We start from the raw sequence: 72089 nt of genomic DNA on the forward strand, positions 1-72089 counted from the left end.
GGCGGGGCTGGGAGGCGGATGCCCCGTCCCGCGCGGGGTGGGGCAGGAGCCGCAGGGACGAGCCGGGTTCCTCAGCCCATTCCGCTTCGCAGAGAGGTAAATGCAGGGACCGACTCGGGCCATGCTGACCAGTGTTTGTCGTGCTTGCTTCCCCTGCCCGTTGGAGAGGTCCTGGCGCGGCTGTCGGGCACACAGCTGAGCTGCAGCAGAGATCCGGCACCCTTGTTCTCAGAAGCTGACACCCAGGCACCACTGCTCAGCTCTCCTGTAAGGCACCTTCTCACGTCCCAGGATCTGTCCTCACTCAAGGTGGAGCACCACGACTCGTCCCAGAATGGAGTGCTGCCTCTGGGTTCAGCATTGACTCTTGGTGCAGGTTTCAGCTGTTTTTAAAACAGCTGTCTTCACATCAAGGACTGTAGACCCAAACAGCTTGCCAAACCATGAGTGAAAGGATTTTACAACAGCCGAGGAGCTGCATGCACAACTCTCCTACTGATGCTGTCAAGCAGACTTGGTCTAACCCCAACCTGTAGCCTCTAGGACACTGGCTTCCCAATTTTCTTCTCTACATTTACCCTCTTCTTTTGAGACTGTCTTTACATTCACCCCAAATTCTTTCTTGTCCCACTCACAAAATTGCTGATCAAAAATGCCAGCACTGGAGGAGAAATACCAAAGGCAGTCTCTGAAGTCTTTGCTGGTATCCCTCCTATGTGCAATTCCTGGCAGCCCCACTAGCAAAAAAATCTCTACAAATGCATATCTGTGAAATACTCCAGGCAACTCCATCACATGCACCAATGTCAGTTGCTTACATATAAATCCTCCTCTGGCTTCAACAGACCTCAGTCCTCAGCATGGCTTCCACAGTCACTACCTGCAGCTGGGTTGAAGCAGCTCGCATAAACCCTAGCAGGACCAGCCTGGGAAGGGCTGCGCACTATTTTACTTACAATGGAGTTCTCAATTACAAAGACAAAAATCATAAATAAATGTTGGCCACGTACATTTTACTTGACTGCTCAATACCTCAAAACAAAAATGTTACAGTGATCAGGGAGGTGTGATGAGAAAACATGTCCTAGTAACCACTTATGCTCTGAAAGTGAGCTGCTCTGGGAAGCAGCAATTCAGCTGGATTCCCTGAGGCATGAGGCAGTTTGCCAGCACTCTCTTTTCCTGTTGCAAAGGTCCATAAGAAATGTAGTCAGGAGTCTGGAGACTGCTCCCTAATTATGGTACACCAGGGCTGTATAGGGTCTTGCTCTTTGTTGATAAAGAGAAAAAGATAATGGGCACCTCCAGCTCACCTACCAGGAGCCTTCAGAAATTATTTTCTCACCAGCAGCCCAATAATTGGAAAGTTTACAGCTATAGTTGATATATCCTCTCATTTAAATTCCTGGATAATAGGCACTACAACTGAGCTATTGCTGGTGCAGGTTTAAGGACAAGTTCCATTTCCACTGAAATCAAATGGTAAATTTTCATTTAACTTGTCAGGGATTTTTTGGTACTGTTTATGGCATGTAAGTTACATTGTTAGAAAACTTCCATTTTAAAAAACCCACTGGAAATACTACTGCAGATTCCAAAAGCAGTCTGAAACTTAAAAGACATGAACAGTTCACACATTAAAGATGTTACCAGCTAAGATTTTTGGTAAGGAAAACCTGGGTAACAAAGAGCAACTAAAAGGGTAAAACTGAGAATTTGTAGAGAAAACAACCAATGATGTAATACTCAGCACTCTGTCTCTACTTTCATTTCAAATGCACAAAGACAGTCCTGCACTAAGATTTTAAAAGTGAGTTGCAAAAATTGAGCTTTTAATAAATTGAGACCTATGTCAGGTGTCAGCTGCAGTGACAGCCTCACAGCAATTCTGAACACACTTCTGCATGTGCTGCAGCTGGGGTGTTGGGCACAGGCACATGGATTTCACAGCGTCACGTGGTTCCAACATCATGGCAAAACTGACCCGAGGCAAAACATACTGAGGGCAGGACTGTGAAAGAAACAGTCTTGGGGCTGTGTCGGGACAGGAGGTAGGGATGTCTACTGTTTGCACAGCATATAAGCTTTTGTAGGAATCTGACCAGGAACACACTTGTGTACAGCTACTACACACTTCATTATCGTAGATCATTAGGGCTGGAAGGGACATTTAAAGGTCATCTAGTCCAACACAACTGCAAGGAGCAGGCATATCATCAACTAGATCAGGTTGCTCAGAGCCTCATCCAACCTGGCCGTGAATGTTTCCAAGGATGGGCCATCTATCACCTCTCTGCCAACCTGTTCCAGTGCTTCACCGCCCTCACGGTAAAAAAAATGTTCCTGATGTCTATTCTGAATCTACCTCCTTCTAGTTTAAAACCATTACCCCTCATCCTATCACAAGAGGCCCTGCTAAAAAGTTTCTCCCCATCTTTCCTGTAGGCCCCCTTTAGTTATTGGAAGACCGCTATAAGGTCTCCCCAGAGCCTCCTCTTCTCCAGGCTGAACAGCCCCAACTCTCTCAGCCTGTCCTCACAGGAGAGGTGCTTCAGCCCTCTGGTCATCTTCATGGCCTCCTCTGGACTTGCTCCAACAAGTCTGATGTTGGGGGCTCCAGAGCTGGATGAAGTGCTCCAGAGCTGGATGAAGTACTCCAGGTGGGGTCTCACCAGAGCAGATTAGAGAGGCAGAATCACCTCCCTCGACCTGCTGGCCACGCTTCTTTTGATGCAGCCCAGGATGTGGTTAACTTTCTGAGCTGTAAGCGCACATTGCCAGCTCATGTTGAGCTTCTTGTCAACAAGCACACCTGAATCCTCCTCCTCCTCAGGGCTGCTCTCAATCAATTCTCTTCATTCTCCCAGTCCCTACTTTTGCCTTTTGCAACTTAAGCGATGTGGCTAGAGCCCTTGCTGGTGAAGACTGAGGCAAAAAAGTAATGAGTACCTCAGCCTTCTCCATGTCCCAGGTAACCAGGTCTCCTGTTTCCTTCTGGAGAGGGCCCATACTCTCCCTGGTCTTCCTTTTATCCCCGACATACCTAAAGAAGCTTTTCTTGTTGTCCTTGACTCATTATCAGCAGACTCAGTCAAGATAAAGGCCCTTCTATGCTTGTTGCTGCACAGGCGTAGAATAAACAACAGTTCCTATTTTAAGAGTTTGCAGTTTACAATAAACAAGGTGATTTCTGTGCCCCTTTCACCCTCCTGGTTCACCTTCCCTTAACGGCCTTTCTCTTGCTGTTCCCTAGCACATCGGACTATGTTAGACTATAGTCTTTTGATTTATGCATTACTTCGTCAGCTGTAGAAGCCAGGAATCAGTTATCTCAGAGCAACTTTGTTAAAGCTGTTTACTAATATTTCCATCTAATATTGTAAAGAGCTTTCTACCAGCTTGAGAACCTATAAGGTAAAAAGATATTAGGAAGACAAAGATAGGGAGTGGTTCATAGAACTAATCTGGTAAAGGAATACTTCAGAGATCATAGAACCAATAATGCTCCCAAAGTCCCAAGCTGCCCTATTCTAAAAATTCCTTAGATATATTACAGAGACTTTTATTTTCTCAGAACTTGTTTCAGGTTACCAATAGGTCTTGGTTATGGTTAGGGATGCTTTGGTCAATCTAGACTAGAATTTCATTTTACACCAGTTAGTTTAAAAACTTGGAAAACTTGCTACTTGTTTTGGTTTTGTTGTGGGTTGTTTTGTGTTATGTTTTTTTTTTTTTCCGCTTTGAGCAGGTTAGTATGAGTGCATTACAGTCCGTCCAGGATTTGTGGTTAGATGCTGTACGGTGGCATGATCTGCTTGTAGGTGACTCACCTCCACTGAAAGTCACCAAGGAACACACAGCTTTCTATGCCAGGACAGGTGGAAACTGATGAAAAAGCTGGAGCTAGAAGTCATCACTCCACGCTGTTGTGTTCAGCAGTCATAATAAGGTTCTGCGCCAGCATGAAGCTGCAGAAACAGAACAGGGCCCTTTACAGATAATGTTAGTGGAAGCTGGTTTACCAGTAGGTGGGCCCTTTCAGAAAAACTATAACTGCATTTACAGCTCAAAGATATTTTCACGGAGAATGAAGAAAGAAGGTTTTGCTTAACAGAGGGATTTCTTCCTCTTCTATACAGGAATGTCAAACAACCTCACAAATTTAATCTTTTGTTGTTAATCCTTTCCATTAGTATTGCTGTCTCTTAACAAGAAAGAGATGAGACATTTATTGCCATGAAGTACTGAGGAGCAGGAACTTGAAAAGATGGGACTTCAGATTGTGGTTTGCTGCTGCAGAGTTCATGTTTTGAAGCAGAACAAAATTGACAGGAATCAGATAGGTAGAGATTACAAAATAACAATGCTTCTGCTTCTTTTATGCTTTAGGAAATACTTCTGTATTCAAAGAATTTTGCTTTTCATTTTCTGACTAGCCAGTTGAATCAGTAGTCTAGAAGATGCACTTCTACCTGAAACATGACACACTCTCACTTGCCCACTGTAACCCCAAACAAAACACTCTTTCTGGGATTGGTTCTCACAGCTGCATAGGCAAGCTGATCATCCAGCTGGGATCAGGAGGGTTGGGATAGTCCATGGTGCTCCTGCTCTGGGCAAGTTCTAGGTTCCTGTTCAGCGTTTATCGTCAACAGGGACACTGAACTAAAAATTCTCCTGCGGTGCTATGGAGAGATGACATTTTCTATGTTTTTAATGTCCTTCAAGAGGCAAAAATTATCAGTTTCTATTCCTGGCCAGACTTTCAAAATTGAAATTTCAATACTGAAAACATTTTAATGAGTTTTATGACACTTCAAAACTGTATTGTATTTGGCACTGGAAATAAAAATGAAGATAAGATTAATATTATGGAAGAAATATTGTCTTGATTACTTCAACCAGGTCAAGATATGACCCAGCACTTACAGTTTAAGTCAAAGCTTCCCCAGGTGGTTATATCATGCTAATGTTTTTCAGTTATAGGCACATTATAAATTTTAATCAAACTACTACACCAGAAACTCTTTAACATGGAACCAGTTATAACTCTCTGTGCCATTTCTCCTATACCAACGCTGAAGATACATCTCTGTGACAATAAAATTGTAGCCTGTCTAAATGCACCATGTGACCTTAACAATAGCAATCTAATTAAAGTGCTACAGGAATATGTTCAAGGCAACTATTTAGCTATTAGTTTTGTAATGTGGGACATCATTACTCATGACCATTGGCTGTGGCAGAGAACATATCTTGATTCTACTGAACCCTCCAAGCAAAATCAGATTGACATCACATAGCAAGTCACACTGAGGTATGTATAGAGACAACCAGCTACTTGATTTCTGAGTTCTGTGACCATGGTTATGAGGTTTCCTAGGGTCTGAATCAGTGAGATAGTTCAGGCTATACATAATTTTAAGCACAAGAACTGCCTCGTTGAGGCACCAAATAGGAACACAGCTAGGAACCACACCACCACTAGCAAAGAAGCTATTTGCTCCACACTACTTTCACATTAATACCTTATAGATACCTTGGGAACAACTACTACTCTTTTTTTTCTCTTTAAGTACACAATGACTATCACTTCTCTATCTCAGAAAACATTCTGCAGTACACTCTTTCCTGTTCAGATTCTTCATCTTGCTTTTCCACACTCCCTTGAGTGGCACACACTCTCTTTTGTGTTAATGTTTCTAAGAAAATAAATGAGGACAAACTGTATGTAATCAGGTGTCTCAGTACGGAGCAGAGAGACAACATACCATACATTGCCAGCCCTGAAGCGTTTATAAGCAACAGTAAACAACATACAGTGCCTGAAGAACGCTAGTTTTATTTCCATGTTGTGAGAGGAGCATTCTTGAGATTCGTAGAGGAAGCTGAAGAATATGCTAAAATGAAAAAAAAGTGGGAGGCAGCTGAGCTCTGGCAGTGGATCTGCCCTCACTTGATCTAACAAGGTAACTGAGCACATAGTGCTCTGAAGCTGGCATACAATCTCACATGTGTAGCTTGGTGCCTTATGTGACCAGGGTACTGCAGAATGGCACCTTAAAAAAAAAAAAATCCTGAGCCTAATAAGACAACATGGAAAGATAAAATTTAATTATAAAGACCAAAAGAAAGGGGAGCAGGAATTGGAGGTAAGTCTTGTGCATGACAAAGGAGCACTTGAGTTGCCTGTGAGTGAGACAGAGGTATAGAGAAGCCACAAGTTCTGGCTCGTAAGGAATATAACCGCACCACATCCAAAGAAAAGGCCAGCAGAATTTAGGGAGATTGCAGAGTTTTCTCAGACTATAAGATCACAAATCTAAGTGTGTTGTGCAGGCACACATTCTTCTGTCTTTAATTACATGTATAGTTCCTTCTATGACTTCTTTACATGATTGTGGACTCACCATGTCAACTTTCTTTGCTGTTGCCCAGCTCAATTCCTTTGGCCTATCAAAACTGACTCTTGCTTATGACCATGCACTGTTTTTCTTCCTCTGTGGTGTGACAGCCAGAGAGCTCTGTTACCCTAAAAGAAAAAAAAAAACCACACTAAAAAGTGAGACGAATATAAGCTCAAAGTATCTTGTTTGACTTGAGCAGATACATACCCAGCTATCTGTGTTCCACAGAAAGTCATATAAGCAGAGACAGGACAAACAGAAAACCCACATGTTTAATGGGAAATTTCGGAGTGACAAAGTGTGAGGGAATTGTCTGCTGCTTTAATTCATCAGACTTGTCAGCATTTCTTACAACACGGTAGATGGAAGAATATTTAAGATTATAATTAAATTACTTTTTATCTATTTCTTCAGGCAGTTTATTTAGAAGATTTGTTAAACGTGTGTGTGTGTATGCGTGCATGCACACAAGCTCTTAACTGGAGGTTAACTTCAGAACTAGAAGACCAGGAGAACACAGTGCTAAGATACCTGCACCAGCCACGCTCCAGCCTAGGCACCACACTGCTGAAACTGCACAGGCTACATCTGCTGCATGGACCTGACAAGGCTGTGTCAGTTCAGGTCCTTAGTGGCTTCCTATCCCACCACGGATTTTTAACATCTCTGGGACACTGCTCCCCTCTGCATGCTGACATCCTAACCAGACAAGACAGGCATCCACCTTTGAGCAGCCAGGTTAAATAACCATAGCAGTGCTCCCTAACACTGGTGCCAAATGCGTACCACTACCACATCCTCACCAACTGGAACTTTTCCTCCCACCCTCCAAAGAGATCCATCTTGGTTCAGCATCCCCAGAAGTGGGAATAGTTTAGAGACGAGTGGTAGTAGTGGGTGACTCTCTCCTGAGAGGTATGGAGGCACCCATCTGCCACCCCGATGCGCTCTCTCGGGAGGTATGCTGTCTCCCGGGGGCTCGTATCAGGGACGTCACCGAGAGAATACCTAGCCTCATACGGCCCACAGACTATTATCCACTGCTGGTGTTTCATGTGGGGGCCAGCGACACAGCTGGCAGCAGTCTAAAAAACATCAAGAGGGATTTCAGGGCTCTGGGTTCAACAGTCAAAGGCTCTGGGGCGCAGGTGGTATTCTCATCAATCCTCCCAGTCGAAGGGCAGGGACCTGAAAGGGCCAGACGTATCTGGCAGGTTAACTCTTGGCTCAGGGAGTGGTGCTACAGCCAGGGCTTTGGGTATCTAGATCACGGGGCGTGCTTTGAGAAGCCCGGGCTGCTAGGGGCGTACGGCGTGCACCTAACCAAGAGGGGGAAGAGTGTGCTTGGACAAAGACTTGCCAGGCTCGTCCGGAGGGCTTCAAACTAGTGTTGCTGGGGGACGGGGAACACAGTCCAGCCCACTGCTGTCAGCATGGTGCCAGTGCCAGCACCGAGGGTCCAGAAGCTGAGGAAGGATCACAGATAAGTGCAAATAAACCTAAACTGCGATCCAATAGCACCCCTGTTGCTCCAGACAGCAAGTCGGCTTTGTCGGGGGCCCAGCTGAAGTGTCTCTATACCAATGCACGCAGCATGGGGAATAAACAGGAAGAGCTGGAGATGCTTGCACACGAGCAGGGCTACGACCTCGTTGGCATCACGGAGACGTGGTGGGATGACACATACGACTGGAGCGTCAACATGGAGGGGTATAGGCTTTTTAGAAAGTACAGGAAGGGGAGACGAAGAGGGAGTGTCGCTCTCTACATCAGCAACCGGCTGGAGTGTGTGGAGCTCCGCCTGGGGATGGAGGAGGAGCTGACAGAGAGCTTATGGGTCAAGATTAGAGGATGGGGACGGACAGGGGACATTACGGTGGGGGTCTGTTACAGGCCGCCTGGCCAGGAGGACAGAGCAGATGAAGTGCTCTATAGGCAGATAGGAGCAGCCTCACGGTCACAGGCCCTGGTTCTCATGGGGGACTTCAACCACCCTGACATCTGTTGGAGAGACAACACGGCAGGGCACAGGCAGTCCAGGAGGTTCCTGGAATGCGTGGATGACAACTTCCTCCTGCAGGCGATAGAGGAGCCAACAAGGAGGGGTGCCATGCTCGACCTTGTGCTCCCCAACAGGGAGGGGCTGGTGGGGGATGTGAAACTAAAGGACAGCCTTGGCTGCAGCGACCATGACATGGTGGAGTTCAAGATCCACGGGGCAGCAAGGAAACTACATGGGAAGCTCTCTGCCCTAGACTTCAGGAAGGCGGACTTCGGCCTCTTCAGGGACCTGATGGGCCAAGTGCCATTGCCATGGGAGGCGGCCCTGGAGGGAAGAGGGGCCCAGGAAAGTTGGTCTATATTCAAGGAGCACCTCCTCCAAGCTCAGCAGAGGTGCATCCCAATGAAGAACAAGTCGGGCAAAAAGGCCAGGAGGCGGGCTTGGATGAGCAAGGAGCTCCTGGACCAACTGAAAGTGAAAAAGGAAGCCTATAGAGGGTGGAAGTGGGGACAGGTAGCCTGGGAGGACTACAAAGAGGCTGCGCGAGTGGCCAGGGATAAGGTAAGGAAGGCCAAAGCCCTGGCAGAACTGAATCTGGCCAGGGATATAAAATGCAACAAGAAGAGCTTTTATAGGTATGTAGGGGACAAAAGAAAGTCCAGGGAAAATGTCGGCCCCCTCCGGAAGGGAACTGGTGTCCTGGTTACCCAGGACATGGAGAAGGCTGAGGTTCTCAATGACTTTTTTGCCTCAGTCTTCACCGACAAGAGTTCCTGTCCCACCACCCAAGCTGTGGAAGGTGCAAGCAGGGACAGGGAGGATGAAGAACTGCCCGTTGTACTCAAAGAGAAGGTTCGGGATTATCTGAGGAACCTAAAGGTGCACAAGTCCATGGGACCTGATGAGATCCATCCGCAGGTCCTGAGGGAACTGGCGGATGAAGTTGCCAAGCCACTGGCTATCATAGTTGAGAAGTCGTGGCGGTCTGGTGAGGTCCCTGATGACTGGAAGAGAGGGAACATAACCCCAATTTTTAAAAAGGGGAATAAGGAAGACCCAGGTAACTACAGGCCGGTCAGCCTCACCTCTGTGCCTGGCAAGGTCATGGAGCAGATTCTCCTGGAAACCATGCTAAGGCACATGGAGAGCAAGGAGGTGGTTGGTGACAGCCAACATGGCTTCACCAAGGGCAGATCGTGCATGACCAACTTGGTGGCCTTCTATGACGGGGTGACGGCATCGGTGGACAAGGGACGAGCAACTGACGTCATCTACCTGGACTTGTGCAAAGCTTTTGACACTGTCCCACAAGACATCCTTCTCTCTAAACTAGAGAGACATGGGTTTGATGGACGGACCACTCGGTGGATAAGGAGTTGGCTGGATGGCAACACTCAGAGAGCGGTGGTCAAGGGCTCAGTGTCCATGTGGAGACCGGTAACGAGTGGCGTCCCTCAGGGGTCCGTGCTGGGCCCGGCCCTGTTCAACATCTTTGTCGGCGACATGGACAGTGGGATACAGTGCACCCTCAGCAAGTTCGCCGACGACACCAAGTTGTGTGGTGCCGTCGACACGCTGGAAGGGAGGGATGCCATCCAGAGGGACCTTGACAGGCTGGAGAGGTGGGCCCATGCTAACCTCATGAAGTTCAACCAGGCCAAGTACACATGGGTCATGGCAATCCCAGGCACAAATCCAGGCTGGGCGGGGAATGGATTGAGAGCAGCCCTGAGGAGAAGGACTTGGGAGTTGTCGTGGTTTCGTTAGTGAGCGGGGGCCTAAGGTGGTAGCTTCTGTAGGAAACTGCTAGAAGTCGCTCCCCTTTGTTCAGTGGACTCGGCCGGGCCAAGTTCCACGAAGAACTGTGGCCCGTGGGAGGGACCCCACGATGGAGCAGGGGAGGAATGTGAGGAGTTCTTCCCCCGACCATGAAGCAGCGGCGTAAAACAACCTATGATGAACTGACTGCAACCCCCATTCCCTCTTCCCCCCTGTGCCGCTGAGGAGGGGAAGGTAGTAGAGATAATGTTAAGCTTGGGAAGAGGGAGAGGTGGAGGGAGGCTATCTTGTTCTCTGTCTCATTATCCTGCTGTTTGTAATAATAAATGAATAGTTTTCCCAAGTCGAGTCTGTTTTGCCCGTGACGGTAACTTTAAGGATTTCTCCCTGTCCTTACCTCAAACCTCGAGCCGTTTTTCCTTATATTTTCTCTCCCTGTTCTCTCGGAAGGTGGGGGGAGTGAGAGAGAGACTGTGTAGTATGGTCCTGATCAGGGCTGAACTACGACAGTTATTTTGGCGCCCAACGTGGGGCTCAAGGAATTTGAGATAAGGATTAAGTTTAATTGGGAGCGGTAATGGGCAAAACAGGGATTGAACTTGACAAAAGAGCAAAATGATTAGGGGAAATTTATGTTCTGATTGTGGTGAAGGGACAAGTGGTGAATTGTGTGTAAATTGCATGGTATATTCACTATTGGTGTTTTGAGGATATTATTTTGATTCTTGGTGCGGGGAATTCTTTTTTCTTTTCTGTTGATGTGTCTGTATTTTAATTAGAATTCTTAAATACGTAATTCGCAGAGGCGAGGGGTGGAATGTCGTGGTTTTGTTAGTGAGAGGGGCCCAAGGTGGTAGCTTCTGTAGGAAACTGCTAGAAGTCGCTCCCCTTTGTTCAGTGGACTCGGCTGGGCCTAGGGCGGACCTGCTCCTGGCCAAGGCCAAGCCAATTGGTAGCAGAATGTCCTGTGATAACGTCTCTGCAATAACATATTTAAGAAGTGGAAAACAGAAAAAAAAAAAAAAAAGAGGAGAGAAGATGTGAAGAAGCTGAGCGGAGGCAGAGGCGCAGAGGGGGAGGCGCAGGCCTCATGGGCCTTGCAGGCCTCACCCTCTGGCCTCTCGCCGGGCAGCCGACTGGGCCTGACTCGGTCCAGCCCGGCTGCAAGAAGTGGAAAGGAGATGAGAAGTGAATAAGATGTAAAAAAAGATCCTGAGAGACATCTACCAGCCTGTTGTGAGGAACGGCTGCAGATGCCAAGGTCAGTTCAGAAGGAGGGGGCATCATTTTCTGGTATTCCTTTTCTTTTCGGACATTCTTGTCGGGTATCCGTTCGGGCACCCTTGGCATTCTTTTCTTCTCTCTTGCTTGCTGGCATCGTTCCCTCTACCTTGCTAGCTTGCTCCCCCCCTTTGCTTGCTGCTCAGTGTTGTTCCTGTGATCGCTGCTCAGGATGGGCTGCGTCGGTCATTTGGACATCGGGTGGTGAGAAATTGTACATTGTTCATTTTGTATATTTTGTAGATATTAATATCCTTATATCCTGTTAGCTTTGTAGTTTTTAGTATTTTTAGTAAACTGTTTTTATCTCAACCCACGAGTTTTCCTTTCTTCCCAATTTCTCTCCGCCGTCCCACTGGGTAGGGGGAGGGTGAATAAGAAACTGTGTGGTGATCCGGGCTAAACCACCACAGGAGTGCTGGTGGATGAGAAGCTTAACATGAGCAGGCAATGCGCCCTTGCGGCCCAGAAGGCCAACCGCATCCTGGGCTGCATCAAGAGAAGCGTGGCCAGCAGGTCGAGGGAGGTGATTCTGCCCCTCTACTCTGCCCTGGTGAGACCCCACCTGGAGTACTGTGTCCAGTTCTGGAGCCCCCAACACAAGAAGGACATGGACCAGTTGGAGAAGGTCCAGAGGAGGGCCACAAAGATGATAAAAGGGCTGGAGCACCTCTCTTATGGGGACAGACTGAGAGAGTTGGGACTGTTCAGCCTGGAGAAGAGGAGGCTCCGGGGAGACCTGATAGCGGTCTTCCAGTACCTCAAGAGGGCCTACAAGAAAGATGGGGAAAGGCTGTTTAGTAGGGCCTGTTGCGATAGGACGAGAGGTAATGGTTTTAAAATAGAGGGGGGTAGATTTAGATTAGAAATTAGGAAAAAATTTTTTACGATGCGAGTTATAGAACACTGGAACAGGTTGCCCAGAAAGGTGGTGGAGGCCCTATCCCTGGAAACGTTCAAGGCCAGGCTGGATGAGGCTCTGAGCAACCTGACCTAGTCAGGGATGTCCCGGCTCCTTGCAGGGGGGTTGGACTAGATGACCTTTGAAGGTCCCTTCCAACCCTAACCATTCTATGATTCTATGATTCTATAGTCCTAGACTGTGAAACAAGAGCTCGACAAGAGAGGCCTGAAGATCATCCCTGCCTCAAGGGTGTCCAGGCCTGGCAATAGGCCCTTCCAGGTCCCTTTGCACTTCTCCTCCCTGTCATTTTTGTCTCCTTTCCTTTTCCCAACTGCTCATCCCTGGGTTATATTTCAGTTTTCTGTTCAGTGCGGACATCTGGTGGTCAAGCCGGTGATGGCAGCTGAACAAGGGAAGCTGAACAAGGGATGTGGCATCTTTTTTCTTACACCTTGGCCTAGTGGCAGGAAAACAAAGCTCTGCTGTGCAGCAAGGATCTATTTTCCTTTTTGTCCCCCCTCTACCTTGCCGCTCATCTTCTCCCCTCCTCAGGCCTCAGGGACTGTTACAATCTAGGGTGTAGCAGGTTTGTGATTCCCTTGGACTAAAATAAGGTGAAACCACACCAAATTATCACTTTAACACTTTATTTAACATTAACGAGGAATGAATTAATTTTGAAAAACCTGGAAAGCGTAAAGGGGTTGACAGCCGGGGCTCTTACTGGAACACTTGTAAGAAGATAAAGGAGAAGATAGGAAAGAGAAAGAGAGAGAGAATGAGAGAGAATGAGAGAGAGAGAGAGAAAGAGAGATCCGGATTCAGATGACAGCCCTGATGGAGCCTTGGGTGGCGGGCGCGCACATGGCTGCCTGAGGCTGGGTCTTTTTACAATCTAATCCCTGCCTCCAGTTACACCCCTTGAGGAGTGGTATGGTCTGGTTCCAGAGAGTTCTGAGTCCTCTTTGCAGGCGCTAAGCAGGCACTAAATGTGAGGGGTGGTCGTAAGCCCTTCCTCAGACCTGCTGTGTGACAGGTCATTGTGTAACACAGACCTGTGGACCTACGCGTGTCCACCCTGTACCCCTGTGTGACCTGACTGACTCCTACAAACCTCACCATGCCCCACAACAATGTTTGAGACACACATGCACATTAACTCTGTCAGTTGCTCATAGGGACCAGCTGCTTCTGGCTGTTAAGAGGAAATGGCGGGCCGTGCACCCAACAGACTGTAGGTTGTTTCTGCAAATACAAACATGCTCAGAACCAGAGAGGAGGCTCTTTCAGTTTGGGACTCGATTTGCAGAGCAAGCAACACACCCCCAAGCAATGTTAGCTATGTAGATGCTCCACATTGCAAAGAACAGCTTCAGTTAGTCCTGCCTGGCGCAGGTAACTGCATTTTACTCCTCCTTCTGGCAGCCAGGAGCTGTTGACAGCAGGCAGTGTTTCCAGACAGTGTGTGTGACCCTCCTGGACCATCTCCATCTGCCTGCAGTCCCCTACCTCATCTTCTTCTTGGGTACATTTTGTGGTTTTCAGTACAGGCTTCATTTCTTCCTAAATAAGAAAAGAGGGAGGGGATATTTGCCTGTCCTCCTGTGTTACCATGTCTATCGCATCCTTGGTGGCTGCTGGCACCTCTAGGCTCTGCAACAACCTGTTGCTCTGAAAATCCCATTGCTCCAAGCAAACTGAGGCACATCCAGTGAATAACCTGACAAGGCAGAAAAATGTCTCTGCTCTACAAGGAAAACACGGCATATACTTTGCCTGTTAAAAACAAGGCAGGTAGGGGGAATGCAGATAACACAGTCCAAAAGAAATCTCAGTGACAGATTATTATAATATTCCTAATCCCTGGAAAACACTCAGGAAGACTGCATCAACAGACAGCAGTTCTTGGGTGCTGCAAGCAAGACCCATTAAATCACCAGTCAAGATATCAATCACTCACTGCTTCTGCAGTGGCTTGGCTACTCCCAAGCAGGCTTTTTCTGTGACACTTACATGACTAACCTTAAAAAAATATTTTTAAAGCTGCCTTGTCAGAGGACAACTGCCTTAGCACTGTGACAACAGATTGGGATGCATCTCATCTGCACAGGGTATCACTGAGTGTATCTTAGTCAAAGAAGGAGTCTGAGGAGCCCATGGAAAGTGCCACAGAAAATGCACGACTGCATACAAAACCATCTCAGCAAAACCACCCTCTTCCGTGATAAAGAAATCACTAGTTTCAGTTCCAATCTTTGTAATTAAACGAGACTCTTGTGGGAATTCTCCAGAGAGGCAAGCTGGAATGCATGTTCTCTCTGCTGTGAGCTATTAACTTATTTTGCTTCCTATAATATTGAAGGGCATATCTGCAAAACTATAGAAGATAAAACTCTCCTTATCTTTAGAACAGCACAACAGTGCCAGCACCATGCAGATCTACCTGAAGTGAGGTGAGATGCTCCCCACACCTGAAAGACAAGTCAGCTTTCCTGACTCTCTTACCCCACCGTTTCCCTGTGTCAAAGAGCACTCAGTGCAGCTGTGCAGCAAAACCCACAAGCAGTGGGCAAACAGTGAATTTGCAATGGCAGAAATGGCTTACAACCAATGGCAAAATGTGTCACTCGTATGGACGCATAAGAAAACAAATTGCAGTCTGAAAAATACGCAGAAGTAGATTTTTACCAGAGCTGGCATGAACTTTCTGTCTTTCTTGGGTTTGCTTTGTTTTACAAGCCACACTCTGTTTAGCAAATGCAGGATAATTCAATGGTGCTCTTGGCTTTGCTCTGTTTGAAAAACAGCACAGGGCACTAAGCATCTCATAGATGCATTTTGCAAACATCTCTACATCCTGCACTTGGCCCAGATCTCTGCTCTGAAATGGGTCTGACTGGTGGTAAAACTACATTTTAAAAAAATTTTGCCCCTCCTCACGTTCCTGATATATGGCATCAATGCTAAAATCTCTGAGTGTCATTAAAAACGGGGCTGGATTAATATCTGATTTTTTTTTTGCACAACTTTTTGTGTTTCAGCTCCAACCTTTTCTAGATGTAACTTCTCTTTTTCATTAAACTTACTGTGCTAACTCCACAACAGATCAATCTGTGAGACTGAACATTAAACCCAAACTGATTTCAGTTAAGACTACCTAGATTACCTACCACAGTGAACAAAAATCCACTCTGAGAAATAGTAAGTTATTGAACAAGGATGAAGCTCTGGTATCAGCTGTGCATAGCCCTTTGCTGAAACAAATAATTCTGTCCCAATATCCTTCCACATCAGCCTCTGGTTCCCCACTGTCAAAGTCCACTTGAGAGTTTTGCCCTTAACTTCTGTAAGCAGAGAAACAGCTCAGGCTTTGCCCGTATTTTCGTGTAGGCTCCGCTGTGCAGAGGAAAAAGCAAAGATCACTTTCCGTACACATCAGCGAGGAGAAGATTTGCAGCAGATGTCTTACAACTGTGCACAACACCTTTGTTACTCCAGAAGCTCACAGTAAATCTGTTTAAATGTACCTGTTGCAATTATTTTTAATTTAGAGGACTTTGGGGACATCTCTGTACCTGATGCTTATTTATAAACATCTGAAAGGTGATTTGGCTTGGGTTTAAGACCCCACACAAACCAAGGGATGAATTCTGAACCTCCAGCCACAACATAGCTCTTCCCACATAAGCCTCCTCAGAATCCCCTTTCCTGGAACATAATTGTATTTTGTTAATTGATGCTACAGATAGAAACAAGCAGGCCCTTCTGCACAATGACAGTTTTGATCATCTGGGTAAGGTATGAAGAAAAGCACTAACCGAAATCAGAAAATCCTGTCCCACTGTGTCACTGGCACTCAGATTGCTTTGGCTACATAAATAACTGATGAAAAACAGCTGCTTTATTCACATTATCTTTTACATTTTTCTTCCTGAAAAGTAATCTCCATGAAAGAAGGACAATATATTTACTTGGCTTATAATAAGACATCATTTTGAGTCATACCATAGCTAAAATTTTCTAATAAAGGAGAAAGAAAAAAGCATATTCCAGAAGACCTTAATGCAGTAGAGTGGAATAATGGCAAAGTGTCTGTTGACATCAAATGATACACTTTCTGGCACTAAACTCTCACTTCTAAACTCATTGAACTTTTTCAATTTTGAGTCTGTCAAAGTGTCAGCTTAGCAGACATCTAACAACAGTAACCTTTTAAATAGAGTAGATCCCTTGAAAATCCTTACCCGTAATGTTCTCAAGCTAAAGAAAAGTTGATGACACAGGACTCCATGGCCATAAAATACAGGTTAGGATACATTTACTTGGTAGAAGTAGGCTATCTGGATCTGACTGACAGCAGCAGGACTGATGTAGCTGTGATGGAATGCATCTCTAGGGATTGCCCTCTTCCTTTATGTGGGGAAAATCTGCTCAGTATGACCAAGAGGAGACAAGAGAGGAGCTGAGAGGAAAAGCAAACACTGGTGCACTACTAAAGGATTGTTCTTCTTTTCCAGAAGAAATACTGCAAGAGGCCACAAGGGGTCCTGCTGCACACAACTAGTAGAAGGAAAGCCACCCAAAGTGGCTGTTACCCAAAAAAGTTATTTTTAGTGCTAGATCAAGTACCAGTTTCAGCTCTGTCAAGAACAAGCTGTCTAGGAAGGCTGGAAAAAAAAACGCCAAACAAACTCAAAAAACCCACATGGAGTTATAGCTTTTGCTTGCTCTTTTAGAGATGACAGTTCTAAATAGGCTTTTGCACATTATTGCATGCAACTGAGTATTCTTTTCACGATGATGCCATGAAGCTGTATCCAAGTATGGAATATTTGGATTATAAGGACAGCTATTGTTCTTGTGGGCTTAGCCAGACATCTAGACTCTTTTGAACAAGTTGGTTCATATGGGTCCACAAGAACCACAGTTTTTGTCTGCACTGCAAGAAGAAAGTGCACAGCAACGAAATAAGTAATGTTTGAGCCATTTATATAGGAGACTTTGATGTTGCTTCTGCCCCCATTAAGCACTGAGCATCTGTCAGCACTAAGCTGGATTTTCATTCCTGGCCAAACACTCAACTGGTAAAGTTAATGAGTTCTTGCAACTCCTTATTTCAGAGTTTATGATGTGTCCTTTAGGAGCTGGTTAGCCCTAGAAGAGTCAGCCATTTTCTTTCTCATTTGCTGCAGACAGGTGTGAATGGCTATTTGCAACAGCCAACAGTTCAACAGTTTGACAGTGGCCCAGGATGTCCAAAATTAAAGCTCAGCACTGTGGCTGCACCAGATGATGGAGCAGAGGGTACAGTGCATGATGAGACTCATATTGCTCTAACATCAAACACCGAGTTCATTAATGCCTAGAGGAGCTTACCTCAGGGCTAGGGAATTTGCAAGCACCCTTTCAACCACCAGTCACAGGCTCCTGCACCTGCTGCCCAGCTTCTGTGCCAAGGCAGCAGCCACCTCCTCCATAGCAATCACTGGTATGTGCTGCCTCTTCTTGGTAAGAAACTGGCACACAAGACAACACACAGAGCCCACACTCTGGATGGAGGCTGCATAATGCTACTTCTCCTTTTATTTACAAAGGCTTCATTCCAACTGCATAAATAACAAATCTATATCTAAACCAGGCTAGCACTGTGTTATAGTGGAGGAGGGAAGGAGAGAAGTTATTTTCACAGGTAAGCTAACCCTTTGTTCAACCCTCTGGCTTTCTCTAGAACTAAAAATGTAAAAAAGCAGGTTAATGATGACAGCAAATGCTGCATCATGAAGGCTCATTCATATATCTTATGATCATATCATCCTACTTCTAGAACATGTGAAAGAGGAATACACAATTTTCCCTAGCTTTTTATGTACACTAAATCCTGCCTGTAAGCCTCAACAATGGGAGAAGGATGTAGAGGGGAAGATTGGAAAGATCTCACCTGTTGAAAGTTGGGAGGTAAATCTGTGAACTGCAGAAGCAGTCTCCTCCTTTCAAAGAGTTAGCCTCTTCTTTCTCCTTCACCCTACCTCAGTGAATGGGAGAGGAGAAGAACCCTCCTGTGCCCTCAGAGCTCGAGGTCTTGGTGCTGGTGCTCATGGAATATGTAACTCAGTGACTTCTAGCACCTTCCACCAGCAAGCAGGCTGTAGGTAAGGACAGTATCTCCGTTGATGAAGGCTACTTCAGCATGTTTTTACAGAATTCAGCAATTAAATACTTGCCTGAAAAATGCATGGACAGAACATAAAAACCAGCTTACCTGAAAACTCAAGAGATGCAGTGCAACAAATAGATATATTTATTCTTATTTCTTTTCTCTTTTTAAATAACAGTGGCAGGATAATTGCAAATACCATTTTTGCCAAGTATGTGCTTTTGCTTAGTGATTTTGCATCCAGGGTGATCTACAGCTACAGTTTCTTTTTTTTTTTTCCATTGGGTTCTTCCTAGGACAGAGTGACTAAGTATTCAGAGCTACCAGAAACTTATTAGGCGTGTAACACAGTGAACTACTTCACAGTTATAAACATAATCCACAGAGCAAACACACAGGGAGACTGTTTTGTTTACAACTGTAGCTGAGAAGAAGCCTTGTCTTTTTTTCTTTTTGGCATCTTGCTATTTCAGGCAAAGTGGATTGTGTTCTCCATTGTCACCCATTAAAAAAAAAAGCAATTATAAAAATGACTTAAAAACATACTTTCCTATTTCAACGCAGTTTGTACACCAGTTTCTCAAAGAATATTCTAGAAAAGTCAGCTTGTTCAACCTAATATAAGAAGGTCAAGTATGGAAAATCAGAGTAACAAAACTGTATAGTAAAAATAACGATGCCTGTAGCATGTAGTAATTAGTTGTAAACAACTGAAAGAAAGACGTAACCTCCCTAGAAGTTGTAAAATAGTCCAAGCTACATAGCTACTATATTTTTGTAGCAGGTGTGTTTTCTACCTCAGCCTTGATTTTTAATACTTTATATTTTTTAAATAACTTACAATAATAATGAGTTTGCCTACCAGCAGCCAACTCAAAAACATAATGGAAAAAGAAAAAAACCACAGCCACCATTACAATGGTCGGGAGAACCCTCCCCAGCAGCCAATTTGTTGTGCCCAGTCCTTTCCCTTCTTAGCAGTCCTGATGAGGCAAAGTTCCTGACTATATTCAGCCTATTAGGAATGGAAGTTCTTCAACATAGACTTGGGTTTCACTGAAAGGAGTGGTGATTTTTTTTCCCCCTCTGTAATCTACTATCAACCCTGCAGAGTCCTTGTAGCAGCAAGCAGCAGTAAAACGAAGGGAAAAAATATTCCATCTAGGTGTGAAATGATTCATAGGCAGCATCTGAGTTCTTCAAAGGATTCTGTCAGCGCTGTCCTCAATCAATGCTGAAAGCTGAATCACAGCTGAGTGGGCTGTGATTTTATCTCATCTGTCAGATGTGAGAAGCTGCCTGTTTGTTCTTGAGTTAACTTGTTTCATCTGTGCTGACACAATATCAAAACTGACTGCACGTTTTTCATCACTTTGAATGCCACTCAGTGTACAGAAAAATAAACCAAGCCATGCCCCTTGGTAACCCACATCATGCAGCAACAGCAGAAACAGCAGCCGTCTTTTGCACTAGACTCTGCCCAGAAGCGCTGACCTGAAAGGAAGAGGGAAATGTAAATAAGTAAAGACAATCATCAGAATGATGAAATCTTTTCAGACAGCTTCAGAGTGCCTCGGATAAAGATCCTTGGAAACTGAGGTTTGTGTTATCGCAGATTTTCAAGTTCAGAGTCTTTGTTTGTCCATCTTGCCACTCTGTGTAATGCAGTGTCTGTGTACTGATGCGAGTTAACTCTCCCTTTCTGTCCTCTTCCCAAAATAACTGGGATTAATCAGATGGAATTGTTACATCCCCTTGTGATATCCCAGGAAAAACCAAGATGGCGTGAGATGAATCCCTAGGGTTGTGGTGTATGGTTGTCTCTCTGCGGTGCTGCAGAGAGGATCAGAAGGGTTGGTATGTTACATCCATAGGTACCTCTAGGAGTTCATGTACCGGCTGCCTGCAACAGTGACAAGAATACCTGACTAATGGTCAGTTCCTTGGGGTAGGTGTAATTTTAAGACTAAAGTGGAGGCATGGCTTAGGGGTGAAAACACAGACTATTCAAACACTTGCTTAATTCTGTGTCTCTATCTATGCACCTGATTATTTTTCTCTGCTGCCATGAATTAAACTTTTTTTAAAAACCCCAAAAGTTGATTGGCAAAGCATGAGCTAAAGATACTGCCATAATGGTTCATGTATCTTTCAACAATGAAAGAGTTGATGAGGTTATGTTCAAGCAGCAGTAGAAGAAAAGCCAAAAATAGGATTTTGCTTAAATTTGTTTTTCCCAGCCTGGACTCCAAATTGTTACCTGATTTCACGAATGCATTTGCCCCAGAGTAATCTCTGTGGAAACCTCATCCCTGTCGGAAAGGCTAGGTGCATAAAGGGATGCAACAGCTGCAAAAACATCTGCTTGGAAACCAGAGTGCTCTGTATAGTACTTGTGAGGAAGTAGAAATTTCTTTGAAGTTTAGAAATTATTTTTTCCTACCCTGAATAACACAAGCAATTAAGATGCAGAATTACTTATTCTAATTCCCATCCCCTAAGGGAGAGAAGGGTTTAAGACTGTTCTCTTTATTCCAAGAGTCCCAGATTGGAGGGGGGATTTAGACCGATACTATGCCCCATCTGTTGAAACACGTAGCGTACCATTTGGTTTTAACTGTTTGATGCTTGCTCTGTATCTCATTCTCTTTATTTATTGATGTGGGTAACCTCTGACACAAACCTTAGTGTCTTCCATCTGTCCTTTTCAATGTGATTCTCAGGACTTTCGCTCTCATAGGAAGCCAAGTAAAGTGCTGTAATCAGAAGCAAATAAAATGTTAGGCCTACTGGCATTTTAAAATTTGCTCTTCCTGGAAAGTAGACTGAAGTTAAATGAAGCAGGCTTATATTACACATCTGTCAGATTAGGGCTCCAGAATCCCATTAGGAAGTACAGCATTGCTTATAATTACATCCAGACAATACTAATAAACAGAGAACAAGAACAAAGACTACCCTGAGGGGGAAAAAAACAACCAGTGAAAACTCAAAAGCACAAGAGTGGAAGAAAGCCCTCAAAAGAAGAAACTGAGCCCAGGGCCATGGTGCTTTGTAAGCAATCAACAAAGTCCCTGTTTTCTTTCTCAAGCAGCACCCTTTAGTGTAAAGCATCCTGAACGTCCATACACATATACTTCAGATTATATTTACAGAGACCACATATCCAATAAATTTTCTCCATTCCATTTCAGAGAAAAGGATAATGTCAATTCTCACAAATCACGTGCACATAAAAAGAACAATCTTATTTTCTCTCTCATTTGTAAGGGAGGAGTATTTTCTATTTGCCAGATAGAAACGTCTCAGGACAAAGTCTGTCTTTTCAGTGAGGAAGCAACAACAAAACATGGAGAGAGACCAAGCAGTAGCCAGTGACAACAGACCTGCAGGAAGTCCAAAGCGCCTTACCATCATCGCTGAAGACTGGGACAGTAAGCAAGTACTGCAGAATCTTCCGATCCCTTTCAAAAGGACACTCCACTTGCTTCCATGTCATAAATTCACTGACTTGTTTTGCCAATTCCCAAAATTTCTGTCAGAAAAGAAGAGAAAACAGAAAACGTGCCATATATTGAACAGTACTATTTACCCTTAACATTTTTTAAAAAGAGCGAGATAGATCTTGGTTTCAAGTCCAAGGCTTGGATTTTTCCCCAGCTTTTAAGCTCAACAACTCAGCCTCTAACTTTAGCATTTCTGTTTCAAACTGGGATGACTTCCCAATCCTCCACCCTGGTAAAATTGTTGTTACTTATCAATATAAATAGTAGATGATGATCTGCCCTAACTGGATTTTGAAATCCAGTTAGTTAATCTGAAATGCTTAAGTTTCTTGCTGGAAATTTATGCCAAAAATAAACGTTCCCCATGTACTGTGTTGATTTAGTTCATTGATAAACTCTTTCAGTTAAAGTTTAACATGCATCAGGTGCACGTGGATTCCTTGAGTAAAAGGACAATCCAGATCATCACATAGTCTAGCTTTAGAACCAGGCTAATTCAGGCAAATGACTAGAAGTGAAATGTACTGTATATTGTGTGAGTGACCCAGGCTTCTTGAAAGTTGAAAGCACCAGAAAACAAATCATTGGGTAATCCACACTGTCAGATAAACAGCATGAAATCAGAGGCAGAAGAACTACTGAAAGACAAGGGACTCAAAACTCCTTCACTGCTGCCCTACAACATGTTTCTTCAGAGACAATTTGTGACTTACATGTACGAAAATATTGCATATATATCTTGACAAAGGATGAACTCACCTTTTACATGTGGAATTCAAAAAGAAGCTCTAAAATACTTATGTGAATGATTTTAAGTGTAATAAACCTGTGAGTTGAAATGTTTAGATGAATTTGAACACTTGGAAAAAGTTCTGACTTCTTTCCCCACTAAAAAATTGTGAATATTGAAAGGGTTTCTTTAAACATTCCATCTTCAATAAAACTGCTTTTTCCTGAATACCTTCCAGCTCCTGTGAGAAGCAACAGATACACTCAAATTCCAGCCTGATTTTGCTCTCCCAGAATCCACTGGAAGCTGAAACATTATCTGTTTCAGTTTTCTGTTAAAGGAGCTGACTCTGTATCAGTACCCTAGTCAGTGCTCTACTTACCTCAAAATTGACATGACCATTTGGAAGATGATTGGCAGAACCCTCATTGAGGAAGTAAATATCTTTGATCAAGAGGCTGAAGAAAGGTATTACGATCTGAGAAAAAAACATTATTGTCAGTCTGGTCCTGAATCAAAACATAATACTCTACAGAGAAAAATAAAAGGACGTTAGGTGGTACAAAGGGTAAGCAAAATAACAAAGGACTAAGACCTTTATGATATCTCTCTTTCACAACACAAAATTTTTACATTAATTATGTTTTAAAATACATCATGTTTCTTTATAAAAAAGACCTTCCTTGGATGGTAAGCTAATCCCTATAGTTTTATTATAGTATATAGCTTTGTGCCAAACTGCTTCCATTACCTTGAACTCTTCTTGGCACGTAGCCCTCTCAGGTCACATTTAAAGTACCTGTTGGCAATCCGCTGCTTGTCAACTGTGGCAATGAGACATGTTTAGAATAACAATATGCCTAACTCATTTCATTTCTATGTTATGTCCCTCTTGTTTTCACTTTCTCATTCTTCCTTGCAGATTCCAGAACATAAAAGCTCAAAGATGCCTACTTGTTACATATAATTCCTGCAGGGTATCTTAGTGCAACTCTCCCTCTTGACAGGGACTTGCTTGGTAAATGAGAGGAGATGCACGTTAAAGCACAGCATGGAAAATTTGAGGCTAGCAGCACAAACGGCTTTCGAACTACAATTCTCTGAGCTCATGCAAGAAATTGAACCTTGGCACTGACTGGCTCAAAACGAAGCATTCTCTCCCAACTGAACAAATCAAAGTATTTTTCTTTGGAGAATCATAGAATACTTAGGGTTGGAAGGGACCTTTAAAGGTCATCTAGTCCAACCCCCCCTGCAAGGCGCAGGGACAGCTTCAACCAGATCAGGTTGTTCAGAGCCTCATTCAACCTGGCCCTGAACGTTTCCAGGGATGGGGCATCCACCACCTCTCCGGGCAACCTGTTCCAGTGTTCTACCACCCTCACTGTAAAAATTTTTTTCCTGATGTCTAATCTGAATCTACCTCCCTCTATTTTAATACCATTACCCCTCATCCTATTAATTATTGAGAATGCTGGAACATTCTTACATTCTTAAAATGACTGTATTTTAATTTGCATCCTACAAAAATTTTCACAGCTGCACATCCTTGTTGCAACTAGGGATAAAACAAATACTACTTATCACTAATTCCATAGAAGACTTCGCTGCACACCATTTCAATATCTGTAAGTTATTTCTCTGAAGTCTTAAAACTCACTTCTCTCTGAAAAGAAGTAAGCATCTTACATTTAAACTTCTGGTAGTTTGAATGATATGTGAACAGATCCTTAGGACTCAGAATAAAATCCCTGTTTTTACTTACATGTGTATAGGAAGAATAGGACTACACATGGATTTGCTTCATCCTGCCTGGTAGTTTATTCTATGAGCACTAAGATCAGGTTTGTTAAACACAGCATGAAGTCCAATATTATAAGCAGTAGATGAGCATATGCTTCCAAGTGGGGAGCAGCTAGGAAGCTATTTGGCTCCTTTCACACAAGAACTACAACTGAGATTCTGCATTAATGTGTGACCAAATTCAGTCTATTTCTCAAAAGCTCATTTATTTTAAAGAGCAAAGAAAGATGCCATCTCTATTAATGCATAGTTCACAGCCACTCTTGAATCTAGAAAGTGGATTTTAACTCATTGCATTACACAAACACCTGGTTCATATCACCATTTTCACTAAAAGTCTCCAGAGTATATTTAAAGCTCACCTGAAGACTGTACACAAGGGGACTCCACAAAATCTATATAGAAGCTCTGTCTAGATTTGAGTTTTACAGTAAGTTTTCTGAGTAAATTTTAAAGCTTTTCCACCCTAAACCATAAACCACTTAAAACTGAGCACAAGTAGCAGTTATAAGAACAAATTCCTAGCAATCTCATTTCAGTGCTTAGCCTTTCCATCTGTATTACTGGTTTGCAAGATAAAGTATCTGTCCAAAAAGAAATGAGCTGAGGCAATGTAGTTATTTTATTTAAGTAATCAAAGCAATCACTTAATGTGTGCATCTTTCAGTTAGCAACAAACTGAGCTGGAAGCTCTGTACAAAAGCTTACCATGCAACTTAACAAGCACATTTCATTTTTGCCCACTGCCAAGTCATTTGTAAACATACCTTCTCCCTGTTGCTATGAGCTGTCAAGGACCTTTGAGCAGCTCCACGCAGAGCAGTTCGGTAATTATAAAAATTGCTAGAAGGGTCCATCTGATGCTACAAGGCATGAAAAAAAAGTAAATAATGAGCCAGTGTCATCATCACACACAATTCTTTTTCACTTGAGCAACTATTTTAAAAAGCAAGAGGTCTGTTGAACAGCACCACAAATACAGCCTTTTAGAGGACTACAGCACCTCTTTATCTATTCATTCAATCCCAAAATAACCTGGTTTTAAAAAATGTTCACTGAGCACAACAAGAGATCCAATACAAGTCAGGGGCAGGAAAGCAAAGGCAGGCTTGCTGGATCTTCTTTCTCTCTCCACAAAGAAGGTAGCTCAGCTTTAACTGAAAAGCCAAAATCATGAAACTAAGACAACTATGGGCCTTGGCACTAATATTCTGCTCTTTGTAGTACACAAGTTTTTCAGAGCTGATTGAGTTGCAATGGCAAAGTAAGATCAGACACTGTTCTGGTTTTGTTTAGTGGGAGGGGGCCTAAGGTGGCAGCTTCTGTAGGAAACTGCTAGAAGTTGCACCCCTTTGTTCAGTGGACTTGGCCGGGCCTAGGGTGGACCCGCTGCTGGCCAAACCCGAGACAATTGGTAGCAGAATGTTCCATGATAACGCCTCTACAATAATGGATTTAAGAAGGGGAAAACAGAAAAAAAAAAAAAAAAAAAAAAGCAGAGAAGATGTGAAGAAGCTGAGCAGGGGCAGAGGCGCAGAGGGGGAGGCGCAGGCCTCATGGGTCTTGCAGGCCTCTCGCCAGGAGGCTGACTGGGCCTGACTTGGCCCGGCCCGGCTGCAAGACCTGGAGAGGAGATGAGATGGATGGTGTGAAGAGATTCTGAGAGGCGTCTGCCAGCCTGTTGTGAAGAACTTCTCCTGTGAGAGGAACAGCTGCAGACGCCAAGGTCAGTGAAGAAGGAGGGGGAGGAGTAATGCGGCTCCTTGCCAAGATTCCCCTGCAGCCTGTGGTGACGACCATGGTGGAGCACGTTGTCCCCCTGCAGCCCATGGAGGTCCACGAAGGGGCAGAGATCCACCTGGAGCCTATGAAGGACCCCACACTGGGGGAGGTGGATGCCTGAAGGAGGCTGTGGCCTGTGGAGGGCCCGCTGGGGCAGTTGTTCTGGAGAGACTGCACCCCGTGGAAGAGATGTCCCACGCCAGAGCAGTTTCACAAAGGACTGTGGCATAGGGGTGGGACCCCACAACAGAGCAGGGGAGGAATGTGAGGAGTTCTTCCCCCGACCATGAAGCAGTGGCATAAAACAACATGTGATGAACTGACCGCAACCCTCATTCCTTCTTCCCCCGCTGTGCCGCTCGGGGAAAGGGGGGGAAGGTAGTAGAGATAATATTAAGTTCGGGAAGAGGGAGGGGTGGAGAAGGTCATCTTGTTCTCTGTCTCATTATCCTGCTGTTTTTATTAATAAATGAATAGTTTTCCCCAAGTCAAGTCTGTTTTGCCTGTAACGGTAACTTTAAGGATTTTCTCCCTGTCCTTATCTCAAACCTCGAGCCGTTTTTCTTATATTATCTCCCCCTGTTCTCTCGGAGGGTGGGGGGAGTGAGAGAGAGACTGTGTAGTCTGGTCCCGATCGGGGCTGAACTACGACAGATACCTAAAGCTGTTAGTGCCCCCACCTCATTGCTTCAAGGCTGACTGCTGCACCTCAATTACTAGGATGACTGCACGGCTCACAAAACACATCCTTAACCAGCAAAGTCCAGCCTGCATAATAAGGTCGAATGAAATAGGGCTGTCATCTTAAAAGCAACTTCCTGGGCTGTTCAACCACAGCGACACAAGGAAGGCTATTTCCCACCCAACGGTGGGGGAAGGAAGCGTGAGGTGGCTAAAGCCATCCTATTTTAATCTGTTGTCATAACATAAGTCAAACCTCCTGATGATATTAATAAATATCTCATGCTTGCATCAAGTATAAAACATTATATTTTCTTTATCTTACTAATAAATAACCTGAATTAACCAACTACCATTTACAGCAGGATAATCAACTTGTTGGTAAATAATCTGTTGGGTAAATCACAAACGCATACACTACTGCACCTACTTGATCTTTGACAAAGGTCTATACTACCTGAAGGTAACTGGCAACCAATTAGTTCAAGATAAATTTCTCTGAAAGGGCAAGGCAGCCACCTTACAGCTCAACTTGATTTTCACAGGCAGAACTGCATTAGGTCAATCCACACTCCCCCTCTCAACCCTCTCAAATACATCTCCCTTTCAAGAGGTTACCTCCTTTTTTTTTTTTTTTAAATAATTCTTAGGAGGTGGGTTTTGGGAATCAAAAAAAGTTCAATTTCCTTCTTCAAAATCAAAAAAGCACAAGGTGGCTGAACAATTATTACTACATCTTCTAGAATTTCCATTAAGAGCACAAAAATACTAAATCAAACATGTCATAATGAAGCCAAACTTGAAATTTGGAGCAGTTAAAAGTAAAATGCTATTAACAGCCCCATGTCCAAATATTGGCCAAACTTACCTCAAGAATATCAAATTTGGCTGTCTTCACTTTTGCCCAAGTTTTCTTTAACCGAGATACAGGACTCATGTTCATGCCAGCTTGATATAAAAGAGAAATTATTGGAGTTTTTAAAAAAAATTCTTTCAAGTAGCTAAGGCTAGTAAATATTTCTAAAGTAAAGGAGCTATTAACAATAACATATTTTCAGAGCTCCTCAGAAATAAGACTCATAATTTTCTTGAAATTCCACTGTTAAAAACAACTTTGTAAACAAAATCAACATTTCTTACAGAATGAAAGCTCTAAAAAAATGCTATGACATTATTTAATGTGGTTTTGATAAAGCACGAATATACAGTAGGAAAGCACAAATGAGTTTTCTCAACACCGTCTCTTACATATTTAATTGAAAACTACACCTATGAAGTCTTCACACTTCAAATTAAAAAAAAAAATATTCCAAATATTTTCCTTTCAGATATAAAAAAGGTGTGGAATTTTTAAATCACTAGGATATTTATGGTGCAGCAGAAACGATGGAACACATCAGCCCTTCATACTACAGGATGAGTTTCTATTCCAATTTAGCACTGAAGTTGGCTTAAAAAGCAGGCATTTAGATCTCTGAGCAGTTGCAATGAAAACTTTGTTTTTTCTGTAATTTACAGTACGGCAGTAAATAATTTCTTACACCCATAACACTACAATAATGCTGTGCAATTCTCCCAGACTTGCCCTCTCCACTACACACTGCTGAGCATGCTAAGCAGCAGACTTTTGTATAAAGCACTGTGCTTCCTTTATCAGGATTCAAATAGGAACAAAAGGTCTCAGAACGTATACTTACAAATAATAGCCATTAAGGAGTTAAAGTTGCCAATGTTAAAACATTCCCGTGCCACATCAGTGAAATATTCTATCACTCTCGCTCTGTGCTTTTTCTTCACAGGCTGCAAGAGATGTCGTTGGAGTGTTACACTCTGCAGGAAACAGAGCACTCTGACCCATCCCCACAAGAAAAAACATGCCTGTCAAAAGTCTTTTCCATGTGTACCACAACTTCACACTGTGCTTTACATGTAGAGGAAGCCACACTATTGTGTTCAAAAGCCCTCAGGACAGCAAAGACAACCCAGATACCAGGCAGGTAGAGAGCAAGGACAACAGGTAAAGAGGCTTTGCCAAGAAGAAGGGTACGAAGAACAGTGGAGCAGAGAAGGGGGTCAGGACAGAGAAGAGAAAAGATGCCTCCATTCACAAGGGGCATTCACAGTGGAGAAGGGCAGGCCAGACGAGAAGGGCTGACCCTGCATAACCACCACTGTGTCACCTAAACAAGGCGAGTATGATGCCGAAAACATGGAACTTAATTCCTCTTCAGTCTTGTGCTGACTTCATCCACATGTGAAAAAGTACAGAGCTGAGAGAAGGAAAAGTCAAAGGGCACACTGAAGGGGTACCAAACCTGAAAAGGCTTCACTGTTTTAGACAAATGAACATCTTTTAGCAGAAAAAGTCCTTGCTCACCATACAGATCTCTGTTGCAACCAAGTAACTCAGCCTGTTAAACCATTCCACATAGGCCTCCAGGTTCCGGGTCTTCTTTCGATCTCCATAGCAGTTCTGCAGACAGAAGAAAAATAGCAACTTTTAGTGTAATCTTCATCTTTTCCCTCAGAGAGACCTTTTGGCTTTCTGCCTTGCCATCCCCAAACACTGCCAAGTAAGTAGGAATAACTCAACTACCCAAAGTGACAAAAAGCAGCAGTGATAGTATTTGAGCATGAATAACTTCTTCCTGAGCCGTCGGCTCAGTAAAGCACTTAGGCATGCGGAATCCCATCACTTGCTGTGGATGTTTTAAGGACTTAGGATAGACTTATGCAAACAATCAAAGCTAAGTACCTGCTTAAAGCTTCCTTGAATATGAGCACTGTTTCAGTCCTCACTCCTGTCCCACTAATACAGCAGAGATAGCATTATGCCCTCTGCAAGTGCAGAAGGAAAACTAGAGGCCAGCCCACTCCACTGGCACATTGTGTTCAGTTGCTGATGCCAAATTAACATACTGCATCCTAACTTTGGGAGGTCAGCTCTACCATTTTGATTGGATTCTCCCTTTCCTGACCAATGCTATTTGTTCTGTAGTGCCTTGGAACGAGTCCTGCACCACATCTCAGGGTTGCCTAAAAAGGAGTAGACAGCAGTTTTAGTGATCTCTATCTACAAGGTCATTTTCAGACACTGACCGAATATCAAATTGTAAACTTGAGTCATTCTATTCTGTTTGTCAGTTTTAGGGAGGACAGTAATTTAACTTTTAGGTGCCTGACTTTGGCTCAGTTTATTTACAGAGCATAAGTCATCCAGAAAGCAGCACTCAAGGAGATGACAACTCTAGCATGGTTAGCTAAAAAAACTGCGTCTTTGCCCTTCATCTCATATGGACCTCACTGCCCTATTTGTGCTCTACCTGCAAACTGCCCCACTTGCCAGTCTGCTGCAAAGAGTTCTGTTTACTGAAAGGAAGAACAGTTGTTGAAAATGAGTAACGCAAAAGCCAAAGTTAAACTCCTCTTTTTCCAGTTGTAGACCACATAGGTGGCCTGGAGAAAACATTCACAGGATTAAGTTCTCCCTTAGCTTAAATCAGAAAAAACAACAAATGTATCAAATTAAGTCAATTTGTTGGCTGACTTCTGGAGCTCCAGGAGCTGTCCTCCAGAAAGAAAAACCATCAACAAAATTTTTAAGAGGAATACTAAAGCATTTTCACTATAAAGCTCATTTCTGCTGGTCCTCATTTATTGCTGGACCTCACTTCCTGCTCATGGATCACCTGAGCTCCAGGATGTTAAATGCCACATTTCAAAGCTGCTCCAGATTGGCTGTAATTACCTTGTCATTATCCAATGGATCCTTTTGCACAAACGCCTGGACAAATTCTTCTGGTCCAATATAATTGAGTCTCTCCTAAATAAAGCACACAAGCAGCCAAGTCATATCCTATGTTAACCTGCATTGCAAAATGAGGGGAAGGATGAAATCATACTTGAAGTATAACAACTCACAAGCTCTATGTGTGTCAGCTGCTGAGCTAATGCATAGGGATCACTGCAGACTGTGATTATGTCCCTCTGGATGGACTGGGGCTTGGTCTTTAGAACCATAAGGTGATCTGTGGATGTGGCATTGATTTTTGCAAGTACTTCCTCATATTGGCTAACAGTGGCGAGCTTCCGAATCAGATTCTGGAGGAGCTGCTGTACGTTCTTCCGATACATCTGTCATGACATGAAACGATCAGGAGACATTTTAAAAATGTGAGAAGATGGTATTAAAGTCTGCATGACACCAAAACAGATTGATGCTGACACCTCTATTTGCTGTCAACTTAAGATACGCTCTACTATATAAGTTTCTAATATTGGTGTTTCATCAGACCAAAAGGAACCCAGCCAAGCATTTAAACACTGATTGTCTCACAGATTGACCCGGTTAGCTCAAGGAACAGCAGAAAAGACATGTACAATCTACTGCATGAAAAGTGCTACCAATCACTGGACAAAATACAAGAAATGAAAATACTGCATCTTCTCCTGCTTAAGACTACAGAAAAAAAAACAATATATGGTCATTCAATGATGAAAAAAAGCTTTTTTTCTCTTTGGAGTAAATTAAGACCAGTTTCACTAAAGTAAGAGTTAACTTGCAGTTAAGCTGAGAAAAAGGAGAAGATAATAAAACCATCTCTCTTCTTTTACCTTGCAAGCCTTTCCATGTGACGGTTTAAGTTGACAGGAGTGACAAATTTAGAGTGAAATGAAGATAAATTAAGGACCAGGACTCAACTCTTAAGTAGATAGATCTGTGTAACTGACCCCAAGGTGGTTACTCTTCCAAATTCCAGATACCATCCTAAAGCAAAACCTAAGTGGCTGAAAAAAGGAGCATTCAAAACCAGTTGGCAGGACAGCATAGTGTAATCAGTCCAAGGCAGGAATGTTTCCTGTATTCTAATGAATTTGTCATTCCCTCCAAACCTGCCATTTATATGGATTTCCAAATTTCCTCAAATACAACAGCACTATCTTGGATCAGATTCATTCTTTAAGTCAGTTGCGTTCAACCAAGGCTGAATTTGTCTTGTTACTTGGTAAGTAATTGCTTTCTGCTTAGATGTATTTTGATGTTGTAGACAAATACAGCATAATTTTTTACTGGGGTGGGTGAGGAGAGAACAGGGGGCTCTCAAGCTTTTAAAGAAAAGGATCTACATTTTCCTCAGGAAGACAGAGAAGTATTACTGTGCTTCCGTAAACAGGTGTTAAGTGACACATACACAGACTTGCTTCACTGACCCATTCCCTTCCAAATTCTTTGAAATTTCATGTAACAGAACTTTATGAAGCATTTTCATGCCCAGCTGGTAATCACCTGAGAATGAAAAAGCATCTATACAGGATGAATTCTGGCTACTGGTGGAAATAACGTAATAATCAGTGGGTTAATCTTCAAAGTAAAAAAAAAAAAAAACAACCTTGCCTGAATTTGTGGTTCATGTCAACCTAGAACTGACAACAAAATGAGGGAGAAAATGCGTGAAGATACAAAGCTGAACCACCTAATTCTGGTCAATCTGCTTCTGTAGCTGGAAAACCCCAGAGAAAAGGCAAACTGGCACAGATACCCTCCAAACCAGAACAAGAAATCAGGGTAATTAGCCCACATCTGATCTAACAGCAGATCAACATAACAAACACCCCTCTGTTCAGTGATGGGGTAAAACCCTCTCAGCACAAAGGCAGAAGGAAATGCCAGTTTCCTCTCACACCTCATAGACGTACCTGAGCCCAAAGAACCAACCTCCTTCTGCTCTTTAGACCCTCAGTCTCCTCTTGAGCAAAAAGGCAGTGACCTCAATGCATTCTGTGCGAGTACCGCTCTTTGCACCCGGAACAGGTATTTGCTGCTGGACCACTACTTAATCTTATGCATTTTATTTTAATATCATATATATAGAGATGCATATTTAACAACACACCAATGAATTAATTTGATTGTAGTATGGCTACCAGTCAGCCTAAACATACGGTCTTCCTCTAAATTAGGTTTACTCTTTCCACTTATTTGTCCCACAGTCTCTTTTTTTTTTTCTATATTCACACTGACAATGCTGATATTTGCTTATATTTTAAAACCTCTGAGGATTGGGCAGCACAGGAGAAAGTGATGGGACACTTCACCTCAAGATCATCCCTTTGTGTCTGTCCTGTATGGATAGTGACTGGAAATGCTATTAGTACCTGCTTGATATGGAACACCATATGCTGAACAAGTTTCCACAGTCAATCTCACTATATGATATCATGGTGGGGAAAAAAGAGAGAGGCCAGTGCAAAGTTGGGCTGTACGTGAAAAGACATTAGGATACAGGATGTGGCTTTGGTGTGGCTGCATACACATAAAAAGCCACTGATAAATGTCTACATGGAACTAATCAGGAAATGGGAGGCAATGGCTGATGGGAAAGGTTTGAAAAGATATACCTTGAAACAAAGGATAGTTAACAAAGTTTAGTTAGGTAAAAGGGACCAGAACAATCTGGAAATATCTCATGAGCATGATGACTTCTCAGGACACAGAGAGGGGAAAAAGTGGAAGGAATGGAATTAAATTGAGGGAGAAGAGGGGAGGTGGGGAATAAAACCACCAAGGTTTTTCCAAAGACCTTTTTTTAATGAAGCAATCTGTTAGCATGGTGAGTGGTTTTAGATGGACTCTTATTGATAGCTCTTAACAGTGCTGGAGCACAGTCATTCAAGAAGTGGAAGAAGCAGCTACAAGTAGAAGAGCTGTAGTGAACAGGAATAGGAAACTCTCCTTCTTTTGTATCCCTTGAGGTAATGACTCACACAAATCCAAGCAATCTGTAGAAAAGCAACACCAAGGAAGTTGCCATTTACTGTTCCAAGCAGTTCATAATATGCAAGTCAATTTACTGCAGCACTTGTTTTCCCTTTGTCTTTCTAAAGGAAACCTCAAAGTCAAAAAAGCTCAAAGCTAGAGCTAGAAAAGATCTACAGCTTGCTGCCAGAGTAAGATTGCTCACTAGCAGTCATTTTCTAGCAGTTTGTACATCTGCCTTTCCCCTCAGTAGATGATTTCACTGTTTAAGCCATCTGTATAGCCGGAAACTTCACCGCAGACAACCCTTCCCTGTTGCCATTCCACTCTTGCATCCACCAACTCAGCTTCCCCCAGGGTAAACAGCTCGCTCTCTCTTTTTGTCCCAGGGAGCATTTTTCAAGTGGGTGCGAATCCTCAATCTTATTCCTTTTCTTTGAACGGAACTTCAGTTCCCTGTCTTCCTATTAAGAGTACACAGAAACAAAGCAACAGTGCAGGAGCACTGTACGGGGCAAGGTGCCCGCTGGCACCCCCACAGTGAAGGCAAACCTATTGCCTCTCCCCAGTCCAAAGCCCCCTGTAGCTACCTTGCAGCAACTCCATCACATTTGGTATCTTTTTCATTTGTATTCAATATTGCATCTCTCTCGTCTCATCTTTTTTTGTCCCTCCCCACTTTCACAACATCAAAATGTCTTTCAGCTCCCAAATTTCAGTTTAGGTTTGTTCTCTTCCATCCTTGTTTACAGCCTATCAATATCTTTCCAGGCCTTTGGCAGCACTTGCAACTCCTCCCAGTAAAGCTTACCTACATGCGTGTTAACATGCCGTTTGCTGCCTTGTCCACACCATTATTCAAAAGCTTACATAAGGAACACCAGCCGCTGAGGAACACTAGAAACACCATGCCATTTAGCAATTGCTCTTTATTACTCTTTGTGTTTATAGTTCTTCCAAATGCCACTCCAGTGTCTTTTGTAATCTTAGTATTATGCCAGCTACACACGATTGGCTTATTGAAACCCCGTTAACTGCCTTTCCACTAAGTGAATATAAGCCTTGACTTTTGACTGAGTTTATTTCAGTGCTTACAAGACAAGCATCAGTTAAGCATCAAAATATTTCATAACACTTCAGTGAAACTTTACTTCCATCTGAGAACTGAGACTTGGAAAAAGGTCAAGCGACTTCCTCGTGTGCTCCATCCAGAGGAAGGAATATGAGACTTCCTCTGAGTACATATCTGATGCTTTAAGCTCAAGACAGTTCTCCCTGGCCCAGTTTTCTTTTAGAAACTTTTCCCAAATCTGCTATAACTCTTCCATTGACCTACAGAGGCCCGACTCAAACACACCTAAACACATCAAAGAAATTATCAACATCAGAAGGGATTTCTCAGATATGCAAGGCTTACAAGTGTCTTATCAAGCTTCTTCTTATCTAGTTTATCTAGCTTCATCACTAAAATGAAAAATACTAACACTCACCAAGTTGTGTCTGTCTGCACAATATCCAATTACATTACAGGTTTAGGGATGGAGTGAACCTTGTCTGTGCTTTGAGAAGGATCTGCTTATGCTGTGTGGCTTCTTCCTAGGCCTAGGCACCAGACAGAACATTTGCTTACCAGCACCTTCAAAATAAGTTAGCTTAGCCACCCAGAGCCATACCATGCTAGTAACAACAACAAATTTGCAATATGAGAGCATTAAAGGAATGCCTTTTTATCCAGCTATTTTGTGGACAGACAACCTACCTCATCACTGCCCGCTATTCTTTGTGCCAACTCCTTTAAGTTCCTCATCATTCTTTCATCTCGGAAATCATAAGGAAACGTCTCTGTCCATTCAGTCAACAACTGTAGGATTTTGGGTGCAATTTTTCGTATCTGGTTCTATTTGAAAACAGCAAAGAGGAATGTTAAATGTAACAGCAATACAGCACATATCTAACCCAAAGGAAACAGAATTCCCTTCTGCAGGATACCGTGGAGCATAAGGGTATGAAGGTCAGTTAAATTTTTAAGCTTAATTTAATTCAGCATTGGATTACAGGCCAGAGCCAATACACACTGAAGCCAATGAATAGACTGTCATTGACTCAACTGGCCTGGAAATTAGACTTCAGGTAGGTGGAAATCTTAGAATGATTTGCCTCATTGTCAGGAGCATCTCAGTGCAAGACACTTATTAGTGTTTCCATAACTATCAACAATGAAAGTGGCAAGCTCCAGTTCTGCCAAGACTTACGCACACACTATGCCTTATAGTGAGAAAGTAGTGGAATTATTCAAATATCTTAATTTAATTTGTGTAATTTTCTACTAGGTGGAGGTTCTATCCAAATGTTGACATCCTGCTTCCTTTCAACTCTAGACATGACGCATAAAAAACACATGCATTCCCATGCAAAGGGGCCAGCAATCTAAGCTACTCCGCAAAGACTGTAACGTGAGTGTAGCATGCGAGACAGGTCAGTGTAATTCCCACCGACGTGATTAATTCATCATTACATCTTTCCAACATTTTTGCATTATACATCAAGATGTTCAGAACCCTGAAACAAAAGCAACCACTGCAGAGCCAGCGCAGGATACATCATTAACAGCAAGCACTTTTGTTTCTGGCCCATTTATTGGTAAAACAAACAGTGCAGCAGCAGCAACAGTCTTCATGGAGGACAGGCTAAACAGTGTGGAAATTTCCCATGAATGCCAGTGAATAAAGGGTCAAATTCCAGTTGCTTGTATCAGGTTTTCAATCTGTTTAATCCTATTGAGGACTCTCTTGAGTAGGAACATTTTGCTGTGGGCAAGGTAGAGACATTTGACTGGAACTAACAGGGGTTAGTTCAGGGGTCCCTGAGAGTCAGCGATCTTACTTTGTCCAGGCCAGGCTCACTAAGTCTCTGCTGTTCAACGCACAGATGGCAGACTTTGGCCATGAGCTCATATGGATGCATGAACAGGCGTGAACTGAGAAGGAAAGTGAAGATGTATGTCCTCTGCAGAGAAGAAGATAGAGAAAGGGATAAATTACCACCAGTTTTACATTTTCTTAAAATGTGTTCCTGACAAATTGGTTCCTAATGCTTTAGTATCTGCAGAAGAAAACTCTGCATGTGGCTGTTCCAAGAGCTATTACTATAGCAGTAAACATTTAATTTAACTCTTGTAATTGCTCCAAACTCAGCGTTATAAATTCCTGCTTGAGCCAAGTTATGCAAGAGTTAACCAAAACAAGGCAGGGCAGGGCTGGTTTAGTTCTGCTATTGCACACAGTCTTATTACAGGCTCAGTACCTGAAATTACTCAGAACAAAATTTCAACTCATCTTCTCTTGCTCTACAATAAACCTTTGCGAGAGCCATTACTAGATTACATAACTCTTCCCAGCCTGACAATGGAACAAAATTCATTCTGCAAGGCCAAGCTACTTAGAATGCCAACAGAGAAATCTTGTCTGCTTCCACATTGCTAGTGAACGTAAACAGGCTTCAGAAAGAGAACAAAAAAAATGTCAGTTGACCAGATTGTTGAGCTGACTCAATTTCACCACATACACCATCTTTACTACACTGTGTTTGCCTGTCTGACCTCAGTAAACTGCACACTATGACCTTGTATGTCCTTTAAGAATCCCCAAATACTGTTCATTTCTCATAGTATTGCTTGTCTCCTGGGTGAAAGCAGAGGGAACTACATAGCTTAATTTTACAGAATTAAAATTAGCAACTCATTCTGAAGTTACAAGAAGAGGCTCCTTATTTTGCTTCAGTTTTCCACATATCATGCTTTGATATCATTGTGAGATGGATATTCAAAACACCCACTCTACTCCTCACATTGCCGGTAGTTAAGTGTCTATGGCACCCACAAGAAAGACTCCACAATGTTCTGGTTCTAGGGACTCGGAACAAATCACCATGTTTGACTAACTGGTGTCTAAATTGCTAAATGTTTAAATTTTACATTAAGCATTAATGGATAAGCACTAGCTTAAGCACAGTCCTATCCTACTATTAACTCTGACTCAGGTTAAAAAAGATCCTGTCTTGGAAAAGTGAATAGATCTATGACAATAACAGAGGCTGAATATAAGTGGAGTTATGTCTTCAGCAGGAGCCTTTCAACAAGCAGAGATGGTTTCATCATCCCTAAGTTATCCCCAACTGCCCCTCTGACCTTTTGATATAATTCTTATTTTCTAAGAATTATATAAAATGTTTCAATGCACGTATGTGTCTAGATAGGCCAAAAATTCTCAGATGACAAATGTCCTGTTCTCATGTCCAGCCTCTGCTGATTCTTAACAGTGTGGTACTAGCTCAACACCACAATTGCCAACTGCAAGATACATGTGGACCTCAGATGAGCAATGGGAGACAGACATTAAAAACCGTTTTTAAACTGAACACATTCATCCTGTCACACCAGTGGTCATGCCTTTCTCCTCAGTTTGCCTGACAGATTTTTTTAAGGGTCAATGGTGCATATAATCCATCAAACAGTAAGCCCCACTAAGTACTTTATACATGAGTCACCAGCATTGTGCACCTTGCAACAGGAGTAATAAAGAACTAGACTTCCTAGGTTAGGTGAGTTACTGCATGCTGTACTCACATGAAGCACGTTTATCCTACCATTGCTGATTAGCCACTTGAAACCCTTCCTTAGCAACCTGATGTAACACATTTTGCTTTTGCTGCACATGTGAAAGTTCCCCTTTATGAGATGGATCAGGTCTAGCCATGCAGTCAGCTGTGTTAATAGACTTACATCAGGATAGTAATCTACACTGGGTACCAAGTGCTGGATCAGAGCTTCCAGGGACCCCGAAAGGAGGTTGTTGTCATGGTAATATAGCCCTCCACAGTTGTCCTCTTTTGACTGATACAGGTTCCTGTTGTAGCTGCTGCTGTCAAACATAGCTGCAAGGGGAGGCGTCTGCGGCATCCTTTCCTGGGGAGACACACAAAAGAGATACGGGATGATTACCAGAAGGTGCAATGCAAGAGGCTTTTTACACTCCAGAGATAGTACTGCACTAGGAATAAAACCCAGCATCACACCCTGTGTTGCTTGCACACAGCAAGCAACTGTCTTCCAGCCCGTGCAGATTTCTCAGGAAAGGGCCAAGGCAGGCTCTCATCACTGCCTGTCTATTGCAACTGCCAGGTGCCTTTTTTATATCTTGCTGTTTCTTCATTTAAGGACAGACAAGAGGTCAAGGTTCAGAGTTAGCAGGAGCGTACAAGAATCCTGACAGGTTTTGGGAGCTCATTTCTCTAAAGCTTTTGGGGACGTGGCATAATGTTCATTGACAACTTTGGGCAAATCCTGACAGCAGTTACCTACAAGCAGCACTCCGATGGGGACGTGTGTTCAGGCTGTCATGGGCTGACACAGCCCCAGTCAGTGCAGAGGAAGAGAGACTGAAGTGAAGCCCTGAAGAGGTTATGTGTGAGGACGGTCTCCTTACAGGACACAACAGCCATCAAAAGCTCCAGTTTTGCAACTCCACCCTGGTAAATCAGTGCTGGGTTTTTCCAATTACACTGTGACAAACGTGACCCAGGCTACAGCCTGACGCTTCAGTGCATCTGTCTCCAGCTGTTCTCTGAGTCGCTCCACAGAAATCCGGAAAAATATGCCTGTGTATAGCTGCTTACCAATGTTGCCCAGGTTCATCAATGATACCAAAGACATGAGCAGAGTCAGAGATCTGTTAAACCCTCTCTCCCAATTCTGTGACAATGTGAAAAATCCAGCCCTGTGTTTTCCAGATTCAGATTTTCTTAAAACTTAAGGAAAAATAAAGCAATTGCTCATCAATCTGCGTCTCAGTGCCTTTGGAATACAAATGTCTTACCAAGGAAAAGATAAGCCACTGATGCAGGCTGTTCAGTTACCCAGTGTAGTGGGTGGGCAGCAAGGAGGCTGTGACCACTCAAGAACTCTTTGGGTGACACAGAATGCGAAAAGGCCAAAAGATAAAATCTCTCTGATTACTTGAGAGTTGCGCTATACCCTCCTTCCCTCTCCTCCCCGCTCCCCTGCCCTCTGGGAGCAGCAGCTCCCATCAGTTTAAGGAACCTGGGTTTTAAAGCCTTGCCTGTGAGCTAACTTTGTGCCCGATTTTAAGCACAAATATGTGCTGGTATTAACTCTACTACAGCAGTTACTGGGCTGTAGTGCTAATGGACCGGCCACATTCGGGGAGTGGACAGATCAAATGCAAAAAGGTGCCGCACGCTGCTTCCCACCCTCCCCACAACAGGGAGGCAAGGGGATCGAATTGAGAAGACAATACTCACGGCCGGCCGTGCTCGTGTGTCGACAGAGCACGTGTGCGTGCCTGAAAAAAGCATTAATGCCTCCCAGCCATCATTGTAAGTGCAGATGCTGTTGCTTTTTCTCTCTATTGTATCAAATCCTATTTGGGAAAAGGCCCTTTAAAGCCACAGACCTCGGTGAACACCAGCCTGCAAGGGCACCCCATTTTGAGAACAACTAACAATGTGACAGCCTGGAGATAAATAGCATGCTGCCATCTGTGTGCTCTGCAACTCACAACAAAGCACTTTTCAGAGTGAGCTCAGTGGAGATGAGAAGCTATTAAGTTATTAGTTAGATTCCTGGGGACCTGAAGCACCACACAGAGAGCCACGGACACGCTGCTGCTGGCAGCACATCCCGACAATGGAGGCGTTCAAACCAGCACAAGACTGAGGGATTCAGTATGTAAACAGTAGGAGAAAGCCAAAACACGAGAGAGGGATGGAGAAGATAGCCTCCTGGCCTACACGACCTGTACTAATCCCGCCTTGCGAGACGCCAAAAGGTACTTGCATCAAAGTGGGAAAGAGCGAGGAATCTCCACATCTGGAAAGTGACATCACAGTCACTCTCTGCAGCTGTTCAACTTGTGATTCAACTTCATCCAGACCAAAGAACTGGGAGAAGAGAATAACAGAGTAAATAACGTGGGCCACAGCATAAGGGAACAAGGTGCAGGACTGAACAAAACACAGTTCCCTTACAGAAGAGTTCAAATCCCTGGGCAGGTGAGGTGCAACCCAACCACGGCCACACGCTGCAATGATAAAGCATTCTGATGCATACAGACTCTTGGTCTTTCAGGTTCTTTGCAAGGCTAGCAAACCTTAAGAAACAAAATATGACTAGAAGCCGGCAGGAACCCTCAGCATTTCCTAGGTTTTCATACTGTGTAAAGCTCACCATGTTTTAATAGCAAAACACAGACTTGAACAAATCCAAAATATTCTGCAGCCCACTGGTGCTGAAAGATGTCCTGTTTGCACTGAAGTTTAGAAATCTTTTCAGCTACTGTAGCAAGGTTTATTCAGCCAAAAGGCAAGTTGTAGGGGACAGTGCGTAAACACTGCCACTCACCAAATATTTGTAGCCATGTGGCTCCAAGGCAATACGCCACAGGGAAAGTGAGAAAGGTTAGTTTGCATCTGCAAAACAATTTGACATCAATACTGGCACTGTAAAAAACCAAGGAGAGTGGTTGTTTCAGTCCAGATCTCGTATTAATCAAAACAGCCCAATTCAGGGTGAGACTGGAGTCTGCAGAGGTTTTAGCCAGCCTAGCCAGCTATTAGCTGTGATTTCATATAACCCTCATACACAAAGCAGACTCAGGCAGTACTTCATTTCATTGATGATACAACGTTTGGGGAAAAACCTCCACTTCCACCATACCACTAACTTCCAGCATGGTAAGAACTGAAACAGGTGTGACTCATAGAAGGGTTTTTCTCCAACGTATTTTTCACATGCACGCTATATATTACTGTCCATTAAAATGCAAGGCTTTTTAGAAGGTCAGCAGGCAGTGCTGAGATTCTAGTAACTAATTCTCAAAGGGAATGAGACCTTTTTGAAGCTTGCAGTCCCCTAGCTGTCGGCACAGCAATTACTCCCAAAACCACATGGATCTTTCTTCAGACAAAACAAAATGAGACACACGGAGCCTCTGAGTGCCTCATCAAGAGGAAAGAAAAAAAGTCATTAGATCATTAATAAATACACCAATTCATAGCAATAAAATAAAATTCCCCAAAGCCTGGCCCCAAAAGGTACATTACTTGTTTGCTATCTATTTCTAGATGCTGCTTGACAGAGATGGTTCAGTTCTGTTTCAGTGGGACATCAAGAGGTACCAGCTAAGAGATGCTGTGTACTCCGCATTCAGACACTGAGGATTTCACCTGTAAGAGAACAAGACACAGGATGCATTCTCCATGCGATGAAAAGGCATGATACCGAAGTGTGACAGAGATAAATATAGCATAGCCAACAGGATGACTCACACAACACATGTGCTTTTCCAGCAGGACTCCTTTATTACCTTGACCTTGACTCTTCTGCTGTATTTTATATGGAGCTGGAGACACAAAGCAGCATGCTTACTTCTAATTAGCTCAGGAGTTAAATATGTAACACTAAACTCTGCCTTCAGAATAACTCGAGTGGAATTGAAATTTGGTCACAGAGCAGAATCTGGTCCACAAAGCCTTGGCATATAGAGCAGAGGTATCTTGGGACATAAAAATATTGATAAACCACAGCAACACAACATCTGACAAGCAGGAATTAGAAAAAAGACAAGAAATATGATTCTAGTGAAAAACATCCTGAGTTTAAACTGGAAATTTTAGACTGGGCTTTGGAAATACTTGGCCATCACTAAGATGGAAAACATTTATCTCTCCTCTCTTTTTTCTTTTTTTTTCCCAAAAAGGAAAAGAGTGGCTTTTTTTTTTTTCGTTAAAGATCCCACTTGAAGGAAAGAGCAATGAAATAATTTCCTGGCTCTACCAGTGATGTTCTCCTGTGACAGAGAGAAGCTGATAACTCTCTGCATTGTGGAAAGAGGAATAAAATATTTTTTCTGCATTTATCATTTTGGAGAATGTGAGATCTTGGGCATTAAGGTCCAAATTCTGACTTCAAGTAGTCTCTGACAAGAAAGAAGTCTCAACCTTCCCAGTAACAGTAGTGTAAATAGAAAGCCAGAGCCAAAGACAATGCACTCAAAACCCCTGCAGGAGTTGAGTTCCAGTTTGGCAAAACTAAAGGAATCAAACATCGCTTCCAGGCTACCAAGTGCTTGTCCAAACCTCTATGTTCAGCAACAGAAAATAAATCTGTTTTCTACTAGGAACAGTGGAAGGTTGCATTCATTTGCTTTCTTTTCATTTACGTGAAAGAGCTCAGCCTGCGCATCAGGTGTATAAACCAAAACCAAGAATACGGACAGCTCACATCCTTTACAGAAGCACCCACTGAGCGTTTCAGGAGTAGCCACAAAAAGGTGCCTTTAAAACCACAAACATTTTCAGCTCCTCTGTTATGTACAAGTATCTCCCATACTACATCCCTCAACCAGAGGAATGGTGACTGAATTTGTTTTGAGTGCCAAGGTACACATCCTCACAGAAGATGCAAACCTCAGGTGTGCAATTACATCCCCTCGGAGCTGCTTTACCATACGGTCAGAAACCCCAAACCACACTGAGCAGGTGATTACCATCTCCCATTGTTCTAGGCATGCAATTATAAAATTGAGGTGTGGCAAAACAGAAGTCTGCTGGGGAAAGGACTACGAATCTTAACAGCTTGCACCAATCTGGGAAAGTCTGAGCAAGTCAAAAATGAGCCTTGGCTTTAACATGTAGAAAGGAAGTAAGGACTAAGTGCTTGCCAGCAACATCCAGCTTTCTCACAGTTCCTTCCTATAGATTGTCCTTCCTAGAATTAGGTCTCATTAATTGTACCTTGTAAGAGGCAGAGTACAGAATGGTATTTCATACTAACATAGGAGATGGAAAGAGGAGTGACATGGGCTTTTTCCTTGCTGAAATCAAGAGCAACTCAGAAGGAATCCACCACAAAGTAATGGGAGAATTAAAACTATCCGTAGGTGATACTGCTGAATGGTGACATAACAGTAGAAATACTGTCTTACACACAGCAGTTTCTGTCGCGGCAAGCAAAGACCTGAGGCAAGCCTAACAAACCTCACTGAGCCTTGAGATACTTCTTCACTTTCACTAAACAGCAGAGGATGAACGATTCTGCAAAGTTCAAAAAAAACTACCCAGGCAACAATAGGCTGCAAAGGAAAAAGAAAAAACCCCGTAAGCAAAGAACAGACCAGGAACTGGATTTCAATGAAAGGCATTTTCCTCCTGAATGTACAAAGGAACTCTTCCTTGGATCTATAAATAGATCCAGCTGATGATGCAGGAAGGTCAGATGCAGCACTGCTGACTGATCACTCACGTATGAGAACTTTGGCACAGTAAATAAGTGGATCCTGAATCACTTGAGACTAAAGGCCTTAGATACTGACCTGCAAAGGTGTGATGGACACAAATGCATTTGTGTGTATGCTGGGGAGCATTAGGAAAAGTGCAGGAGGTTTAAGAACACCTTGAATTTCTCAAAATCTGCAAGGGTGGAAAAAGGGAAGAAAACAAACAAGTTCCTTTTGATGCAGATGTGCTGTAAATCCATATCCCCTGCTTCAGACCCAAGAACGAAATCCCCCTCTACCCTTTCCACACACTCTTCCTTCTGTGGGGCAGGAAGAGCGACGCGAGTCAGGATGCTGAGAGTGGCCATGCCACAGCGTTGCTGCAGTGCCAGACAAGTACATGCAGGTAAATTATATCATGGCAAAAATCCCAAATGCAGAAAAACTACCCAGGCCAAGGGAGAGGACAGGACATACGTTACTCCCAAACAAAACAGATGAAACAATTTGTCCATATTGCTAGATAGACAAAAGCAGCAGCCTTGAAACACAGAACATGAATAAAAAGATCAAATATGTAAGATACTAGCTTTCTCAAAGCACTTGTCTCTTACCATGATCGCAACGCAGCTCAGATTTCTATTGACAGGTTAAAATGGAGGAGGCCACAATTATTAAAAAAAGGCACTATATGAAGTGTGCTCAATCACTGAGTGATTAATCTTTTTTATTAAGTTAATTTGTAAGTTATTTTTTAATTTATGGACAATTTCTTCATCTGGATGATGATATTTAAATATTTTAATTCAATTTTTAGTTCAAAATATGGCTGTTCCTCTGCCAATGTGGGGATATTTAACCTTGTAAATCTCTGATAAGTCCACATCTCTTTTCTTTTTCCTGGTTTCAGAGGAGAAGTTTAAAACATGAGCCATACAGGACAAGTATCTGTTGTAAGTGACATGATGGATTAGCATAGCAGTAATTATATGTCACAAGCCACCAGAGATTCTAGAAAAGTTCAGTCCATTGCACGCTCCATAGCGACTCCTGTAAAGCTCCAGTGATTTAGAGAATGAATGAAATGGAAAAGGATGCACAAAGGCCTCAGATCCACCAAAGCATGCAATGAAACATCACCCATCTTAAACTACGGATAACGCATGTAGCTACACTTTTCTACCAAAATTTATAAGCAGACAGCTGGACTGAAAGCAAAGAAGTTTTGACAGACAACCAATACTTGGATCATATTAGGAAACAACTTTCCCCTCCCCAGATCTATTTCCTTTAGAAAAATTCATAAATGGACTGTCCTCCAAGCACTTTGTTTAAAACCAAACCAATTCACAAGCTCAGGATGATCTCCTCTCCTGTTAAAATTTCCTTGAAAATCAAATACTGTTGGGAAAGGCAGGCAGCCTGCTGGCTGGCCAGCACAGAGTGTTAAGAAATTGGCTGGAACTGCTGATGGCAAAATTGAGAGCTTTGAAATAAGAGTACAGGTATATTAAATGCAAAGAAAACACCAGCATGCTACTAAAGCCTTACACCTTTCAAACCTACTGAAGCAGGGTGGGATTTTTTAGAGTACACAGCATTCTCTTAATTGCACCCAGTGAAGTACAGAAGAGGTTTGCCATTTGTTCTATCGGGAACAGAGGGCTCTTAAATATTACAGTCAGAAAAAAACTAAAATCCCACCTCTCTATTTAGCCAGCTGCAGACTGGCTCCGTCAGGGCTCCCATCCAGCAGCAAGGTACAGAGCTCTACAGAGACGGGGTGGTTACCATCCCAGCCTCCTGCTCTGCCGAGCAGACAGCTGAGCGGCTGCCCATCAATCAGCTGACAAATTGCTGCAGTTTGCAGTCAGGACTCTTAAAGGCAAGTGAACAGCAGTGATGACTTACTTCAAAACATCACGCTGTAAGCCAGAGTGATTCAGCAAGCTGATTCACGGTCGCTCAGCTGTCCAGGAATGGGGTGTGGTGTGGGGTGGATAGCTGGGACCTGCGATGTCATCCCCATTAGTGAATCAGAACCCTGACACTCTATCATTTCCGTAGCACGCTTTGTCCCTCCTGCGTCCCTCAGACGCAGAAATGGAAAATTGCTGTTGTCAATAGAGACGGGAACAGTTTCCCCTATGCTATCCTCAGAACAGTATCACTGATTTCAATGTGGTGTTAGACTCCCACTAACCTCAGGGAATACGATTCATTTTATGTGACAGGGATGTGAACCTCTGTAATCCTAACCCACCTCAGGTAACCAAGGCCAAAAGATACTTTCTCCACCTGCACAGTCAGTAGCTAAGTGTGGGTTCAAACTAGTTCACAGTGACAGCCAGCTTCATCAAGAACTGTTCACACATCCGTTCACTGTCAACAGAAAAAGCGTAATTTCTATGCTTAAACCTGACAGCTGGGAGCTTGGATCTACTTCCGTCGCTACAAGCTCCTCACATAGGTTTTAGTCAAGTCACTCAGTTTCTCATTACTGCATTCCTCTGCTTGACAGTATAAAGAGGGATTACCGTGGGGTTATTTCCTTTCATTAAGTTCCAAGATGTTTTTCTCAAAAGGGGTACAGAAGGTATATCACACTATATTAACACCAGAAGCACAACACTAGCCTTAAGCATGAGGTTCTTTTGACACAGTTCCTTCTTCAACCTCATCAAAGCAAGACATCTTCCAAACCCAAACGCTGTTGCTCCTTGCAGACACCCATGCTTGGCCTTTTGGTGAAATCTACAATATGTATCAGAACAAAGCACCATTCCCTTTTATAACCATAAAAGGCAGACAAGTTATAATTTATAAAGGCAAGCTGTAATAGTGTCAAATAACAGTACTTATTTTTATTTAACTGGTTTTACCTAAAATCTCGTCGCCAACCGTCTCTTTTCCATTTATATGATGCAGAAAAAATGATGCTTTAAGGCGAACAGTTCACATAATCTGTTTTTCTATTTACTAAGACCATATGTTTCCATGAACAGTACAGAATTTTTACTGACACTTACAGACGTACAGCAGGTTGAAAGCAATATATTTAGTTTCTGCAGTAGAAATACTTCAATTAAAAAAAACACCACAACAAAAAACCCCACACCTTCCAGTGCTGAAGTTGAAGATAAAAAGAGATGGTCCCACTCTGGCAGTTAAGAAAGCAAATACAGCTCTGTATCCAAATCAGTGATACTTGCCCCCCACCCTGCTATACACGGGCTGAATATCAGCCAGTGGGTTCCAGACCAGAGCTGGGTCTCAGGTACAGGGGACTTGTAAAACAGTTGGCTTCAATCAGCTTGACTGGCTCCTTGGGAAATCAAGGACAGAATGGTCTACCCAAACTGCCTGAAAAGAGATATTTGCCTCGTCTAGGCAGGGCCATAGCAGTAATCGCCGCCAACACGCTGCATCTGCTGGTTTGTGTCAGCCTTCGAGACTCGGCAGCAGTTCCCATGCTCGACTGAAGGTGGACCTTTGGGCTCTGACACTGACGCCTTGAAACAATCCTTGCCTTGAAACAATTGAAACATAGAATAATAGAATAGTTTGGGTTGGAAGGAACCTTTAAAAGTCATCTAGTCCAACCCCCCTGGCAAGAAGCAGGGACATCTCCAACCAGATCAGGTTGCTCAGAGCCTCATCCAACCTGGCCTGGAATGTTTCCAGGGGTGGGGCATCTACCACCTCTCTGGGCAATCTGCTCCAGTGTTCCACCACCCTCATTGTAAAATTTTTTTTTCCTAATATCTAATTCCTAATATTTAATTGCACCTATTAAGTCAACACACAGCAGGTATAGTATTGAGCAAACGTATGCTAGCTCAGGTTGTGGAAGGATCACTGTAAACACAGGCTAACAGCGCCTGAATCCCTGCAGTGTGTTTAAGGGAGGATCAGCTGGCAGCCCCGATGGGCAGGTACTGCCAGGTCAGCACGCTGCTTTCATGCAGAAAGCACCCAGCCTTGTATCAATGAGAGCAATTATCTCAGAAAATATCCCACTCTCCAATCTGACTCAAGCGTATTTATCCCCTGTCTTCTTGCGTATGAATCTCAGCGTCTTAAAGTGCTGGCTGGTGCAGACTCACAGCTTCCCAGGCTCATCTCTCTACTGCCGCATAACCTGGTATTTCTGGCCCTATTTCCAGATGTGACAAGACGCAAGCAGAATACCTGACCCCATGGGAGGGGCAGGTGACCTGGGGAACATTTTACTCTGGGGAGAAGACACATTTTAATGAATCAAAACCCAAATAGTCGGAACATGTGAATCTGAGTCATGCAGTGCTATTCTAGAGCCACCTAGGAAGACTGAGCTGTATTGTTTCCATGATCCTGCTCATCTTCTAATTAAAAATACAGCCACACTGAACTATCTGTTCACGTTCCTCACTGTAGTGATTTAGGTTTTTTTAATACTACTTCTCACAGCAGCTATATTAGAGGATAAATTAGCAATAGCTTTTGGTTAGAGGCAGAGTCTTTGCCTCCTGTTTGTAAATTACGTATTGTCCTTGCTGTGGCTGCAAAATGCACTCTGAAACTTTTGTTTGCAAGCTCATTTTCTAGCAAAGTGTTTATTAGGTGATGTAGCTTGGTCCCACAAACCCACACCAAGCAAAGGGCACTTGTCAGTGCTTGCAATGTACACCTGTATATCCACTAACATTTGGGAAAAGATGCTCAAGTATGAGCAATCACAAACTCTGCCTCCTTCATTGAAACACAGGCATGCTTCTTCCAACCAACAGCTTCTTCCTGTACTGCCCAACCATCTACTGAACAGCAGAACAGTGCTGAAATGACTGAAGGAAGATGTGTTGAGACAAAGGCAAAACTAGCTTTTCATTCAGAAACAGTGTGTAAATATACAAGGAAACAAATGGTTCAGCTCACCTCTATCTCCAGAAGTCAAGGACTGTCTTCTGAAGACTATACTCTAAATTAAATCTGCTATGACAACTACCCAGCTCAGTGCTGGAGCTTTGATGCTAATCTCTCCAAACGGGTGAGAAGGATCAGAGTTAATGGAAGGAGCTCTACAAACTGAGCAGGGACACAGTTGCAGAGAAGGATGCATCCACATCAAGGATGTGCAAGAGTGAAGTGAGCACCACAAGCTTACCCTTTTCTGAGTCATTTGACTGAGCTCCCACTACATTTTCTAAGTGTAATAACACGCCAGTTAAAATCAGTACTAGCTGACTGACTGCATCCTTTCGTAGAAAGAAAAGTTTCTAAATCCTCTGATTTAGATAGGAAATCTTTGGAGTGTGAACCATCCAATACTTTTTACACCTCCTCTCTTTGCACAAAACACCTAGAGCTTGATACTCAGAAAAGCTTAGAGCCACAATGCATCCCTGTTATCAGGAGCATTCAGCATCTTTGGCCCCAAACATCACTTAACCCTTTCACAGATGATCATTTCAGAGGCGCTTGAGAGTATCAGTTTTTCTACTAAGTTTTAACCATTTAGCTTTGTAGTACTTTTGCAAGGGTAACACCAATGCCCAAGTAGCCAAGCAGTCAAAAGTAGCCAGGAAAGATCCCACCTACACAATTTTGTCAGCTCTAGTAGCTGTCATAACACCAGACACTTACAGTCATGTAGCACAAACTGGCATTATGATCCACACACAGCTCCTTCCTATCTTCACCTCAAGAAAAACTCACTTTTTAACTACTCCAAGTTACAAAAATAAACTCTCATGTTTTCAGCTGTTTCAGTTCACGTTCCTTCACTGACGGGACTCCAGTGTTGAACTGTGCCTGTCATTTCTGACACGGTGTGACAGCAGCTCACCCTGCAGACCGAGAACAGGTATGGTGACTCACTACGTTCCCCAAGGACTGTTTAGATAACTCATACAACTGGAGCACAGGTAACAACACACTGTGCTGTCCCCAAAAACCTCAGCAGAAAGAAACCACGAAGAATATGAACCAACAGGGATTAATTGTACCGTACAAAAAATCATTTTACTCAGTGTGTGGCATTGCTATGAGCTTAACACCTGATAAATCAGTACTTTATTTCCTCTTTTACAAAGAGTTACTAAAACCTACAGTGGCTAATTTCAGTCCTGCCTGTTTAAAGGAACGACATCCCCATTGCTAATCCAAAATCAGAGCTGTGTGTTATCTATTAGGTCTCTCCAGTACAGCTCACCAGTTAGCTACTTATTTTGAGTATACTTAGCACAGATTTTCAGCTGATTACCAACTTCTCTTCAAGACATCTCATTTGGAAGCTGTAAGATAAGCCTGAGGGCTTTCAAAATAAAAAGACAGACTAGAGACTCAGTCCCACCCGCTCAAGTCCCCATTTCCCACAGATGAATGTTATCTCAGCCCACCGGGGCTGCAATCTCAGTGAAAGCAACCCCCTCAACATTCCTCACTGAGCCGGATAGCTGCCTGTACAGAGTACCCCTTTGTTCACGGCTCTTTTGATTTTTCAGCCATTCTTCCCCTTTTGAGAGGAGTCAGTCTCTCTGGGTGAGCTTTCCTCGTCCCTCAGTGCTATATTTAGCTTTAGACACAGGCAGACAGAGAGGCACTGCTTGTTGTTAGGGCTGCCTTAGTTTCCACTCCCGCCTAAGCACAACACAGCAGACGTAGCTGGGGACAACACACTGGTCTGGGATGGTTTAACTGCCGCTGCTCTCCTCCTGCCCCTGAACCGCTCCCACCTCACTCAGCGCTTCAGGGGGCCTGAAGTTTTACCACAGCCGCACAGAGCAGATGCCCAGCAGAAGAGAAGCCCAGAAACACATCTGGGTGACATCACACACACCGCCCCTGTCCCGCCAACGCACCCACTCTACGCAGCCCTGCAACCACAACCTGGCAAACCTGTGCTTTTTCATCCCTCCCATCCGAAAAAGCAGCCAACAGTTGAACCGATGGGTTTAAGGAAAAATGGGAAAAACTTCTCCGAGGATCACAGCCACAGAAAGATCACATCATGCAGCTTTAGGACCCAGCTCCACCTTCATTCAGGAAAGGGGACAGGGAGAAGGACCCAAGTACCGCATGGCCAGGTGTTACTTCTGCTGGGCTGATCTCTCCCCTCCCCAGTACCCTGATTCCCCAGAAACAAGCCGCTCTGGCTGCACAGAACCGGGGAGCTGGTGAGGAGATAAACAACAGGAGGAAAGACACCATCCTGCGGGGCTGGCAAGAAGATGAACAGACAGACGGATGGATGGATGGACACACACTCCAGCATCGCAGACGCCCCGGACCGTACCTGGAAGTGGCCGCAGGCGCTCCTGGTCCTAGCCGCGCTGCTTTACCACCCACGGGCACGTATCATCCACAGCAAGGTTCGACTCGGAACGGAACCCCTGAACTAACCTCCCCGCGCCGCCGCTTACCTCCCCGGGACTCCCCAGGCGGCAGGCGCAGCGCCGGGAGCAGCCGCTCCCCTCCCCGCCCCCGGGGGCGGGAAGAAGGGCGGAGGAACCGCCCCGCAGCGCCAGTGCCGGCGGAGGCGGAGCGTGAGCACGGCCGGTTCCGGCGGGGCCGGGGAGGCGGTTCCCGGGCAGGCTGTGGGAGCGGCTGGGGCAATCCCGCACTGGGCTGGGTCGTGGCAGCGGGCAGGCGTCGCCGGCGCTGTTCCCAGCCTGGCACCGAGCCCCTGCGGAGATGGCCTGAGAGCGGCCGCGGCCCAGCCGGCCCCGCATCTCGCAGCGGCCGTAAGCGGATGCCTACAGACGGGCAAGAACAGGACACAGCATACCCGATACTTCCTCCCAGCAGTCTCCCAGCTTGCCTTTTCACCACGGGGGATTTCCTGAGCCTGGCGGTGTTTGTGTGCTCAGTGACTCTTTGCAGATCTCTTTTTCCAGTACTCATCCGGTTCCCCTTGCAGCCCACCCACGATAGTCTTCAAAAAGGACCTGCACAGATCCACTACCACTCCTCAGACAGCCGCCATCCTTTGTGTCTCTTGAACTCAGCTTGCTAGCTTCCATCTGATGTCCCCCTGCTCTCACACTGAGTGACAAACACTTTGCTCGCTACGCACTTTCTGCAGAGCACTCAATGAGTTTTCTCCATTTCTTGCACAGCACTATCCGTCACCACTTTTCTGGGCTGAAAAGTCCAGGTCCACCCAGTTAGTTCACAAACAGGGCCAAAATCTCCGACAATCCTTGTTATCCTTCACCAGCCTTTTTGCAATACTTCTAAACCTTTTGAGATGAGGGAAACAGAGCTGCACATGCACAATCCAAGGTGCAGTTGAACATCAGATTTAGGGAGCGATACACCAACTTTCCCTGCTTTCCATCCCCTCCTGGCAATTTCCAATCTATGCTAAATTTCCTTTTTTGACTGCAACCAGGCACTGAGATGCAGCCACCCCTCAAAACACCCCAGATCTTCCAACCCAGTGGCAGCAGCCACATCAGAGCCCATACTTTACCCATGAATCTAGCTACATGCATCAGATCATCACAAACTGAAGAAAAACGATCCTCAGTAGTTAAATGCTTGAAAAACAGGTGCCTCTGGCTACTATTTCTGCACACAAGCATAGAAGCCTGTTTCTGCACACAAGCACGTAAACCAGAGTTCCTTTGTCCAGGATGAATTTGGAAGCAGTTACACAATCCTGCCTACTTGCATTTCCATTTCTTTAATTTTCATTTTATTTACTTATTTTCTTCTGCACGTCCATTTCTTTAAATTCACTCTCTAGAAAGAAAGCTGGCAAGATAATGAATAGTAAAGGGACCTCAGCCCACACAAATTCCTTTCTGGAGCTGGAACTTAAAGGTGCATGTGATCTCACTGTGGATTCTTGAAATTACTTGGATGTCTTCGAGTTCTGGATTCACGCAAAAACTAGCTCTGTCCCTTTGCACAGGGTCACATATAATGTGAAGTATAATGAAATGACATTGCAATGTTACTTCTGAAGGAAGATGACACTATGCCAAGTCGGAAGTCACAGCGCTTATCCTGGTCCTTTTCCCACATTGAGTACGTCAGGGGATGGTGCTTTGTATCTTCCTCAGGCTCTGCTCTACGACGTTTCTACCTCTATTTCCTGTCTGTGACAGATTTCTCAATGCAATAAACTATTTAACTTTCCTGATTCCTGTTTACCCCTATAATTCTCTTCATCAGACGACTCTTGTTGCCTTACCTACAAGAAATCTAGTACAAAATATTTAGAGTTAATCCAGATAAAGGGTTTTCCCTTTTCCTTTTGCCCCTCTCCAATTTGAGGACAAACATTTGTTTTTCCCTCCCCTCATCTGCTGTATTCTCAGACACAATCTCTGATTAAAACACAAATATTTCACTGGGGTAACTGCATGTACAGACACATGTATCCTGGTTTGTTTTGGTGCAGGCTGGCGAGAGCGAAGGCAGTCTGTGGGCTCCCTGGCAGAGAGGACTACCCCAGAGGGTGGTGTAGCAAACAACACATTGCGAGCGCATCAGCAGTGCTGCACTGCTGCAAGACTGGCAAATGCTACAGCTCAGCGGCCCGTAGTCAAGTATCCTGTTAAGCAAGCGAGGTAATTTGTCTGCTGTGCTTGGCATTGCTCAGGCCTCATTTGCAGCGGTTATGAATAACTTGGCAAGAGTTGAGAGGAGGTAAAAAATTGTAAGGAGGTAAGAGGTACAGTTATGAGTCAATGTTTCAAACGCAGAACATGCCCAGTCTGTGTTGCTCAGATGCTTGGCTTGTTTATTCTTCCTGGTTTTGATATGGTAGTGCTCACAACAGCAATGCAGATTAAGGGAAATAAGCACAACTAGGTGGGGGCCTGATGAAACGGATTAGACCAATGCTTGCTAAACAGGTTCTGTGCAGGCAGTGTTCTCCTAAAATCCAGCCTGGGTCCCATGGCTGGATCTGCTGGCATGAAACCCAGCATCCAGGCTGGGCTTTAACACGCGACCCTCCAGCGTGGTAGAAATACAGACTTCAGGCTTGGACTGCAAAATCAGGCCTCTGCTTTGCCAGGGTATTTGAGTTGTGGAAAATTTCACCCACAGCCTCATCTTATATCCATTCTTACTATAAAAACCATATTTTTAATCTGAATGTGAAAACTGAATGTGTTACTTCAAAACAAACTGGATTTTAGGAGAGATTTTTGTATCTAGTAGACACTGGAAATCTCTGGGCCCATGTATGCAAACAAACAACAGTTCTGCTAATTGTAGCCAGGCTACTGGGCTTTCAGACCCACTCCAGAAAAGGCAGCTTGAAACTGCAATACCAATATCAACTGCTGAGTTTAACTCCCAAAATTGAAATACTTACTTAGAATGAAAATGTATTTTTTCAAGATATTTCTGTTTACTTTTCTGGTGACTAGCAGCTGAACCGATAAGCTTCAAATCAACATGTTCATACTATCCAGTGTTTCTCTCAGGCATAAGAATTAGAAGTTATAAATGAGGGTAAAAAGCACATTTAATGGCATCAGACGACTTGAGGAAATGAAGCTTTAGATAAATCACCAGGCGTGGAAATACTGAGAGTTGTTAATTCTATACAACTTCTGTTGTGGAGGAACTTCTGTTACGTGGTTGAAAAACTGTCTACTGATAAAACAACCTAAGCCCCGCAGTCTCTGGGTTTCTCCTGATCTCATGCAGCATTGCTTGCGCTATGTGCCCCAGCCAAATACTCAAAATTTCCAAATGATAAACCAGAAACCACTTCCCTCAGTTTACCCAGTAATCTCTTGCTGGTTAGGTAATTCAAGCAGGGTTTGTGAAACAATTAATCGATGCTGAATTTTAAGTGTAAAGAGAGAACATTCTCTCTTGTTTCAGGAAGTAACTGTCTGGACAGTTCTCCGACAGAGCAATGTGAAACAATCGGCTGAACCAGCTGCGCTCTGCCTCCTGTAACTCCAAAAGGATCGTCAAAGAGGAATAATGAAGAGAAAACAGCCAATATTCGTTCTTTTTTTTAAATTTTAATACTTGTTGCTGTGCAAGTACATCAACCCTTACCCTGTGGTTTGTAGCACTTCCCCGCCTAAAGCAGAAAGACATCAGGTTTCATTTAAGCCCTGTGTTTATTCATTTTGAAATTGAACTAGGATCATATTAAAAACAGATTACAAATCATTTAAGAGCTATTAATGCTTGCCAAAACTAACTTGTGGTTTTAAATAAGAGGAAAGTCAAAGTAAATGAAAAGTAGCCTTTAACTCACTGTAGAGAAGTCATGTTGCATTAGAAGTGCACAACATATTTGGCATTTCAAAAAGTACTCAGCAGAATCCCATACACAAAGAGTACGCTTGATACAAATGGTTGGGAGGGAAGGATTTGGAGTTTGAAGACAATTGTCTGAAATTCAAAAGTAAGCATTAGCCTGGCAATACCAGCATACATTTAAACCTGCGCACAGAACTCCTGCTGAAATGACTGAGACACCTGCACAGGTAGAATTATTTGTAGAACCAGATACCAAAACTCTTGACCAGTTTGAATTTTCCAAAAACTGCTTCAAATTCAATTCACACTGTCAACATTTAGATAGAGAGATCCATTCAGCAGATCACTTAAACCTTACCTTGGCTTCAAGTTTGAGGTTAAGTGCATAGTTCAGTGATTTGACGGAGGGATTCAAGCACCATTTTCAGTGTCTAGATGGAGTGGTGTGGTGGTGTGACAGTGCAATGGTTGTGTGTGGAGATTAAGAGATGTACAAGCACTCAGGGCACTTGACTGGTAAGCAGACAGTACTTCCTGTAACAGATTTTTTTTTGTAATGAGACTTTGATTTTATCTGTTTACAACTTTGTTAGAATTTAAGCAATTTGTGTGTTGATGGCAGGTGCCTGCTTCAGCCTAGGGCAAAATTCAGATAAAATTATTTATGCTTTTCTGAAAAGGTGGTGGACAAAAATCTACTGTTATTGCTCAAGTTTCTGTGTTGACTACAGCTTTTTTATTTGTTACTGTAGGTTACTGAAGGAAAACACTCTGTGACAAAGCCTTGGACAAGGACTTGAAACAATACGCTCCCTCTAATTTGCCTCTAATGTTTTGCTTTTATTGCAAGAACTGTCCAAATTCAGAGAAGCTCCCAATTTCTGAAAGCTCTCTGTCTACCCTACAAGCATGTATGAGAACTTGTCAGCATAATTCTTATAGACCTTCTCGAGACTGACAACATCAGCCCCAGGCTTCAGGGGCTGAGCTGGACTTGCACTGAAGTGACCCATTTCCGTGCAGCGGGCACCAGAGCTGAGAAGATAGAGAGAGTCTTCTATATTCTCAGTGCCCTCCATGTTAGTAGCAAGACAGTGTGAAAAGCAGGGGAAAAAACCTGACAAAAATGTGGAAGGATCAAATACTATATGTTGGGGAGAAACAAGATGGGATAATATAGTTAAGGATGAATCCTTCAGGAGAAGTTAAAACTGTAGGTGACATCTCTTAAATGGAGGTATCTCCATTAGAGCTCAATGCCATTTGCAATGGAAGTTAGCACTGCTCGGATAAGCAAAGAAAAGCACAAAAGTATCAGATTCTTTATCATCTGACAGCCTAAGGAGAGGAACATGCAGCTCTTGAATCGCAGTTCATGAGCCAGTCCTTCAGAGACAGAGAACTCTGAAAGGAAGACTACATCCAGTCATTTCACAGCCTGAGCTTGACATGGTACTTCCGTCGTTTAAGTGGGTGACAATCAGTATGTTAAAACGGACATCAAATCTTGAGAATGACAAGGCTAAGCGCTGACGTGGGAGGGGAACAGAAGGGAAAGCCAGACATCCTTGAAGAGTGTTAGTTTTCTCTCTCGAATGACAAGGAAAGCCAATCTGAAGCATTGCTCACCCGTCCTGAGGCTGTCCCCGGTAAGGTATCAAAGGGTCCTGCTTCCTTTCCTCTGTGTGAGGCAAGCAGTGAAGATGATAATATCAATGGCTTGTCACAATGTCAGTGTAAGGAAGACAACCAGCTTCACTTTCTCTTTCATCACATCTAATTGTGGATTATCTTGACCTTTCCCCAGGTCTGGCCAGCGTGAGAGTGAGATATCTGTAAATTAAGCCAGATAAGGCTGAAATTAGGTCAGAAAAGCATCTTCAAGCTCTCAAGGACAAGCAGCAACTCTCATTTAGGACAGTTTATAGGCTGCTTCTTACTTGTATCTCACTGAATCCCTCAATGTTAATGCAGTGTGGCACCAGCCATGATTAAAAGTGTCAGGATTTGGCTTACCTTCAAAAATGTATCTATGCAAGCAGCAAATGCCTGTCTCCTTCTGCACGAACGTAACTTTACCAGTACTATTGGGGTGCTTTACAAGTTCAAAACATCAAAAGAATTACAGCTCAATGCATGATGTTTCACTATTTCCTGATGTCCCTTAAAAGCTGGGAGATACAGAAAGTGGGTAAAGTTAATCCCAACTCAGTATGGCTTAATCCTGATTTTTATCTTTGAAAGAAGTTGTTGATTCATTGCAATCACTTTCATTATTGATGGCCTCTATTTAACTGTCCCCAAAGGAATAAACTGTCCAGAGTGAAATAATGACTTTTCCTGCTTATTTACATAAAACTTCCCTAAAGTGTCTTAGCTAATAAATCTTTACGGCTACCTCAAATTTGAAAAATATTCTACCTTGTCTAAAAACCAAAGAAACTGAGTCATTTTCAAAGGCAAATGGTGTAGCACATGAACACCTAACACCAAGAACAGAACTGAATCCTGATGCTCAAATCCTCTGTGGCTTGGGAGGTCAGAACCTCGGGGATTGGGAGGTACACCTTACTGCAAAGCAGACTGTCCGGACGAAATAACATATCTTGCACAATTACTTTTTTTAACTGTGGACAAAAGTTTAGGACCTTGTCCAATGATTTGCATGTGATGTACGAATACAGGAGAATCGGGAGTGCTGATGAACGTGTTCTGGCTTCTGCTCCTGGTGGGTAACTGCAAATGCTTCAGACTGTGTCGATGCCACGTACCTTAAGCTTTAAAAGCCCCAACCCCTCCTTACAACTTCTCAAGCCTCCCCACTCGTTCTTCTTTCAGCCTGACATCCTCTCAAATGCTCCCTGACAGACTGCAGCAATCACCCTGTGAATGGCAAGTAATTTCCTTACTGACAGCCTCCCATTTACTCTGGCGTGGGCCAGCACTCCCTGACACTTGCATAAGCATTAAGACATTAACAGTCTGGCACGTGTTTAAGCATTTGAATATTAGTGTTCTGTGGACTCCCTACGCTTACATAGGCAGCCAAAAAACTGCCTTGTGCACTGAAGTTTGCCACACTTGGGAATGGAAAAGGCTGCTGAAGGGGTGACTGCAGAGGCCGATTACCTACATGGATAAACTGCCACCTTTTGCTGTTCCAGACAACGAGGTCTGTCCTCTGGCCAGTGAAGCTTTGAACGTCTTTCCCTGTACTGCAATACAACTGGGATCTGGGCTACAAGAAACAGACTCACTGCTTTGGGAAAATAACAAGAAAGAGCAAACAAACACAGCAAGTCTTCAGGAAAAAAAAAAACAAACAACCAAACAAACACCCCCCCCCCCCAAAAAAAAAGAAAAGAAAAGAAACCAAAACCAAACCCAAAGCCCTAAATTAAAATAAATAAACCACCCTCTCCCAAAGCCAAAACCAATCCTCCTTCTGAATTTTGTAATGTCCATAAACCCTCCCTGAACTGCTGAACTGGAATTGGAGGGCTTTGAACTGCCTTTGCAGTGCAGAGTCTTGTACTGTGCGTATCACAAGGGCAAAATAGTCCCTATTTTGGTGGATTATCAAAATGAGAAAATGATCCTACTATGCTTGCTCAAAGTTTATACTAGTACTTACTGCTCCTGTGTGTGTGCCTAGCATGTAGCCAGACTGGGACTCTGGTGTAACGGATGATATATTAGCTTGAAAGACATTCTCTTCTGACACTTCCAACCATACCAACCACGCCAGACTAAGTCGTGGAGGAAATGAATCCTTTTAACCTGCAGCAGAGATGGCTCTTACACAAACCACAAAGCACTGGTTATAGTAAGAAGCTTCTGTATCCGACGACTTGCAGGAAACCTGGTATGCCTCCCAGATGTTTAATAAACTTGACAGTGCCCTCTCAAAATCTTTGGCTAGAGTTCAGTCATCTCTACTCACAACCAGTGCACACAGGATTCAAAGACTTCACAAATCACAACGTTTATTTTGAAGTATGGATAAAGTATGCACCCACATTTCTCTGTGCTTGCTATTTTGTGCAGGGTGCTGGTATATTTTCCACCATTATGTGCTGTAAAATAGGCTTATAGTGCAACAGGAAAGATGAAGAAAATGAAGATATGTCCTGAAAACTAAAAAAAAAACCCAAAACCAACAAAACTCCCAACACCTTTATTACTGCTAGTTCAGTTGCAGGTCAGTGAAGAAAAAGGACAATTTATTACAACTGAAAGCAGTTTGACAGCCTACGTGAAAAGAGTTTCGTGGGTAACCTCTGTCAAGTTCCAGGGAATGGATCCACATTTTCAAAACTGTCACCACAATATACGGTAGTTGCATGGGGAATGGCTTTTCTATTCTGCAAGTATTTGTAAGGTGCTGAAAATCCCTCCCAAATGAGAATACAAATTTGAAATTACCCTAAAAAATGCATGTTCATGAACCAGCAATACCAAACATGTTTCAGACTGAAAAATTTATTTATGTAGTTTTTTAAAGCTTAAATTTCAAACTCAAAATGTTGTGTTACTTAAAACATTATTTAATAAATTAACCAATGTGTGAAAACAAAGGTTGGCTTGGAAAAAAACCACCCAGCTTTTAACATTCAGAAATAACTAAGTAGAAAATATCAAATCTTCTTCAATTTTCCCCCTGGAAAAAGGTTATCAGATTTGGGGTTTTTTTTTTTGCAAAAACTACCCTTTTTCCCAACCATTTGCAGTTTTGCAAATTTGTCTGGTCAAGAGGGGAAAAAAGCGTCACTTGAAAGTTTCCTACTCCTCTGCTTAATTGAAAGGTTGCCTGCTGTGTTGCCAGCTGTGCTAGTGGAGATGATGAGAAGAGGGGCTAAGGAAACTTTAATAGATATGGCATTTATTGATTATTGCTGTGCATGCTAATATAAATGGCGCTTTATGCTTTGCTAACTAGCTATTGTAAAAACTACCCGAGGGCGGGGGGAAGTCTTGCATTCCCCAACCGAGGGGCCTTGCTTTGCGCTTTGAACTCTTTATCTGAAGTGAGAAGTCCTGCACCTCCCGCACAAGGACAGTCCTGATAAGAACCGAGGGGGCCTCCTTCAGGAGCCAACTAAAACTGGCTAAATGACTTCTTGGAACTAATTGTAATACCTAAATGACCTCTTGGAACTAATTATAATACCTAAATGACCTCTTGGAACTAATTTTAATACGGAGCGGGGATAGCTCATGCATATGTATAGGCGTGTTTTTTTAACTTCATGTATATGTAACACTTGGTTGTAAAAAATTCAAAGTGAATTGCCACGCCAGGCGCGCACGATTTTGGCGGGACTACCCCCCGTGCTGCCCGGCGCCGAATAAACATACCTACTTTACAATCTTACAGATTGTGGAGTCTGCTTTCCGCACGTCAATGAGGATCACAAAGCTCTGCAGAATAAAACCTTCCTGGAGCCCTCCCCCTGCACACATATATCATGGAGCAGCTACTACATCCGAAGCAAGGAAAAATAGCTGGTGCTCAGCCTTCAGCCCCTTTTCTAGCATGGTGTATGCCTCCCAGAAAGCTTGGAACAAGAGTTCCTGAGCCCATGGACTGCAGGAAGCACTGTCCACCAGGCAGGACATACAAGGCAGAAAACAAAAAACTAAGTAAAACAAAACCTTCTCCAGCTACAGGTAGAAGCCCTGGCTGTGTATCTGTCTGTTTGGATACTCATCTCTCCCTGCACAACTCTGCTAAGACTTTCTTTTCCTGCGAAAAAATGGTGGGGTAGAGGACAGAAACTTACTATTTATGGCTTTTTTTTTTTACTGCCATTCTCTGTAGCTGCAAAGACTTCTCATTGAGTCAGTACTTTTCATGGGCAAAAAATGAACGCGCTGAAGTCTCGGAGGAAGCAATACAAGCTCAGTAGTTTAAGCTGACACCATTTGACTCTTCAATGCTTCTATTAAGCAAGTAACAGTCATTTGAAAACTGTTTAAATATTACTTCATGAAAATGAAATGGCTTCAAAACAGCCATTATTGAAACAGAATAAATACTGAATGCTTCAGTTCTTGTCTAAATATGTTTTAACAGGTCTATTTTTATACCCACGATAGGCTGCAACTCTCTTCTGCTGTGTCAGTTCACTAGCTTTCCATGGCATTTTGCTTTTCCCCCCTCTTGGAGCACAAAGGAAAGGGAAGGCACTCTGCCAGAAACCAAGATACAGGTTCTGCAAACGGTTATGCACACGATCCGAGAGAGGGTCTCATTAAACATTTACACAGTACTTCAGACCGAGCACACAGGTACGTAGGACACAGGCTGAGAGGAAGTATGTTTCCACTAAAATACAATTTCTTTCTCAGATTTACAGTAGTGTTTAAATATTATGCTTTGTTGTCATCTACTTAACAGATCTGTACTACTTTATATCAGAGCATAACTGCAGCCGAGTAAGATGTTTCTCATCACCTCTGACTTTAACGCTGGGATGAACACCACTGCATGATAGGCAATTAGGAGAAATTATTCAGAAGAGCAATTTTTAAAAAAGAGACTTTGAATCAAATTTTGTTTTGTTTTTTTTTTTTTAAATTAATCCCTGCCTCTTTCTTGTACCTAAACAATGATACAGCCACAGTGTCAGAATTCAGAAACACAACAATAGTTAAATGTAGAAGTTATTATGAAAGGATCTGAAAACAACTCTCTGGAAATCAGCAGTACCACAATTTCCAGTCTTCTGGGTTACTTGGGTAACACTATACTCACCTTTCATATTGCAACAAAAGCCAGAACTGTCCTGCCATTTTTCAGCAATTCAGTTAAATTTGCAAGCTCCAAAGATTTTACTAGAAATTTTATAGCATTAAAATATTTGCTTCATTGCCCTGAAATAAATTTTATAAAGCAAAAAATCTAAGGTTTTCTTCATATGGTTTTACCAAAGTTTCATGGCTATAGGAAGAAGCCTGTCTATATGACTCAAATGTATTTTTAAGGCTCAAAAGCATCTAAAAATAACCCTGGTTTTACATCAAGGTATTTCAGCTCATCTGTCAATTGTTTGGGAGGAAGAAGAGGCAGAAGGGGAGGTTTTAGGTGTTATCCAGGGCACCCTCATACCTCTCACAGCCTATGTAGTAGGCCTTGTTTTAGGTACAGGAAAGCACAGCTGGCAGAACATATCTACTCTGGTTTGTTTTGGATCGTGTGGGAATAAGATTTTGTGGGGTTTTTTTAAAGTTATTTCTATCTCATATTCTAAAGTAAAGAAAATAGTTTCACAAAATAATTTCCATTTGCTTCCAACTAGAGAATATCAGTACAACATTGATTTTTACCCATTAGTCAAATAGTCAATTACGTATCAGCATAGCTCTCTATTTCTGAAGAATGAGCCTGAATTACTGTACTGATCAAGAGCCTGGCCTATACCTTCCTTTTTCCAGCATAGGGGAGAATTTCCCTAAATTCAGATTAAGAAATAAGAAATTAAGAAAGATGCACAGATTGCTGAAGATAATCTATGTAAGAGAGTACTTCCTCCTGCAAAATGAATAACCATTCTTTGAGGACAGGATTAATTTAATGGTAAGCTTAGACGCAATTCACAATGCCAAATGAACAAGTGGCATTCTACACAGTCATGCAGAGGTTTCTGCCTCTCTTGGCAAACACAAATGATTGATGTGATCAAAGCCAAAAGGGTTTTTGCTTTTGCTGAACAGTCAACACTGGCTCCCATTTCCAAGTTCCATTTTCTTCCTCTGTCTGCATACAGGCAGGGACATACGGGCCTTGCTTTATGTTACTTGCTCACATGGATTAGAGGTTATCCTTAAAAGAATTCTGGCTAATGCAGCACAAAGCTCTAAGAAGGTTCCCACTTCCTAACAAATACCCTCAAATATTACACTTTGGGAAAGAGAAGGAGAGAGGGCATTTGGATAAACAAGAGTGGACTGGCTAAAAAAGAAGTCCAACCACAAAAGCAACAACAAAACTCCAGGCTGCAGAAGATAATTAAGGGGGACTGCAGTTCCTAAGAGGAAATCATTACAGTTTTCACTAAACAATTTCATTGCAGTTTAAGGTCTGTACAGCTGTCCTGTAATCAAACAGAAAGAACGCCAGCAAGAAGCAGTGTGACATCCATGTGCATGAGTCTGCCAAAAGTCTCTGGGTCGCCCACATAGAAAAAATCCAAGCCTGTACTGAGCAGCATCACAAGCAAAGGCAGGTAGGTGATTCCATAACTGTTTTCCTAGAGTGTATGACAGATTAGTGGACTCCAGTTTTGTAAATGTTACAGGGCTTGTCCACTCTATAACCAGAACTGCAGAAAAACACAACTTAATGGTGTGTGTCTGTCAGGGAAGATGGACAAAGGAAAAAATATTCCATGAAACCTTGGAGATAATGTAGCCAATGGGTATTGATAGCTTTAATTGACTAGAGAGCAAGGAGCAAAATTCTTTTTCCTGTTCTGTCGCTGATGCTTTCTGTAGCTGTGTGTGCATAACTTCCTTTTTATGCCCCCATTTCCCTTTTTCAATTTCCTACAGGATAAGCCCTTCACTGCAAAACCAGCTTATTTCTATGTAGCTGTCAGACAATCCACCACTCGAAAGTAAAGGCATCATCATGCACACAGAGTCTGATGTGCTTTCAAAAAACAGAACTAGAAATGAAAAACACATCCTCAACCAGTTTCCAACAGTTAGGAGAATGTTTATGACTTTACAGCTTTACAGCTGCAACCACCAGACTTCACAGCATCAAGATGAGCTGCAGAGTACCAGTAGGACACAGCCTCTTGAAATGAAAACAATGCTAGCAAAGCAGGGTGGTGGTTATATCATCAGTGAATGATCACCCCAATAGTTTTAATTATTCAACTTGACTAGAAAAGGAACTTACTCTGGATTCTGGTATTCTACAATGCCACAGAGTTTGAGGTGAAAACCATTGAATTTTTATTTCCATAAACATAATGGAAAAGAATATAGCGTGACTATAATAAAATGAACTTACTAGCATGAGCCCCACGGGATTTCTTTCTGGAACTGTTTACGAACAGACCTCCCCTGTACTCTACAGAATAGATTTTGCTTTCATTTACCTGCACATAGCTTTTGCTACAACACTTATAGCTTTTCTATCATGAGTCTTGAAGGCATGCAGGTGATACACATAAAGGGGAACAAAATTTGTCCTTCTGTATTGATGAATGACACAATATGGGCCCATTTGGACCACGATATCAGTCATTGAGGGGTGAACTCTTGGTGACACTCATTTTTAGAGTCCGTTTCAAAGAAGCCACAGGTGTGAAGAATTCCGATATCCTGGAAACTAGAACCAGTAGTAAGAGGTAAAGAAATTCAACTGCTGTTAAAACTGGTATTCTAACTGACTCTTGGGAAGTGAAAGAATATTCCCTCCTCCTATCCCTTCCATAATTCTTCTATGTACTATGTACACCCTGAGAGAAAGAGAAACTGCAAACTTGAAAACATTGACAAGTAGAAGAGCCTTTTGTTGTAGGAGCCCATAACTTTAAAAGGCAGCCAGTGCTCAACAAATCACTTATCTGCAGTGTTGATGATATAAAAATTGCTTCAGAGAGCCAATATGTGGACTAAAGGCATTATTTAATGTGGCTGCCAGAAAGCCCTTCATAAAAATTCATGACTCCAGCAGCTGGTCCGAGCTGCCATGAGACTTCTTGTGTGTTCTTCTACAGAAGGCAGAAAAACCAAAACCATACTTGTCGTTTCATCAGAAGAGCTGTGTCTGATTTTACCTAAATTGAAAAAGGAAATGCTCCCATCACCATCCATTACAAAGATGGCTTTTCCATCACCTCAGGAGCATCATTCTGATCTGCTCTACTCTCCGTAGAGAGTATGGAGGCATCAGGCAGCAATGGGCTTTAAACATTATGATCAGACCCAACAGAAGTAATCCAGGAAGCTTTAGGGGTTTTTCAAGGTTTTGAAGGGGTTTTCAAAGGAACAAAATCCTCAGAGGGGCACTGTTACTAGTATTGATATCTTAAAAATTGGTAAAAATTTTTACTCAATAGTAAGCACAAATCTTTACTGGGGAATGTAAAAATCATGTCATATGGTTGTACACAAATAGTTCCCTTCTGGTCAAAGCCTTACAGACATTTATTTTTATACTCCTCACAAGCTGTCAAATTGATTTGCTTTAAAGGGAAGATAAAAATACCCAGAGAGAGAAAAAGCAAGGAAAAGCAAAATAGGATGGAGCTGAATTCTGACTAGAAGTGAGGTATTTACGTTCTGTGGCAATCAGTTATCTTTCCTCCATTAAAATGCCAGTAGTCTGCAGAACACACTGGGGAAGGATTCTTGCTAAGGGATCATATGAAGGCTTCAAAGCAGTTAGAGGAAGCTCCTAGAGAGACAGAGCTAAATTCCTGCTGCTGAGGGATGAGGATCTGTGTGAAAGATATGCTGGATCTCCCTAATGCCACAGCTCAATCTGCCCACATTTAAGCAGATTTCTTTCTCTTTGTTGTGACATGTGGATCAAATCAGTGTGCTGATCCCTTCTGGATATCACATACTTGCTTTGCTTGAGTTTGACCATCCCACCACATGCTTCCTTTGAAAGCCTGCCTCCCTCCCCATCACTCACTTCCTTCAGTTTAATAGTTTCCAAACTCTGTCTGTGTTCTGAGCATAAAGGGTAAGTTTTATTCCTGCAACCCAGATCCAGACGGAGCAGCACACTCTCTTTGCCACTGTCATGCTACAATGTTGGTTGGCTCCCAGGATGTGAGATATGGTGGGGCTTAATAGCTCTAAGTCCCACCTTTAATGCTTTACAGACTTTACACTCAACCTCAGCCATGAATACTGTCTTTTAGCTAAGGCTGGTTTCTTCAGTAATGCCAAAGGGCCAATCTGGACATGCAGAAAATGGAAAAACACCTGGCAGATGAACCTGCTTTTGTAGTAGTCATGCCCAGGAGGGGTTCTGTTTTGCTCAGTCTCAACACCTTCCAGCCCTGCTTGGGGGTGGGCGTAGCAAACTGCTTTGTTAGTGACAATGCGTATAGGTCAGCACCAAGGTGAACTGTGCTTTCCCCCAAAGTACTGGCTCAGTTTCTCTCCTGTCTTCAATCAGCAATTGCCTCCCAATAACCCCAGTAAATCCCATGCCAGATGCTTTCACCATAAGTAACCGCCACTGCTATTCACAGCAGAAAGAGGAACTGATGAAATAGCACACTGGTTACAAAATACACTTACTCTGTAGAAAGCAATGGAAAAATTCGCTAGACAGCACAAAAGCAATTTTCAAAATTTTACTATGCAAAGAAACCCCCCCTGCCCAACAACCTCATTTCCCCTCGTGAGCTTAAAGCTACATCTGACAACATATGGGCTGGTTACAGGTTGTCACGTGTAGGCTTAAAGTGCTTTAGTGAGTTCTCCAGCTAGGAACAGGTGCTTCTTTCTAATGCCCCTTCAAGTGACATATGGTCTTCAAAGAAAATTCATCAGAGTTTGCAGACCTCAGTCCAGTAGCTATGTCTAGTCAGACACTACAGGGAAATCCATCTGTACTGACTCCCAAGTTCCCTTTTTTTTTTTGTACTGCAACTACCATCGTGACAGTAACTACCGCAGTGCAGACTAGAGCTCCTATTTTGAAGGCAATGTAAGCTCCATCTGTCCCTAGGACTCTGAAGGTGTAATAAGGCTTTCAGAAATTCAGAGTAAGTTCAGGAGTTAACTGCTTTGCATACATCCAAAACTCTCCAATGGTGTTTAGGACTGGAGTACAACAACAACTTCTTGCACTCTTTACTCCTCACTGTAATTTTCAGAGGATTGCTAACTGGATTTAGCAAAAGTGCACATAAGTGTCTTAGGAGGCTTCATAAATCTCATGATGTGAGCGCTGATGGCAATTGGATTATGGATCCTCACCTTCCAAGGAAGGGTTTCAAACTGGGAAAGCACAACTTAATGAATGAAACTCAGGCCCACAGACTATCTGATCTTGTCAGATCCATCTGGCTTACAGGCATGTAAATCCAGTAATAAAATAAAAAGTTCCTAGCCTAGAAAGAGTATTCTTTAGTTCTCATTCCTGCTATACTTAGTAGTTCCCAGGCTCTCCTTCCTAGGACATCTACTGGGCAGGTAGTCTTTTTCATCTACGTATTATTCCAAAGACAGGTAACCCTTTGCCTGCTTTTGGAAGGAAAAGAGATGAGAGGTTTGTTTTTCTTGCCTCCAAGCAGACACCACTAAACAGATTGTAAATAATGCAAAGTTTATCAGAAAATTAAATTTAATCAGAATCGAGTGGTCTAAACTCCCAAATAAACTAAGTTATATAAATAAAAAAATTACATTATGTGTCCTTCCCACAGGGATATTTTTGTCTTTTTCCCGTCACTTGCGTGCTGACATTCAGTGCATTACTATTATAATCAGAGAGCTTCTCTATCTGTACAGTCCCTTGCTGTCCATATTTTCCTTCTGGAGTAGACCCAGATCAGTCCAGTGATCAGCAAGTTCATTGGAGTGAGTTCACTCCAGTGATTTCAGGGACAAAAGTCCCGGATGAGTCTCCTCACCAGGAAATAATTCATTTTATGTCGGCCACTGTATATTGAACAACCACATAGAAGACAGTACTAAAAGACCTTTATCTCTGTATCTCATACCACCAGTTACAAATTGGGATGAAAACATCTTACTCATGAGGGTAAATGAACTGTAAGTCACAAGAAGAACTTCCCAAGAAAAGAACTGCTGGCAAACATAGCCACTGTAGACCTGTGCTCATATGTTACAGGTGGCAGGCAAACACCGTCCTTGTCTACCTTGCCTTCCCAAGTGCCTTTGTACAACAGATATGAAGCTCCAGATGTGGAAAGACAGTCAACAGATGATGTGGATGATGGTCCATCCATGCCAGAGGTGTTGCCAAGGTCAGAAAGGCCTACCCGCCCGTATCAAGACCACAAGAAAGAAAAAGTGAATTGTAGTTGAAGGTGACTCCCTTCTTAGGGGAACAGAGGGTCCAATATGCCAGAGACCCTTCTCTTAGGGAAGTCTGCTGCCTCCCTGAGACCTAGGTTAAGGACATCACTAGGAAACTTCCTAGCCTGGTCTGGCCATTGAACTATGACCCATTATTGCTTTTTCATATGGGTGGTGATGAAGCTGCAAAGTGTAGTCCAAGGGCAATCAAAAAAGACTTTTGGACCTTGGCATGGTTGATAAGGGAATTTGAAGCAGGATAAGGGAAACTGGAATTTTTTCCTCTATTCTTCCAGTTGTGGGCAGCAACACTGGAAGAAATAAACAGCCTCAGTCTCTGAGGTGCCTCTACACCAATGCAGGCAGCATGGGCAACAAACAGGAGGAGCTCTAAGCCACCGTGCTGCTAGAAAGCTACGACCTAGTTGCCATTACTGAAACTCAGTGGGACAAATCCCATGACCGGAGTGTGGCTATTGATGGCTACAAGGCTGTTCAGAAGGGACAGGCAAGGAAGGAGGCACGGTGGAGTTGCCATCTTTGTCAAGAAATTGATAGATTATGAAGAATAGCCATGAGCAGGCTGAAAGCTTATGAGTAAGAATTAGAGACCAAGGCAACAAAGGGAACCTTGTGGATGATGTTTACTACAGGCTGCCTGATCAAGGGGAGCCTATTGACAAAGCCTTCTTACTCCAGCTGCAGGAGGCATTGCAATCACAGGCTCTTGTCCTGCTGGGGGACTTCAAGCACCCTGATATCTGCTGGAAAAGTAGCATGGTGAGCTGTAGGCAATCCAGGAGACTCCAGCTGTTGAAGGAGTTAGTCAACAGGACCCCCCAGAAAACTGCCTTCAGGGACAAGGGAACAGAACAGAGCCGATGCTTTCCACAAAGTGCAAGAGCTCTCAATCTGTAGGTGTAAGAAATCAGCAAAGGAAGGCAAGAGATCGACATGGATGAGTCAAGACTTGTTGGTCAAACAAAAGAGCAAAAAGAAAATGCATAGGCAGTGGAGGCAGGGACAAGTATCCTGGGAAGACTATAGGGATGCTGCCTGGTTGTGTAGGGATGGGGTCAGGAAGGCCAAAGCAAGGCTGGAGCTGAACTTGGCAAGGGATGAAAAGGAAGGTCAAAGAAAGTATACTCTCCCTGATGAATACAACTGGCAAACTGGTAACAACAGATGAGGAGAAGGCTGAGGTACTCAGCAAATTTTGCTTCATCTTCACTGGCATCCTCTTTTCCCATGCCTCTCACATGGATGGACAGCAAGACAGGGACTGGGGGAGTGAAGTCCCTCCTACGGTAAGAGAAGATCAGGTTCATGACCACCTGAGGGACCTGAATGTACATAAGTCTATGAGATCTGACAAGATGCATCCCAGAGTCCTGAGAGAATCAGTTGATTTAGTTGCCAAGCCACTCTCCATGATATTTGAAAAGTCATGGGAGTCACGTGAAGTCCCTGCTGACTGGAAAAAGGGAAACATTACACCTGTTTTGACAAAGGGTAGAAAGAAGGACACTCAGAACTACTGACCTGTCAGCCTCATCTCTGTGCCTTGGAAGATCATGGAACAGATCCTCCTAGAAACTACAGTAAGGCACATGGAGAACAGGGAGGTGATTCGAGATAGACCACATGGCTTCACCAAGGGCAAGTCCTGCCTGACCAACCCAGTGGCCTTCTATGATGGAGTGACTACAAGTAGTGGACAAGGGAAGAGCTATACAGATGCCATCTATCTGGATTTCTGTAAGGCCTTTGACATGGTCTCTCTCAAGATCCTTCTCTCTAAATTAGAGAGATATGGATTTGATGGATGGACTGTTCAGTGGATGAGGAATTGTCAGAAAGGTTGCATCCAGAGGGTAGTGGTTAGCGGCTCGATGTCCAGATGGAGATTAGTGTCAAGTGGTGTCCCTCAGGGGTCTGTATTGGGACGAATAGCATTTAATATTTTCGTCAATGACACAGACAGTGGAATCGAGTGCACTCTCAGAAAGTTTACAGACAACACCAAGCTGAGTGGTGTGGGTGACACACCTGAGAGATGAGATGCCATCCAGAGGGACCTGGACAAGCTCAAGAAGTGGGCCAATGTGAACCTCATGAGGTTCCACAAGGCCAAGTGGAAAGTCTTGCACCTGGGTTGGGGCAACTCTCAGTATCCAGCAGGAGTTGGGGGATGAAGGGATTGAGAGGGTGGCCAGCAGGTTGAAGGAGGTGATTCTACCCTCTACTCCACTCTGGTGAGACTCCACCTGAAGTACTGAGTCCACCTCTGGAGTCCTCAGAACAGGGAAGACATGCTGGATCAGGTCCAGGGGATGGCCACAAAATGATCAGAGGGGTGAAACACTTCTCCTATGAAGAAAGGCTGAAAGAGTTGGGGTTGTTCAGCCTGGAGAAAAGAAAGCTCCAGGGAGACCTTGTTTCAGCCTTTCAGTGCTTAAAGGGGGCTTATAAGAAAGATGGAGACTTTTTAGTAGGGCCTGTTGCAATAGGACAAGGGGCAATGGTTGTAAACTAAAAGAGGGTAGTTCAGACTAGATATGAGGAAGAAATGGCGGTGATGGTGGTGAAACACTGGAGGAGTGAAATGCTGAAATGCTGTGAGGAGCAGCGTGGCACAGTGAGCATCGATGCATATGAGCTTGGAACACCGATTGTGCAATTGACACATGAATAATTGTTGGTTTTTCCAAGACTTATTTATTAAGGAACAAAGAAAGTTGTGGGTACGAGGAGTCTCATGCATACCTTTTCCATTGCATATAATTTGACTACAAGCCAAACACTTTATTCTATACATACAACAGCCTAACCGAGCCGTCTTTGAGCTCTCCCTGCTAGGCAGTGTGGCTGCATGGCAGTGATCTGCCCTTGAGCCACACCTAAGCTCCATCAGGAGTTCAGAAAGCAAAGGGGTCCACTCTGAACCTCATGCCTCAACAAGAGGGTCCTCCTTGCCCTTTCCATATCTAGTCTCTCTGTGAATCATTCTAACTTGAGAGTAACTCAATTTTCCTTTGTATATTTTTCCATGCAGTAATTGAGTGAACCTTGCCATCGAACTTTAAGTCACACTTTTACAACATCATATTAAAACTACTTTTGCTAATCCCTTTGACAGTGGTTCTTTAAGTAATCTAGATCTCCCATTTGCAACAAATTGGCGTAATTGGTAGAATCCTAAATCAGGATCCATGACAAATTAGTGTAGTCGGCAGGATCCCAAATCAGGATTCATCACAGATGCAAAGAAATGCAGAAAATAAGGTTCTGATTAACAACAGTAACAACAGCTCTACCTGTAGAAATCTGAAGCACTACAAGAAATTCCAGAGGTAGTGAGGGTTTTTCCAGGCTGGCAATATTTAGCAGCATCCATATTCATAGCACAGCAGAAATACTAATTCTTACAGGAGAGTTGTCAAGAAAAGTAGTGTCATTTTGGGTCTAAACTAGGTGAAAAATGAAGACTTCCTTGTGGCTCATGGGCTGCCTTAAACTTAAAGCAGCTAAAAGTTTCTAAAATTGGACATCAGGCTACGCTTGGGTGTATCAAAGAACTCATAATCCTGCACTTGTCAAAGTGTTTTGGTAGGGAAGTCTTTCAGCTGATTTTCTAATTATTTCTGCAAGCAAGTAAGACCATGTTCTGAGGAACTCCCAATGAGTTCAAACAAAGCTTGGAAGAAGAGGAACTGAAAAGTTGATTCCAAGAAATGCAAAAGCATCACAGGCTGAAACTTACGA

The 72089-nt window shown here is 43.3% G+C and overlaps 1 protein-coding gene across 1 annotated transcript; it reads right to left on the bottom strand.

Moving 5' to 3' along the window:
• Positions 1-18648: 18648 nt before the first annotated feature.
• RASGEF1B (RasGEF domain family member 1B) lies at positions 18649-51503 on the bottom strand. The gene is made up of 14 exons (XM_086746485.1): positions 51352-51503; positions 38567-38749; positions 36670-36792; positions 35546-35683; positions 30951-31163; positions 30778-30852; positions 29407-29502; positions 28727-28829; positions 27898-27977; positions 25334-25429; positions 23146-23241; positions 21939-22062; positions 21211-21283; positions 18649-20021 (listed from the first exon to the last, which is right to left on the bottom strand). Exons 2-14 carry the CDS (start codon positions 38741-38743, stop codon positions 19997-19999), a joined length of 1419 nt encoding a protein of 472 aa, XP_086602611.1. The 5' UTR covers positions 38744-38749; positions 51352-51503; the 3' UTR covers positions 18649-19996.
• Between the last annotated feature and the right edge of the window lie 20586 nt (positions 51504-72089).

This window comes from Chlamydotis macqueenii, chromosome 4 (assembly GCF_036417535.1).
Source record: "Chlamydotis macqueenii isolate bChlMac1 chromosome 4, bChlMac1.mat, whole genome shotgun sequence".
Lineage (NCBI taxonomy): Eukaryota > Metazoa > Chordata > Aves > Otidiformes > Otididae > Chlamydotis > Chlamydotis macqueenii.

What these genes read in the sequence shown, in the direction of transcription:
- RASGEF1B (XM_086746485.1), bottom strand. Translation starts at nt 38,743, where the DNA reads ATGCCGCAGACGCCTCCCCTTGCAGCTATGTTTGACAGCAGCAGCTAC. An exon ending in AGCTGACACACATAGAGCTT is followed by an intron (nt 30,853 to 30,950) that starts GTGAGTTGTTAT and finishes TGCTTTATTTAG; the next exon opens with GAGAGACTCAATTATATTGG. An exon ending in CCCAGTCTTCAGCGATGATG is followed by an intron (nt 21,284 to 21,938) that starts GTAAGGCGCTTT and finishes TTCTGATTACAG; the next exon opens with CACTTTACTTGGCTTCCTAT.